This window comes from Mizuhopecten yessoensis, unplaced genomic scaffold, assembly GCF_002113885.1.
Source record: "Mizuhopecten yessoensis strain PY_sf001 unplaced genomic scaffold, ASM211388v2 scaffold5865, whole genome shotgun sequence".
Lineage (NCBI taxonomy): Eukaryota > Metazoa > Mollusca > Bivalvia > Pectinida > Pectinidae > Mizuhopecten > Mizuhopecten yessoensis.
This window is the reverse complement of record NW_018406262.1, coordinates 157,753-221,309: the sequence shown is the minus strand read 5'-3', so window position 1 is coordinate 221,309 and position 63,557 is coordinate 157,753. Positions and strand designations below refer to the sequence as shown.

The following is a 63,557-nucleotide window of genomic DNA, read 5'->3' as shown; positions in this document are numbered from 1 at the left end:
AGACGATGTGTATTACTGATGACTTGACAGGTCGGTATGGTATGTTGTAGTACTAGATGATGTGTATTACTGGTGACTTGACAGGTCGGTATTGTATGTCCCAGTACTAGACGATGTGTATTACTGGTGACTTGACAGGTCGGTATTGTATGTCGTTGTACTAGTTGATGTGTATTACTGATTACTTGACAGGTCGGTATTGTATGTAGTAGTACTAGATGATGTGTATTACTGATGACTTGACAGGTCGGTATTGTATGTCGTAGTACTAGATGATGTGTATTACTGATGACTTGACAGGTCGGTATTGTATGTCGTAGTACTAGATGATGTGTATTACTGATGACTTGACAGGTCGGTATTGTATGTCGTAGTACTAGATGATGTGTATTACTGATGACTTGACAGGTCGGTATTGTATGTCGTAGTACTAGATGATGTGTATTACTGATGACTTGACAGGTCGGTATTGTATGTCGTAGTACTAGATGATGTGTATTACTGATGACTTGACAGGTCGGTATTGTATGTCGTAGTACTAGATGATGTGTATTACTGATGACTTGACAGGTCGGTATTGTATGTCGTAGTACTAGATGATGTGTATTACTGATGACTTGACAGGTCGGTATTGTATGTCGTAGTACTAGATGATGTGTATTACTGATGACTTGACAGGTCGGTATTGTATGTCGTAGTACTAGATGATGTGTATTACTGATGACTTGACAGGTCGGTATTGTATGTCGTAGTACTAGATGATGTGTATTACTGATGACTTGACAGGTCGGTATTGTATGTCGTAGTACTAGATGATGTGTATTACTGATGACTTGACAGGTCGGTATTGTATGTCGTAGTACTAGATGATGTGTATTACTGATGACTTGACAGGTCGGTATTGTATGTCGTAGTACTAGATGATGTGTATTACTGATGACTTGACAGGTCGGTATTGTATGTCGTAGTACTAGATGATGTGTATTACTGATGACTTGACAGGTCGGTATTGTATGTCGTAGTACTAGATGATGTGTATTACTGATGACTTGACAGGTCGGTATTGTATGTCGTAGTACTAGATGATGTGTATTACTGATGACTTGACAGGTCGGTATTGTATGTCGTAGTACTAGATGATGTGTATTACTGATGACTTGACAGGTCGGTATTGTATGTCGTAGTACTAGATGATGTGTATTACTGATGACTTGACAGGTCGGTATTGTATGTCGTAGTACTAGATGATGTGTATTACTGATGACTTGACAGGTCGGTATTGTATGTCGTAGTACTAGATGATGTGTATTACTGATGACTTGACAGGTCGGTATTGTATGTCGTAGTACTAGATGATGTGTATTACTGATGACTTGACAGGTCGGTATTGTATGTCGTAGTACTAGATGATGTGTATTACTGATGACTTGACAGGTCGGTATTGTATGTCGTAGTACTAGATGATGTGTATTACTGATGACTTGACAGGTCGGTATTGTATGTCGTAGTACTAGATGATGTGTATTACTGATGACTTGACAGGTCGGTATTGTATGTCGTAGTACTAGATGATGTGTATTACTGATGACTTGACAGGTCGGTATTGTATGTCGTAGTACTAGATGATGTGTATTACTGATGACTTGACAGGTCGGTATTGTATGTCGTAGTACTAGATGATGTGTATTACTGATGACTTGACAGGTCGGTATTGTATGTCGTAGTACTAGATGATGTGTATTACTGATGACTTGACAGGTCGGTATTGTATGTCGTAGTACTAGATGATGTGTATTACTGATGACTTGACAGGTCGGTATTGTATGTCGTAGTACTAGATGATGTGTATTACTGATGACTTGACAGGTCGGTATTGTATGTCGTAGTACTAGATGATGTGTATTACTGATGACTTGACAGGTCGGTATTGTATGTCGTAGTACTAGATGATGTGTATTACTGATGACTTGACAGGTCGGTATTGTATGTCGTAGTACTAGATGATGTGTATTACTGATGACTTGACAGGTCGGTATTGTATGTCGTAGTACTAGATGATGTGTATTACTGATGACCTGACAGGGCGGTATGGTATGTCGTAGTACTAGATGATGTGTATTACTGATGACCTGACAGGGCGGTATGGTATGTCGTAGTACTAGATGATGTGTATTTTTTTGTCTATGTCACAAATATAAACGCATTAGGAATGTCTTATATGAACTATATTGTCTTAAACTCAAATTCACATCTCCTTTTTTTCCGAAAAAGAACAAAAAGTATATTACGTTTAGATGAAATAAAAATATAAAGCTATTACACGGAAATACCAAAATGGTAACAAAGTCAATTTCTTTATTAACGGTAGACCTTACATAATTCAAATCAGGGGTTTTATCATTTTATCCTAAAAAATAACTTTAGGTGATAAAAAAAAGAAGTAAGTAATATTGGCATTCAAACAAACAAGATTTTTTTTTTTAAATCCGTAAAAGTATATTGCAAATATTGAATATTTTATGACATGAAAAAGATTCGTATGTTATCACAGAAGGAAAATTAATGACTAATTATTTTTCAAAAATACAGAATTTTGAGGAACGAACCGAATCTTTGAAATCAACGGAAAGTTATTTAAGAATCGAATTCTAATTAATTTTACACAAAGACAGTATGGTGTTTGGTCCATAAATATTATAAAGATCCTTGCTGCTATTTTATTTTCAAATTATATCTGCAAATTTAATTCTGTAAAAGAGGATTTTTTATTGTTGGATATATATTGCCATCATAAACACAAATGGTTACAACAGGTCAATGCTTATTTCTATCCAGTACTATAAAGTATAAAGATGCTTTTATCACATAAAAATATTACACGGGCGAATTCACAGGATAACATCCTGTGAATTCGCCCGTGTAATATTTTTACATATGTCACTAGTGTAATATACCATGGAGCGTTTTTTATTGGTTGTGCCAGTGAGAAATCGATTGTGACGTCATAATATAGACAATGACGTGACGTCATAAATTGTGAATGGCGCAACAAAATGTCTGTCTCCGTTTGATTAGTCCCTCTACATTTTGGCTTTAAAACCTGGCATAAAGTTTTCTGAGTTATGTGATAAAAAGTATCTGAAATTTGTTTTCATTTCAAATGAGCTTTAATAAAACCCTCTAAGACTCCTAAGACTCGTTTTATAAAATCTCATATGAAATGAAAACTCATTTAAGATCCTATATATACATGCTCACTCTCATTAGATATAAAACAAACTCACATTCAATTGATCAAAATTGAATACGTCGTTTCCGAGATACAAATTTCCCGGAAAAAGTAACGTGTTTTGGGGTTACGTGGTATATTAAAGGGGACATGTATACTTTCGGTGTAAACATAAATCGGTAGCATACTTACTTCGTCGAAGTGAAACATTGGTTAGACGAATATAGCTGAAATGTAACATAGCAAGCTTCATGCAATATGGATGTAACCGATTTGCGTTCACACCGGCATCAAAATTTGGAAAAAGCGCCGTTCAATCCATATATTTACAGTTTTACTATAGAAAAACTATTTAATTGAATTAATTTGCTCTTAAAAATTTAATTAATTTTATGAGTTTTGTGTATGCGTCGTCTTTTAAAAACAACATTGGCAGACAGCCCTATTTAAATAAAATTGGCCCAAAACAATAACCGTTGTCATTTGAGCGTTTGACGCAGGGGCATTCTCCATGTTATCCGACAAGACTCTTGTTGAACAAGGTCAATCTATGACGTCATAAGTAAACAACGTGTTCCGTCACGAGGGTTTTTGCTTTCATGCTCAAATATTTCAATTCCTACTCAAGTTGGACTCAATGCAACTACCAAATGTAACCTGTTTCATTTGCCGATGAATTTGACCAGATTAACATTGCCTGTGCGTATGATTTTACAAAGGGAGATAACTATTGACATGTTTAAACAAAGATACCAGTTGATGAGATTTTACATTTTTTATTGAAGCAACACAAGAAATCGGTCAAACAACAAAAAATGATCAATCAAAATATCATCAGCTCACGGTTGCTAGCGGTAGTGACAATTTTCCCACCAGCTACCCATTCTGCCTTGTGCAAACCCCGGTACAAATCGAAAACAACGTAGATCAACAGGGGCTCGTTACACATGTCTGCAGTACACATATCTTGCTATATCTGATGATATTGGTCACAGCAAACATACACATACATATAAATGTATGTTTATGTGTGCTGAGACCAATTCCAGTATAGCATATGTGTATAAATGTATGTTTATGTGTGTTGTGACCCATATCTGATCAGTATAGCATTTCAGACATTTATAACGAACCCCTTTGGTAGATCCATGTCGTCCCGTCTTGTATGAAATACAGTCGAACAGCCAATTGCCATATCAAATGTTTCGTCCTTTCAAACCATGTTTGGTTTCCTGTCTAAGTCGACATTCAATAACTGCAGCTTCACATTCACAGCGGCTCTCCACTTCGAGCTGGTAAAAAGGTGACTGCCGTAGACTCGCAGCTGAGCCTGTGCACCGCGTCTAAACATTATTCTTCCGCGATGACGAATCAGAAAATTTGATATCTTATGAATTTATCAACAAAAATTAAATATGACAATTAAAATATGGTTTTGTGTTTTGTTTCTACTTAATTTGGTGTATCAACGTACACCATCATGTTGTATGATGGTCTTTCAATGACGGACTATATTGTTTTACATTACGTCAATACGTAGACTTGCACAAGCCCAGAATGGACTTCACAAGTTCCAATTATTGAAAAAAACACGCAGTTCATTAAATTTGTTTCAAGACCAACTCAATTCACGGCCCCATGAAAACAACCAAAGCAAGATACAATCCTTAAATGAAATACATCTCCGCTGGTAAAATATAATGTGTATATAGGCCTAGTGGGTTGCAGCGAAAATGTAAATATATCCTCATAAAAGGAATACATACTGGAACTGCAAATCGGTGATTTTGTTGATCCGGAGAGAAAATGTATTTTCCAGTGATTAATGTTCTGGTAAAGCATATTGTGGTAAACATAAGTATTTTCATAATATTAATCATATCATCGTCCGCCTCCAGCTACACATACATACATTCGCGTATCCATTACACACAATGACGTCATTAAATGACCTCAGCTGTCAATAGGACGTTAAGCCCTATAAAACAAAATAAAAGCATGTCGGCGTCATTGTCTATTTTTTTCTTTTTACCGAAGTGATTATAATTTCGTTATACAACAAGATGAAAGCGATGCACCCTCGACATACATCACATTGTCTGTATTATCAGAAGTAGGCAATGTCTTTGAACGTTTAATTGCTAAACATATCCATGCTTATCTTTAAGAAGATGTATTATATTCCGGACAATAAAGTTTGATGCCAGTTTAAATAACTGCACATCAAGTTATTGAGGTTAAGCATGCTATCTTATACGGAAAACAAGGAAACTTACCTGCATTATCGTTTGTGATGTTTCAACTGCCTTTTAAAAAGTCTAGCCTAGATGTATATACATTTAAAGCTGCACTAGAAAATTATGGTAAAATAACGTCACTGCATTAGTTATTTAGCGGAACTAGACTGGGTCGATCGTCGGCGACCAGATAGCTCAATTGGTAGAGCATCCGTCTACAGTTCGGAGGGTTCCGGGTTCGAACCCCGATCTGACCGTGCATTTTCCCTCTCCTGTTACACTTAAAATGACATCAAAGAGTTCTACTCAGATCTAGAGGTTTATCTACTTGGAAATTCTTCATTCGCATATAGACGAGGAAGCATCCAAAAGACGCTTTTCTAGCGTTGAGTTACTTCCCCTGTCAAGTTATGTATTCATCCATGATCTTTATTTTTCTCGTAGGTTTGTGGCCCATACATTGGACACTCATTTCGATGATGCGCATTTACATTACAAAATGAGTAAAATGTAGGCTTTGCATTGTTAATGTGTTGATTTCCATTTTTCAACTTCAAAATTTCAAACAGCCTAATTCTGTAAAATGCATGGCAACACGTGACTTTTATTTCTTTTGAAAAGTACGTCAACACATATTTCGCAATATTGACAGTGTTAATAATATAGTTCAACGTGTTACTTCCCTTTACCTCTAATCAGAATCATTTGTCATACTCTTGCGCCTTTCAGTTTCTGCATTCCGTCTTGTAATTTCCAAATTGTTTTGTAATGTACCAATATATATATATTTATATATACTAGTATGGGTCAAAGAAGTAATATAGACGATAAAATCCCATATAACACTGTATCATTTAGACTATCAGCGTTCCTTGTCCGCGATGCTCTCAGCTTAATTGCTGCCTTCGGCTGCCTTTAGCCGAGGGGACTATTGGTTTTATATAATAGCTATATTTTCAATTATAGTATATCAGTTCTATCTTCTTGTAATATGATATATATGTACATGTAACTGTTCTGTTTCACTGTGTCTTGATAAAGGAGAAGTGTCGTATAATATGTGTGTGTGCGTGTGTGTGTGTGTGTGTGTGTGTGTGTGTTACGTTCATTTTTAAGACACAAATCGGTAGACAATCCCGGTTACCTCTGAGTAGTGGAATGAGTCGTTACATACACTCTTTACTCTTTGTTAATTTAAAATTAACCAGTACTCCTGTATTTATGTGAAATTCATATAATTAAGGAATTTTGCGCACCTTCACATCTGTTTCACCGCTACAAGCATCACGGCTGAGTCCTTAAAGGACAAATAACTGATTGGCGCAGTGTTATTAATGGTTGGGATGATGTAATTAAGTTTCCCAAACGAAATGGGGGACTTACTGGTTTTACTTCGTTTCTTCTTGTTATTACTTTTCTTGGTCCGCCGTAAAAGTTTCCGACATATTTCTAAAAAAACTAACTTAATTAAACTTAACATAAGTTTTCATCATGGTGAGGGGTTTGCAACGAATCTTTCATTTCACGGTCGGTCAACCAAGATGGCCTCCCCGTCCTCTGATTGGTCGAAATTAAATTTTACTCGATATTGCACAATTTTGATATGTAGGTGTATTTTTGTATCTTTGAGACAATAGAGGCCGTTTGGGGGACATCTGTAATGGTCCCCCATTACAATTATTACTTGTTATATTATCATTTTTGTATACGTACAATCATATGTGCGTGTCTTACGTCCATCATTCAAGGAAAGTTCTATCGCATGTACAATCTCTATAAATTATAAGATATATCTATCTATAACTTACAAATATGTAATATATGCAATCTTTCGTTAGATACTATGGGTTACGACGGTTGATCAGAGTAGAAAGCGTTTTTCTCAACATGTGTGGCACAATTCCTGTTGTAATCCGTTAGTAAGTTAACTCTGTGATTGACAGAACAAAGGTTGACCATTACCGCAACTGTGTGTAACGAACCAATTGCGTCTCGAATTTAGTAAAAAATGTAAGGGAATATCTAAGGTAGCAAGGTTAATGCTGAAAGAGGAATATAGCTAAACCGTGTCAGCAAAGTCAATAGTGTAATTGGTGTCATGAAAGAGCCAAATAAAAAAGCTTGGTTTAAACATATGTCATTGCTTCAAATATTATACTTTTAGCAAGATAAGCAAGAGGATTGGAAACAAATTGTAACAATTCATTAAATCTCTCACCTCCAACAACTGTGCAAACAGCATTGTGATAGCAAGTGTACTGGGAACAGGTTGTAGCAACGATTTTAAACAGCATGTTGTAGCAACGTCTTCAAGCAGCATGGTAATAGCAAGAGGATTATGAACACATGTAGCAACGTATTAAATCTCTCCTCAACAAATGTACAAACAGCTTTGTGATAGCAAGAGGATTAGGAACACATGTAGCAACGTATTAAATATCTCTCCTCAACAAATGTACAAACAGCATTGTGATAGCAAGAAGATTAGGAACATATGTAGCAACGTTTTAAATATCTCTCCTCGACAACTGTACACACATCGTGGTGATAGCAAGAGGATTAGGAACACATGTAGCAACGTATTAAATATTTCTCCCAAACAAATGAACAAACAGCATTGTGATAGCGAGAGGATTGGGGACAAATTGTAATAACGTATTACAATCCTCTCCCCTAAACAAATATACAAACAACATTGTGATAGCGAGAGGAGTGGGGACAAATTATAATAACGTACTGCAATTTTCTCGCCTAAACAAATGTACAAACAACATTGTGATAGCGAGACGATTGGGGACAAATTGTAATAACGTGTTGCAATCCTCTCCCCTAAACAAATATACAAACAGCATTGTGATAGCGAGAGGATTGGGGACAAATTGTAATAACGTATTGCAATCCTATCCCCTAAACAAATATACAAACAACATTGTGATAGCGAGAGGATTGGGGACAAATTGTAATAACGTATTGCAATCCTCTCCCCTAAACAAATATACAAACAACATTGTGATAGCGAGAGGATTGGGGACAAATTGTAATAATGTACTGCAATTTTCTCCCCTAAACAAATGTACAAACAGCATTGTGATAGCGAGAGGATTGGGGACAAATTGTAATAACGTATTGCAATCCTCTCCCCTAAACAAATATACAAACAACATTGTGATAGCGAGAGGAGTGGGGACAAATTATAATAACGTACTGCAATTTTCTCGCCTAAACAAATGTACAAACAACATTGTGATAGCGAGACGATTGGGGACAAATTGTAATAACGTATTGCAATCCTCTCCCCTAAACTAATATACAAACAGCATTGTGATAGCTACAATACCATGTCCATATACATTGTCACATAATCGAAAACTAGTTGGAAACAAGCAAAAGGATAGACGAAAAACACAAAAAGTACAGGAAAATGAAGTAATCTGATATGGTTTCTTTTTGTAACACTACTGGTTTTATATGATAAAGACTGTCTGGTAAACTGACATACCACAAAACACACTCTGCCTACCTCATTAGTTCGATTGCACATGGACACAATCTGAATAGCCTTTCTCTGTACAATCTCATTCCGTCTAGGTTTATTAATCATTATGTCGGACAAAGTTTACAACACATATTTAAAAACAAGTCAAAAAGGACAGTAAAGTTGAGGTACATGTAGGTGTTGAGCAGGGAAGGATAATCAGGTAGACGGAGATAAAAAACAATAGACTGTGATAAAATAGCATGTACATTCAACACTATATCTGAAACAATTCATTACATGCACAAATATAAGACAAAATATTTTTTTCAATATCTCAAAATACTTTGCATGCTTTCCTTTCTAATCAATATTTCCATAAAACTAATTAAAATTTACAAATAAAAGATAAAAAAATAAATGAATAAATAAATATATACATAGATAAATAAAACATATCTAAAGAAACAAGTGATAACAACGCCGAAGGATATATACCAGCTTAGTTAAGTAGAGAATTGGTGTTAAAATTATTTTTTAATGTCTGGTTCGCCTTGATTCTTTCATAATTTTACCTATTCCGAGAGGAAATGAAACAAAAATATATATTATTCGACTGTCAGTATTAAAGATGATTCGGTACTGGTTTGGATTGTGTAGTCCAGTATTTGAAATGTGAGGTTATATCTAAATGATAAGAGAATTATTTGTTTAACTGAAACAGATGATAGTGTACATTGTATGGAGGTATGACTAGGTGTGCTTCTGAGGTTAGAACCACGTTCAAATCTCGGTTTTAACTTAGTGAAATAGGATTATATTTTATTTAACAAATTATGATCACTTTTAAAAGTGATATGAAAAGTGTCAATATATCTAAAAAGTGTCAATAAGAAGGTATAAAAGGTACAATTCAACAGACATTTTGAAAATGTGTATTTCTCGAGCTCCAAATTTTCATTTTTGACACTTGATCTACTACAATTATTGCTATTTTTCACTATTTTTAATTGTAGCAAGTTTATTTCTGTTGTACAAGTTTGAATTGTTTAAAATTATGAAAATAATATGCAATAAAATTGGAAATTAATATATAAAAAAAAAAAACAAAAAAAAACGGTCCCTCCATTTTATTTTTAATTGTTTGAAGAAGAGCAACACAATTTCTTTCAATACAGTGAATATAAGAAAAAGATTGTCATCAAAACGTTTCATAACAATCGTTAAATCAGGAAAAGAAGGTGAAAATGTGGATTTTAAATTTAGGAATAAGGAAAAGGGGTAATATTTACTGCCTTTCTGTGTGCAAACATTTATAGATTTCCGATATCACACCTGGAATATATTGTATGATTTTGTTCTGCATACGATCAAAATAATAACATATCACAAAACATCACATATTATGTAAAATGCATTCGTTTGACACGAACTTAAACAATATTGGAAAACACACAGAAATACCATCTGCTTTGTATGTTTTTGTATTTTATTTTTTCATATTCTTTAAAATAAGGGATGACTAAAACTTTAATTTGGGTAGAATTTTTTGATTTTTCACAAGAGCAGATTATACTATAGAAAATAATATCAAGTTTTAAAATATGGCTAGTGATCATCGGCTATTATTGTCTCTCCAGTCATATCTCTAACATATTGAAGCTGATAGTATTAATACGAGTAAATCGATAGAAAAAAAAGAAAAAAAAATCAGATCAAATGCATATTCCGTTGTAGAAAGTTTAATTGTTTGTAAGGGTTAAATATGATAAATAATTATCTTAACGAATCATTTATGAATTGCAGGTCATGATTTTTTTTTTTTATAAATATATTTCTTATATATTTTACAGGATATCTAATTTAACACATATTATACACATTCGCTTATAAGGTATCTCACCATCGACATAAACCATCATATATTTCTTATACAACAAACTATATAACATATTTTATCACATAATATACTGTGTTATCCGGTGAATATACCAATGTCATATTTGTATGCGTATTAACCCATGTACAATGTAATATGACCTGTGAGCCCTGTGATTGATTGTAAGTTTCAATTGTGACGCCTAGGACAAGTACATGACGTCACAGATTTACACATTGGAGTCAAAATGACTGCTTTTCATATTTCAGGGTTGCATGAAAATTGTAAAATTCTTAAACTCGTTTCATAAATCTCATATGAAATGGAAACTCATGTAAAATCCTATATGTCTTCTATAGTTGTATACTGTATAACACGTAATGGTCGTGGATACTTTCTTTTGTTGTTTGAAGCAATGTAGATCGTTTCGTGGTACAAACTTTAGTGGATATCCTATGTTAACAAACAGTGGACACGTATATCATTCAAATTCGTTGTATAGTTTTTCGTTGTTCAATAGCAACCACGAAAACCACGAATATTTATAATACACAGCGAACATTTCATGTTATACAGTATGACGAAATACCGGATCGATATTGCTCCTTGACAAACATGTTTAAGTTAGTTTGCCAACCCTGCTCTAAAACCCTAAACTAATAGGGGAACAAACCTGAATCAAAAACCTTTTGTTGTCTTGCATTGAGTATACTATTGCCTCCATTGTTAAACGTCTCGTGTAATACTATACTTTAGCTTTACACTAAGACGTCTGTGCTACACCCTATCGAAAGCCAATGAAATAAACATATCAGAAAAAAATGCAGTAAAGCTTTGTTTGGTTCGTATCTAAACAGACAGACGCCATCATAAATCTCAATTACGATACTGGATATACTGTAGACTGGCTTGGCATTAAATCTCATTATCTTGGATAAAATAGAGAATTCTCTAAAGGATAACTATGTTTATATCTATCAATAACGCGTTTGAAGAGGTGTGCCTACTGGTGATAGAAGACAGGCAGGTTATTAAACAGTTAATTGTTTTCATCTTTTATGTATAATGGCTGAGCTGTGACTTACTTCCACGAATCTGGGTCAGTATCAGTAGACCGATACATTTACGGTTAATCAACCACACTATTTCAGAAAATTACACACTTGCATACACAAAAACCAGTCGGATTTTAATAGAAAAAAAACCCTGAACATTTCTTGAGTTTCTTTTGTGTCTACTTGCAGTAAGAAGCAAATGATATGTACATTGCAGTTTCATGTATTTGATAGGCGTCAATGAGTTGTAATAAATTGTGCATACTTCCTTTGTATTTTTTAACTTAATGTGCGATTCAATTGGTAAATTCCGTTTTTAAACCATTTAATTTGCATATATTACTCAAAATTAAAAAAAACATGTTCCAATGAATTTTATAACATATATTGAGCAAATATTGAGCATATGTATTGTACTTTTCACAAGCAATAAGAATTTGATACTGAAGTTAAGTCGTTATGGAGGCGTTACCTCCCCTTACACACCCCTTTAAGGACGCTTTATGTAAAAAAAAAAAAAAACCACAATGTCTTATAGGAAGAGACCTTATACAGACAATACCTAATGCCCAATCCTTTTGACTTCTTTGGTCAATAAAATATGTTGAAATTGAAATGGAAGATAATTTCTTTCGACTTTGAAGATTTGACAAGTTCCACAAAAAATCTTTATCTTTGAAATGAAAATGAGATTATTAATTTTCCTTCATTGCCGATTCTTTTTTGGAATACGTTTTTATTTCATATCCTAAAACATAAATTGTTCTCAATATACTTCCATAGATCAAGTTTCTTCTACGTCCTTTTCTCCTTCTATTACTCTGGCGTTTGGCTGGATATTCAACTGATCGGTGTATTTTCTGTTTGTAGGACATTACATAAATTTTATCAAATGAAATCATTAAAACATTGTACGAACGCAAGACTCTCACACGTGAAATCACCAAACTGTTTACTGATACATAGCTCATTTAGTGATAGATAGCTCATTTAGTGATAGATAGCTCATTTAGTGATAGATGTTTATTTAGTGATATATAGCTTATTAAGTGATATATAGCTTATTTAGTGATAGATGCTTATTAAGTGATAGATGCTTATTTAGTGATAAATGCTTATTTAGTGATAGATGTTTATTTAGTGATATATAGCTTATTTAGTGATAGATGCTTATTTAGGGATATATGCTTATTTAGTGATAGATACCTATTTAATAATATCTAGCTTATTTAGAGGTATATACCTAAATTACTGATATATGCTTATTTAGTGATAGATACTTATTTAATAATATCTAGCTTATTTAGAGGTATATACCTAAATTAGTGATATATGCTTATTTAGTGATAGATGCTTATTTAGTGATAAATGCTTATTTAGTGATAGATGCTTATTTTGTGATATATAGCTTATTTAGTGATGTTTATCTTATTTAGTGATTAGATGCTTATTTAGTGAAATATAGCTTAATTAGTGATATATAGCTTATTTAGTGATATATATCTTATTTAGTGATATATAGCTTATTTAGTGATAGATGCTTATTTAGTGATAGATGCTTATTTAGTGCTAAATGCTTATTTAGTGATAGACGCTTATTAAGTGATATATAGCTTATTTTGTGATATATGCTTATTTAGTGATAGTTACTTATTTAATAATATATAGCTTATTTAGTGATATATATCTTATTTAGTGATATATATCTTATTAAGTGATATATAGCTTATTTTGCGATATATGCTTATTTAGTGATATATGCCCATTTAGTGATAGATACTTATTTAATATTATATAGCTTATTTAGTGATATATATCTTACTTAGTGATATATAGCTTATTTAGTGATGTATAGCTTATTTAGTGATAGATGCTTTTTTAATAATATATAGCTTATTTAGTGATGTATAGCTTATTTAGTGATAGATGCTTATTTAGTGCTAAATGCTTATTTAGTGATAGACGCTTATTAAGTGATATATAGCTTATTTAGTGATAGATGCTTATTTTGTGATATATAGCTTATTTAGTGATATATATCATATTCAGTGATATATAGCTTATTTTGAGATATATGCTTATTAAGTGATATATGCTTATTTAGTTATATATAGCTTATTTAGTGATGTATAGCTTATTTAGAGATAGATGCTTATTTAGTGATAGATGCTTATTTAATAATATATAGCTTATTTAGTGATGTTTATTTTATTTAGTGATTAGATGCTTATTTAGTGATATATGCCCATTTAGTGATAGATACTTATTTAATATTATATAGCTTATTTAGTGATATATGCTTATTTAGTGATAGATGCTTATTAAGTGATATATAGCTTATTTAGTGATGTATAGCTTATTTAGAGATAGATGCTTATTTAGTGATAGATGCTTATTTAGTGCTAAATGCTTATTTAGTGATAGATGCTTATTTTGTGATATATAGCTTATTTAGTGATATATAGCTAAATAAGTGATATATGCTTATTTAGTGATAGATACTTATTTAATATTATATAGCTTATTTAGTGATATATATCTTATTTACTGATATATAGCTTATTTTGCGATATATGCTTATTTAGTGATATATAACTTATGCCAAAAATCTTATAAGACTAATTGGTAATACATACAAATGATCAAGAACTGCAGATAACCACAGTGGACCTCCTTGCATAACACCAATGTGGGTGACGGGGGTATCCTTGTAACAAAATGACAGATACATGTCACAGGCGAATACTATTTTGAAAATGAATTATGATAGTGTACAGTGTATACAAATACTTGTTATTTTGATTTTAAATATGTCGTATTGGTATACATAAAGTAAGCGTAGTGATACTTTTAATTAGAAAAACATGCAATTTTCCACAAAATTTAAAATATAACCAGCATTATCAACTTGCCTATATATAGTTACAATGGTAGTCTATATTTTAAACTTCTTTAAAAACTCTCCATGCATACAATCTGTCTACGGAATCATTTTTATGTAATATCAAAACTGGTAAAGTTCTTTTTTAGCATGCCAAACATGATCAATGCCCATTTTCATATAATCCCGGAGATTTGATTATCAATGTTTATTATTGTAAACACCGATACCTTTTCTGTTTTTGTATCATACCAAAACACTTTATTATATTCTCCTCTGGAGAACAACCTAAGGTTGAGATTGTGTTGTAGACAAAAATATGCAATAATATAAAAACAATAAAACAAAATGTAAAACTATTATACACTTTATTATACCCCCCTCAACGAAGTTAGTGGGTATACTGGACTCAATTTGTCTGTTCGTCTGTCTGTAGAAAAAGTTTGTCCTGACAACTTCTTCTAAAGGAATGAACCAATTTCAACGAAAGTTTCCAGATATGATAACTACTTCCTTATGTTGTGCATCCAGGTGTTTTTTTTCTCTCGATCGGACCCTTTTTTAACGGAGTAATGGCCCTTTGTTGAAAAATATTTGTCCAGAAAACTTCTCCAAAATTATGGGGCCAATATCAACGGAATTTTTCAAATATGGTAACTGCCCCCTGACATTGTGCATCCAAGTAGTATGGTTTCATTTCGACCCTTTAAAAAGGAATTTTGGTCCTTTGTTGAAAAAACCCTTTGTCTACTTCATAAACAACCGGGACGATTTCAATGAAATATTAACAAATATAGTAATTACCCCCTGATGTCGTGCAACAGGGTGGTATTTTTTCATTTCGACCCTTTTTAAGGAGTTATGACCCTTTGTTAAAATATTTTGTCCTGACAACTCTTCCTTAACTACTAGGACGATTTCTGCGATTCTGGTTCATCTTGGCTAACAAGATTTGGTATGCAATTATGTTTATGTACGTAGAGGGAGTATAGGAAGTATGTCAGTGACCTATATACTTAAATAATTACTGGTGGGAGACTATGGATTGTTTTGCAATGCTTTGCCAAGGGAAGCCTTTAGCTTACAGTTCTGGTTTATATAGGAGCGGGGGTATTAGCTAGCTTTTGGCTTACAATTCTAGTTATTATTTAATTTTGCCTATTACCCATTCATTAAACAAAATATAAAAGAATATCACATTATTTTATATCGTTCACTCTAAACAAATATAGCAAGGGCAGAGATTCTTGTCTGACTCCACCTAATTTTATTGTTATTTTAGCTTTGGTCTAAAGGACCTTTGGTCAAGGAGAAACACAAGTTAAAGAAAAAGTGGAAAGAAAGATATGTTTTTCTTTTTGAATCAAAAGTGTTATAACAAAGAGCTATAGCGGAAAACTGCCAATATTTCCCTAAGTCGGCATTTATGAAAAAAGGAAAAGAATCCTAATGAGTAAATAATTTCTAGAAGCGAAAATGCAAAGCATAGATACAAAACCAATGGAATATGAATTTTTGAACTGCTGAGATATTAGGTATTGTTAATATTATACTGCAAATATAGCCATATTCACTATATCTATGAAAGTGATGGGGTTTCACAGACTTAAAAAACGCTTTTCCATCCGAGGACCAACTTTGGAATAAGATTTTATTCCGTGATGTAATATGCAAAAACAAATTATATTCCGGAAGAGTGGTCCTACTTTGGGAATGTGCTAAAAAATGAAAATCAGGTGTCAGCGAGTTTCTGAAACTTGGACAGGTGTTTCTTGGGTTAAAACAGTTTGTATTCCCATCTTCGTCAATGTCCGATTTAGCCGATTGTGTAACGCAGTTTACTTGTGACCAGACGAAGCGAACGGTGCATGTTCGAATCCGAGCTCAGGTTATCTTCTCTTTTTTTTAATATTCAGGCATGTGATCTTTTTCCTTAATCAAATAATAAAATATTTTTCAAATCAACGGTACATTTTATTTATATTTTGATAACATACCTATTGATTTATATTCTATGGAATCATGTCAACAAATCACTGTACATGTGTACATGAAAATTAAATCCTTTCAAAACGTGTTGGTAATGATTGTACGGTTGTTACATACAGCATTTTCTTTTAATTCATACATGTAGAAATAACACGAAATAAACATTTGTTTGAGTCTGTATCGTGAAACGCATGTATCAATAGCCATGGCCTTGAATTCAGCTGTATACATTAATCTATTCTTAGACACAGCATTCCGATAGAGCTTCCTGCATAGAAATACCTGAGAACGCGTCATAACAGTACACGGTGGCACGCGCTCACTAGTGGTCCAAGTTTTGGGGAAATAGGCATAAGAAACCGCCGTAGCTCTTGACCGGTTGTCATTTTTTTTTTAAATTCCTGATGTTGAAAGATATTATAAGTAGGCAACTTTTAATCATGTATGAAAAATAAATCTTCAAAGAAAAGAACAACTCTTTCTTGAAATAGTGTAATATTCAGTATCAAATTAACAATTGGAATATGTTGCACACGATGATGACATAATTTTATAGTAATTGTGTCATTTAAAGACTTTAGAAGGAATTTTATTACTGCACCTTTAATTAACACCCACACAAGTGTTAGTCAATGAGGTCCCTTTTATCAAAAAAATGGATTCTGAAACTAACTGTTCCTGACATAAGCTTCATATCGATACCTTTTTTGATTTATCTTGTATTGAAATTCCGTTTGCGTTGACCCTACCTTTGATAAATGATACAGTATGTCAAAAAAAATTGAATAACAATGCACCATGCAGCTTTTTCAACATTCTAGGTTTCATAAGTGATGCTAGAGACAAGAATTGTTGAAATACAAATTGGTGTAAACTACTGTTGAAGCAGAAAGGATGTGCATGAAACCCCTGAACTATATGAATTTTATAAATTACAGGAGTACTGCTTAATTTCAAATTAATAACGAGTAAAGTGTGTATATTAGAAACCGTGCCACTACACGAAGGGGCCATCAAGGTTACAGCAACCCTCGAGTACTAAACAATCCAACAGTGGGGTTTACCAATGAGGCCATCAATGTTACAGCAACCCTCGGGCACTAAACAATCCAACAGTGGAGTTTATCGACGAGGCCATCAAGGTTACAGCAATTTTCGGGCACTAAACAATCCAACAGTTGAGTTTACCAATGAGGCCATCAATGCTACAGCAACCCTCGGGCACTAAACAATCCTGCATTGGAGTTTACCAATGAGGCCATCAAGGTAACATCAATCCTCGGGTACTAAACAATCCAACAGTGGGGTTTACCAATGAGGCCATCAAGGTTACAGCAACCCTCAGGTACTAAGCAATCCAACAGTGGAGTTTACCAATGAGGCCATCAAGGTTACAGCAACCCTCGGGCACTAAACAATCCAACAGTGGAGTTTACCAATGAGGCCATCAAGGTTACAGCAACCCTCGGGCACTAAACAATCCAACAGTGGAGTTTACCAATGAGGCCATCAAGGTTACAGCAACCCTCGGGCACTAAACAATCCAACAGTGGAGTTTACCAATGAGGCCATCAAGGTTACAGCAACCCTCGGGCACTAAACAATCCAACAGTGGAGTTTACCAATGAGGCCATCAAGGTTACAGCAACCCTCGGGCACTAAACAATCCAACAGTGGAGTTTACCAATGAGGCCATCAAGGTTACAGCAACCCTCGGGCACTAAACAATCCAACAGTGGAGTTTACCAATGAGGCCATCAAGGTTACAGCAACCCTCGGGCACTAAACAACTCACCAGTGGAGTCTACCACCTTGTATCCTGAATGACGAACCTAGGACACAAACATGTAACTGCACCTTCGATATTTGGTAATATATATTACATGCTAAAACTGAATTTCATCACCCCTTTTTCGTCCCTCTGAGACTCGTCGGTAATACCTGGGGTCGAAAAGTCGGGAATCAAAATGGGTATATACACAGATAAAACAGTTTTAATTTCATTAAACAAGATAGATCGTATGATAATTGTACGGAGAAAGGTACTGCATTTGACAGAGAGCAATGTGATGCTACACTTGAAATGACGTCCTAAAATGAATATTAACCTGCGGTTTCTACATCGAGTTAATATCACATATCTTTGACTTCCACGTGATTATGGTCCAACCAATGAGGATGTATGGAAACTGTATGGCACCTTTTCATATCTGTCATAGTGTGAAAGATATCAGGGTTTTTTTCAAGTTGAAATAATTTGATATCTCACATGCAAAATGTATGAAAATATAAACCCATGACACTACTGCACCGTTAAAAGTTCTAACAAAAACACACATTAGTGTTGAGGATAAAAGAGTTATCCTGATTCTACCTCACAAGTATCTGGCAATCAGCTGTACCAAATGACAATTGATACTACGCATCATTCCATTACAGGTAAAAGACGTAGAGTACTAACAATGAGACACAACCCATTGATAGGAAGGCAAAGAGCTACCGAGTATCGGTTTTGTCGACAGGGATTACATGTATTGGAGACGATAAATGCCTCCAGAAGGGATTGGATGTGTTTGATTGACAGGTAGGTAGCGCGCCATTGACAATCTGCCTGTGCTACGATAAACAGCTATTGCTGGGTGTAAACGGCCTACTCAATACGAATTGACACACGCCTCCTGTTAGTGTGTACGCTTCCGATCCAATTAGCATCAAACAGTTGTGAGAAGTTAAGTGTTGTAGCGAATACAGTAGCTGCGGTGACTGAAGATTACTGACAATACCGTTCAGAATTCTGGTAGCAACTACACATGTACCTGCTAGTCACTTTATTTAACTTACTCAGTCCAATATATTGAAAAACGATACTGTTAACTGACACTTACGTTTGAATACAAAATTGGAAAGACCTTGATGAAAAGTCATATATGATGAAAAAAATTAAGATACAAATATGAAAAATCCAAAACAAATATCATCAATCTAATAAAAACGGAAACGAATGACAGATTCTTTTTATCATATCATGCAAAGTAAACTGTATAATTGTGATCTGAAACGAATATTTTGCACTTGGGCGCCTCACAATGACGTGACGTCACGTTGATTGCGGCAACTGCACTCATATCTATGAGATCTGCCGCAGTAAGTAGAAGAAGAAGAAGATGGTTCCTTCCCGATTGTGACGTCATTTCCGGAGGGATATTACACACGTTACCTAAACATAGTTATGTGATTGCTTCATGGCACTGCATAACACGGTATTCATATGATAAAATATGTTATATAGCTATGATTTGATGCTATTTAACAGCAGTTGTAATCAGACCATGAATCTAAGGAATAATTGAAGAAACACTACTACCCTGAATCCCTGCAAACTTAATACTTCACCAATTTGTAAATTGAATGAAAGACGAAATAGAAAATGGCCTACTAAGTTGTGATATATTATTAACTGCGCATCTATCTAAGTAAAAAAAAAAAAAAAAATCGACGATAACTGGAAAAAGCCAATGTTGAATATTTGATAATTTTTAAAGCTGACATGATTAAGGATGTACTTTTTTTGAGGTTTCAATCACGTTCAAGTCTCGTTTTGATCTGGTGTAACGGGGTTTTTGTAATATTTAACAAATTATGATCCCAATCATAGCACAAAAACGAACACACCGACATATAGTTTTTTTTTGCATTTTCTACTATGCCATTAACTCCTTTTTCCAAAAATCCATATTAGAAAAAAAGTTTAATACACGAAATTTTTGACTTCTCGGAGGTGTACATCCTTAAGGATGTACTCTTCTGAGATTTCAGTCACGTTCAAGTCTCGTTTTGATCTGGTGTAACGGGTTTTTGTAATATTTACCAAATTATGATAGGTATAATAGCAAACACACATCTGAAAAACATGTAAAAAAACTAGATGTCTGTTGTGTGTAGAACATTTTTTACAAGAATTTTTAAAAAAAATGACCAATTTGGCGGCCATTTTGAAAAAGTGTATTTATGTGAATTTCTTGCGCTTCACAAAGGGCCAAATTTCTCCTTTTTTGACACTAGATTGATCACTTAAATTGTCATTGTGTCACCATTTTTAATTGTAGCAGGTTCGATTTTGCTGTACAACTTTATAATGTTCAATATGATTAAAATAATATGCAAAAAGTGGAAAGTTAAATATTATTGATATTTTTTTTTACATATGAGGGAAACTGAAGCTCTTTTGATTTTTGACCCCGAAAAAGGTGAAAAATAACACAAATGATAATGGGATAAAAAAAGAAGCACACCGACCCCCCATTTTTGTGGCTGTTCTAGAAAGAGAAACATATTTTCTTTTGATTCATTGAATACCAAAAAAAGTTTATTACAGGATTTTTTTATATCAAGCGTTTAATCGGCAAAAAATGGTGAAAAATGTGCATTTTTTCATTAAAAAATAAGGGGTAGGGGTAACTGAAATCGCATTTTTCAGTAAAATGAATAAGTTTAAGACATTTTACTTCCATAGTTTCAAAGAAAATAATATTTTTATCAATTCTACAAACATTCATACATATCTGATAACACACTTGGAAGAAATTGTATGAATTTGTTCTGCAAATGGTCAAAACCCGAAAATTCACCTAAAATCACATATTGTGTTAAATTGGTATCTTTGACCGATCATAGCACAAAAACGAACACACCGACATATAGTTTTTTTTGCATTTTCTACTATGCTATTATCTCCTTTTTCCAAAAATCAATATAAGAAAAAAAGTTTAATACAGGATTTTTTTGACTTCTCAGAGGTGTACATCCTTAAGTAAATGAACGAGACTAATGATAGTATCATCCCAGCTTAACTGTTAACCAATAACAACTAATATCTGTAGTTATATACACGGCCACCAACAAACATTGTACAAGACTAAGTGCACATATTGGGCACACATAACACTTCTCTTTTTTCCCCAGTTAGTTACGTATTTGTCACTGTAAAAACCTTTGTCATATCCGCACACATGTTTTCCTAAACAACACAAGTACAGGATGTTCATCACCTTTGTCTTGAACCACCTTTATAATGTCCTTCGTTAATGTTTCGCCGACACAACACATCTTTCAAATTAGTCATTTACAAAATCCGAGAGATATTTTTTTCTCTTTAGCATCATTTTCATACACAAAATTAAATAACGTCCTTTGTATATGTTTGTCCTACAATCATGCGTGGATAGATATGGCAGACGACATTTATGACAAATGAGTTGGACAGAACTTTAGATTGGTCCTTCAGTAGTCCTCTCATCTGCGGACACGGACGTTATATGACTTTACATGTAGCCGAAATCAATCAATCAGTCTGGGACTAGAAACGCATGCAATACATGTAAATCATTATCTGTAGAACGAGGAAAGCGCTCCTGAATTAACACATAAACTGACATCCGTCGAGTAGCTAGCCTTGGCAAACTTATTTGATATTCATTGGTGTATATCGTTTATTGTCAATCATGTGATAAAACACATGTAGTTTTTTTTTATGTATGAGCACATTTACTTTATGTGTATACACGTGCCTACGTGTGTAACACGCCATACATCTATTTGGCAGTGTACCTGTCACACTGGACACGGTAATAATGAGTCTGCCTGGACGTCACTATTCCCAACAGACCGGCCAGTTAGGGATACGGTAGTGCGGATCATGGTCGACAGCCTTTATGTTCTAGGCTGTCCATCGTGAGCATCCGACTTCTATCACAGCACTGTTGAGCCATGCGTCGCCCGCCGTGGGTAGTTTGGGCTGTCCTGTTGGGGGTGGCTCGGGTAACGGCTTTCCATTTGGCCGAGAAGCCGGAGGTAAACGCTGCTTTAAGTCATAAGGACGAGATCGTCAGGCTCCACAACGGGTACCGGGGACTGGCAGGCGCCGCCGACATGCGCGAACTGGTAAGGACATCACTTTGTGTTGTATAAAACTTGTTATTGAAAGGGTGTAAATGAATTATACTCACGGATTATCAGTATGTCTAATTGTAACGGTTGCCGTAGGGTTTCCCCTCAAGAACATAACTCTCGACAAGGAGCAAATTTATAATAGTTATACGGAAATATATTTCTCCAAATGTTGTGTTCTCATATTGATTCAAAAGTTGCGAAAAGTAAAAGTTGTAGATATCCAAGTTAATATTTATTATGTATATCAACATACAGTTATAACAATGTACAATAACGAGAAAACATCGAATACAATATGGCTTCAATTATTTATCAACGTTTTAATTGATGACTATTTCCACGCATGTACGTGTTTTCTGACCCAAAGCTTACATGACATACTGTCGTGCTGAGATACCCAGTGAACGCTCGTAAGGTCATAGTCCTTACCTATTTGTCAAACAGAAGATATTCATAACAATTAAGGTTGTAATGTGTTTTTATAGACCATGTATATGTGGCAAGGAATGAAATGTAAATGCGATGTCATATTGCTTTAAATCTAGATATTTTCAGTTGTAACAATTCTGCTTACTTTAAACTATGTATATTGACATTTTGGTTAAATACGACAATAGGGCTATTCCGGGGTTATAATGGAACATCGGCTTCGTGTCATGGCGTCATATATCTGAAATATGGCAACCGAAAATGACCTAGGCTTGATACCATGCAACAGTGTGATATATTAGTCCAAATTGTTGACTGTGTGTAAGGATTATTAAATAAAGCGTTGTGTAAGGCTGCTTGAAACTTTGGTGATGCATGTAATTTTAAACTTGACTTGAGAACACGTACTATCAATAAAATATGTCTAGGATTTAAGGCCGGTTGTCAATTTTCTCGGATAACAAATTTAAGATCACTGTACATGCAAGAATAATAGACATCAGCTTAAAATACATCATGCAAGTATGTATACCATTAAATAACTATCACTATTGACATATGTTTACCATACACATGAAACCAGACCCACAATAAACTATGCCATTGGCAGACAGTTTATATTGTATGACAAAATTCACAAGCTACATGTAAATAGGACATTCTGTTATCACTATTTTACCGTAATATTGAATTTAATTAAAAGTACCATGCGATCAACGGTTGTAATGATGGATAAATACGCTGACATGTCAATCCAAAATGACACAAAACGTTGCTGTCTAACCGGAAGTGATGTCCACGTGTTAGATAATATAACCATTCAAGTTGTACCATTGTCCTTTCCTAATAGGTTAAGCTGTGACAGTAATTTCAGTTTCTCATGCAAAAGTTATAGCCTGATGCATTTCCAAATCTTTATAATCTGAAATTATTTTCTAGGTAAAAATACACTAACAGTTACTCAGCCGGACAGTGTACATTATAATAACCATATTAGGTAAAGCTGTGTGAACCTACGAAGCAGAATAGCGTTATGAAAGTAACGCGATAAATAAAGTACACTATTGTTTAACGTAGGAGACAGAGAAGTAATAAAAACTACTTACAAAGAACACTCAATGACCTTAATCTGTTTCACTGTAATCTACTGACTCGCAGAACTAAGATACTTGTTTAATTAACTCCGATTAGCCGTTGACTGAGTTCTTGTCGGCAATTCTCCTGTGAGTGCTTACACTTCCTGCATGGAAGATAAATCACCCGAAACCCGTCACCACCATTTAAAAAAGATAGAGTAAAACGTGACAGAGGGAGTCATGAAAGATAGAGAATCAGCGAAGATTTAACCTCTTGCAATTCTAAGGAACGCTATGATCACAAGTGTTTTCAAGTAAGCTACCAACAGGAAATCGATATAAGTATAGGATATTGTGTTCAATAGGGACTCGGCGTTCCTTTATGGTGTTAAAAGGAGCGATATAAGCATCACTATAGACTGACTGAATTATCAAATAAATTTATTCTTTCCCTAACTGTATATCTTGAAGGATGTAAAGTGATATATATGCCATGTGTACAACGAAGACATGTCAATGTATTTATTGTGCTGAATAGGCAGATTGTCAGTTTTTTGTAACACTCTTACGAAGTATTCATTGTAATGACGTCATAACCATCGAAATTTTGACGTCACGTCATGTATATTGTCATAATTATCAATGATTGGTAGTACTTGATGAAAAACACACAAATTAGGATTTAGGTTTTTTAATTGTAATTGTAAAACATCTGTACGCAAAATGAATCAACCAATCAATGTATTCACTGTATGGCAGACAGCACAGTTGTCTGTACGCATTATTAAATAACCAAGCAGTAACGTTTTATTGTCTGACATGGTATTCTGTACGCAAAATAAAAGACATTTATTTCATAACACCGTTATATGGACGCGTAATGTTTAAATCAGGCAATTTATTGATTGTAAAACACAGCAAACTGTACGCTTGATGAAATAACCAAGCAATTCACTCCATTTCTGTTATCAAAGAATTTGTTTCCTCATTAAATATTAAACAACATCATTAGTTGTGAATTATGTGAATCTTCTCAAAACAAATGTTCTTTTATTATCGACCCATTTCCCTGATTACAGAAGGCAATCGAAAAAAACACTATACAGAGATAATTGGTCCAATTTGAAAATACCAATGAATGAAAATCATTGAAGCTATAATTCGAGGAACACTGAGCGAAAAGGTTTGTTGTTGTAGAAAGATGTGACAATCTTACTGTTGGGAGAACATTATTTTACGTAATCTGTCAATCAAACAAATTGTATCCTGCGATGATCTAGTATTACATTCTTTAAATTCTTTCTGATATTACTCATAAATCAATATTGTATTGTAAAAAATAGTGATCATTGATAATTGTGATCAGTTTTACGTTATTTTCAATTTATGCAAATTGTTGTGAAAAACTCTTTGTAATGTTTTGATTACTTTTTCCCAATCTCCTAACTTATGCAGTACGGAATATTTAAGTCAGTCAAACTTAAATCGCAACGATTTCAGGACAAAATGATCACCAGATTACCAGACCGAATGATGATATGTGTATATCGTGGAACTAAATATAACACCCTTCCACTATTAGTGTCAACCAAACGGTCCAAATACTTGCGCGCCATCTCGTTGACACGAATAGCTTGTGATAGTTGGGTCATTTTTTTAACATGGACATTCGACCATTCATCAAATATGTCTGCTGCCCACTTTCACACCAAGGTAAGGACAATATTTAGTGACGTCCTTCTATGTCTGACGAAGCATCTCACAATACAAGGAAGTTTCATTGTAGAATGTCACAACATCGTAAAAATGTACACCGCCGGTGAATAATTGATAACTAAAACAAACAATATTAGCACGCAACGTACCTATTCCGTAACCCAGTATGTAACACAAACTGATACATATTCTCGAACATGCAGATTTGTTGGTAAATTTGTATTATTTGATCAACAAAAAATCCTCGTTTATTGAAGCAAACTATATCAGCTCACCTATTTATGTTATAAGACGGTGTACGTCCATCACCTTATGGATGTACATTTTGTTATGATACAACAGCCGATTACCGGTATGTGCTGCTTTTAATAACAAAACATATATGTTATTCAAACAAACGACGTATCCTAGGTTTTAATGAGACAATACATTTCCCCGTTGTTTACATGGGGAGGGAATGACACGTTCGGTTGTCAGCCATGATTAGCTTCCGACAGGTGACAATCACATACTATGTCAGTGACTAAAATATTACTTTATTACAGCCCCTGTCGTAGTGCACCATCATGCATTCAATACTTCGGTACAAAGTGAAACAGATTACCATGTTTGACGTTTTGGACTTTTTCCTTTGAGGAAGGGCTCAGTCTGTAGTCTGCCAAACCTTGGATCATACCTTTAGTACTAGTTGAAATTTTGACGCACAGTATGACCAAAATGTTTTCGGTGATATTTCCATTTGCACAAAGAAACCGTCACAACATTGTAGATCTCTACACTTCGCTATACTTCACTACAAAACATCGAACATAAAAAACATTACAAAGGCCAAAACTCACGATTGCATGATTTGCCATTCCAAACATTTCTTTGCTTCAAACATCAATTGTGTGTACTCCAAACGTTTATAAATTGCTTATATATTAAATTTCTGTAAAGAAAAATAAACCGGGATATAACAAAGACACTGTCGTTAAGGAATATGATCCCATTGTCCTGTCAGTTAAAGTATTCGCTGTTTCCACTTTCTACACAAATAATGTTTAAATTTGAGAATACTCACAAGAAATACGAAAATGAGGAAACACCTTTTCAAAAATCAAGGAAGTTGATGCAGTATTGTTTTTTTTCTAAAATAAAATCACGGACATTCTATAATATCATAATCATATCATAGTCTCAAAACCCTTGGCCCCTATTGCTCTTACAATTTCATGTGTCGCTTGTAACATTAAAAAACCCAGCAAACTCGCTCAAGAACTTTTTTATCTTGCATTATTTAACACTGTTAGTGTATTATAAGTGCTTAGTAAAATATTTCCTAAACATAATGACTAGATACTGATAATTTCCACGTTTTAATCTCTTTGTCATCTCATGTTAAATTCTTTATGAATTAGTAATGTTTGTAGTTCACTGACACTGGGCTTAGTTTTAATCCTAGACCAAAGCTACTCACTCAAACTATAAATATCTAAGTTCGTGCAGATGTGTACTGACTGGTATAAAATAGCCACAAATGCCACAATCCTCATAAGTCATACGGCTTCTAGCATGACAACTATTGTCACCTGAGGTAAACTGGCCTGCACGCTGTACTGACAAAAACCGGTCATGGTTAACTCACCTCTTACTACTTTTTCATTATGAAAGATGATTTTTTATTCTTAACGAAAAACCACACTCATATTTTTCGTGTGATTAAAAGACACCTATTAATGGTCAGTCTGTTTTCGAATTTCTGACACGCAGAATTTATAAAAGATTTATTTATACAACTTATACAAGAGTATCAAGGAAGAAAACACTGTTATTTGCCAACTCCTGTAATTGTATTTTCAGATGTAATTACGTTTTGACAATAAATAACAAGAATTTCAAGAACTCCTTGAATCGCATTTATAAGAGAACCTGCTTCGTCAGCTTCATATCTAAACTTTATATGCATTATGACTATCATGGTCACCTTACTACCAAACCCTCTTTTCTTACAGTATGTCTATTATTGTAACTTCCATACCAAGCTCTGTGATACACTTATATAGTATGACTATTATGGTCAACTCGCTTCCAAACTCTATAACATTTCCCTACGGTATGACAAGTATGGTCACCTCACTACCAAACTCTATAACCTTTCTCAACAGTATGACAATAATGGTCATCTTACTACCAAACTCTATAACATTTACCTACAGTATGACAAGTATGGTCACCCCACTACCAAACTCTATTACCTTTCCCAACAGTAAGACAAGTATGGTCACCTCACTACCAAACTCTATAACATTTACCTACAGTATGATAAGTATGATCACCTCACTACCAAACTCTATAACATTTCCCTCCAGTATGACAAGTATGGTCACCTCACTATCAAACTCTTTAACATTTCCCTCCAGTATGACAATATTGGTCACCTCAGTAACAAACTCTATAACATTTACATACAGTATGATGAGTATGGTCACCTCACTACCAAACTCTATAACATTTACCTACAGTATGAAAAGTATGGTCACCTCACTACCAAACTCTATAACATTTCCCTCCAGTATGACAAGTATGGTCACCTCACTACCTAACTCTATAACATTTACATACAGTATGATAAGTATGGTCACCTCACTACCAAACTCTATAACATTTACATACAGTATGATAAGTATGGTCCCCTCACTACCAACCTCTATAACATTTACCTACAGTATGACAAGTATGGTCACCTCACTACCAAATTCTTTAACATTTCCCTCCAGTATGACAATAATGGTCAACTCACTACCAAACTCTATAACATTTCCCTAAAGTGTGACGATAATTATCATCCATCCCATTACCAAACTATATAAACATTTACCTTTTATATGGCAATAATAGTTTCTTCACTTCCAACTCTACTGTTAGCTTTCCTTTTCTCAGTAGTAACATACATGTATCGGCTTTCAATAGTTATTGGGGTTTAATGTTACAATATGTATTATATTGTCGTCATTAGGACCTTATGTGTTATAATGTCAACGTTGATATGATGTTTATATATATTTCATTCAAATTAGCAGTCAAATATACAGCTTAAAGAAAATTACGAATCGTTTTAATTCATCTTTCATTTTGGTTTTCTCCTTTACTCTATTTTCCCCAAAAAAGAAAATGATTTTAGGTCAAAACAAGGAGTATTAATTATTTGTATACTCTGAAATTGTGGTGATACAACAAGAAACAAATAGCAGCCTTGATTGTATGTCAACAGGTTTGGAGTGACACACTGGCAGGAAAAGCGTTTGGAGAAGCACGGTCGTGTACCTACAATGGAGCACGCTCTACGTTCGGCGAGAATAAGTTTTTTGAGGAGATGTACAGGGATACTGACGATATAATGGTGGGCAAAGCACTTGACACCTGGTTCTCTGAGAAAAGGTCATGGGAGCGTTACCCTGGGTGTGCAGAGTCTTGTCAATATACACAGGTAAGTAAGTTCAGTGGATCAATGTCAGATAATGAGAATTCAGAATATAGAAATAACAAAATGTTAACGTACTTTAATGTATATTAGAACCAAAATCGATCAAATTTTCTAATTTCTGAACAAGGAAATGATATTAAAATGGCAATAATGAAATTTGCTTTTAAAACAAATTCGAAATAAAATCCCAATATGTACTCATTATATTTATATATTACTTACATCAAATCAAACCTTATATTTATACTAAGGTATATGTAACATCAAATTAATTTAGCATTTATAAATGGCTATCAGCAAAAACAGCATTACATTTTTTTAAATTACTTTATTTAGATTGATCACGACATGATTTACATGAATAACATCAAATTAATCATAATGTTCATGCTTATCGCAAAATGAACATTTTCTTAATTTTTAAACGATCATAATCAAAATATCCATTGTGTTTATACATGGCTACATTGTGATATATAATTCACCATTATATGTATACATGGCTACACAATAATATCAAATTTAACATTACATTTAACATGGCTACATAATAATATCAAATTCGCCATTACAGTTATGCATGGCTACATTGTACTATCAAATTTAACATTACATTTATACATGGCTACATTGTGATATATAATTCACCATTATATTTATACATGGCTACACAATAATATCAAATTCGCCATTACAGTTAGGCATGGCTACATTGTATTATCAAATTTAACATTACATTTATACATGGCTACATTGTGATATATAATTCACCATTATATTTATACATGGCTACACAATAATATCAAATTCACCATTACAGTTATACATGGCTATAGTGTTATATCAAATTCACCATTACAGTAATACATGGCTACATTGTATTATCAAATTCACCATTACAGTAATACATGGCTACATTGTACTATCAAATTCACCATTACAGTAATACATGGCTACATTGTACTATCAAATTCACCATTACAGTAATACATGGCTACATTGTACTATCAAATTCACCATTACAGTAATACATGGCTACATTGTACTATCAAATTCACCATTACAGTAATACATGGCTACATTGTACTATCAAATTCACCATTACAGTAATACATGGCTACATTGTACTATCAAATTCACCATTACAGTAATACATGGCTACATTGTACTATCAAATTCACCATGACAGTAATACATGGCTACATTGTACTATCAAATTCACCATTACAGTAATACATGGCTACATTGTAATATCAAATTCACCATGACAGTAATACATGGCTACATTGTACTATCAAATTCACCATTACAGTAATACATGGCTACATTGTAATATAAAATTCACCATAACAGTAATACATGGCTACCTTGTAATACAAAATTCACCATAACAGTTATACATGGCTACATTGTACTATCAAATTCACCATTACAGTAATACATGGCTACATTGTACTATCAAATTCACCATTACTGTAATATAGGCTGACATTTTTATATCAATATTGTTTATGCAATATATATGGCTGTATTTTAATATCAATATTACCATTACATTTATACATGGCTACATAGTCATATAATAAATTTACCCTTACATTTAACAGGCTATATTGTTATATCAAATTCACCATAACAGTAATACATGGCTACATTGTAATATCAAATTCACCATTACAGTAATACATGGCTACATTGTAATATAATAAATTTACCCTTACATTTAACAGGCTTTATTGTTATATCAAATTCACCATTACAGTAATACATGGCTACATTGTAATATCAAATTCACCGTTTCATTAATACATGGCTGCATTTTAACATCAAAATAATCAAAACATTTATACTTTGCAAACATCAAATGAATCAACACTACCATTTTGTCTATCTTTATGAATCAACACTACGTTTTTGTCTATCTTATGAATCAACACTGTAATACATGGCTACATTGTAATATCAAATTCGCCGTTTCATTAATACATGGCTGCATTTTAACATCAAAACAATCAAAACATTTATACTTTGCAAACATCAAATGAATCAACACTACCACTTTGTCTATCTTTATGAATCAACACTCCCATTTTGTCTATCTTTATGAATCAACACTACCATTTTGTCTAGCTTTATGAATCAACACTACGTTTTTGTCTTTCTTATGAATCAACACTACGTTTTTGTCTATATTATGAGTCAACACTACGTATTTGTCTATCTTATGAATCAACTTCACCATTACAGTAATACATGGCTACATTGTAATATAATAAATTTACCCTTACATTTAACAGGCTTTATTGTTATATCAAATTCACCATTACAGTAATACATGGCTACATTGTAATATCAAATTCGCCGTTTCATTAATACATGGCTGCATTTTAACATCAAAACAATCAAAACATTTATACTTTGCAAAAATCAAATGAATCAACACTACCATTTTGTCTATCTTTCTGAATCAACACTACGTTTTTTTCTATCTTATGAATCAACACTAAGTTTTTTTCTATCTTATGAATCAACCCTACGTTTTTTTCTATCTTATGAATCAGCACTACGTTTTTTTCTATCTTATGAATCAGCACTACGTTTTTTTCTATCTTATGAATCAACCCTACGTTTATGTCTATCTTATGAATCAACACTACGTATTTGTGTATCTTATGAATCAACACTACGTTTTAGTCTATCTTATGAATCAACACTACGGTTTTGTCTATCTTATGAATCAACACTAGGTATTTGTCTATCTTATGAATCAACACTAGGTATTTGTCTATCTTATGAATCAACACTACGCTTTTGTCTATCTTATGAATCAACACCACGTTTTTGTCTATCTTATGAATCAACACTACGCTTTTGTCTATATTATGAATCAACACTACGTATTTGTGTATCTTATGAATCAACACTACGTTTTAGTCTATCTTATGAATCAACACTACGGTTTTGTCTATCTTTATGAATCAACACCACGTTTTTGTCTATCTTTATGAATCAACACCACGTTTTTGTCTATCTTATGAATCAACACTAGGTATTTGTCTATCTTATGAATCAACTTCACCATTACAGTAATACATGGCTACATTGTACTATCAAATTCACCATTACAGTAATACATTGCTACATTGTAATATCAAATTCACCGTTTCATTAATACATGGCTGCAGGGGAACATCAAAATAATCAAAACATTTATACTTTGCAAAAATCAAATGAATCAACACTACCATTTTGTCTAGCTTTATGAATCAACACTACGTTTTTGTCTATATTATGGATCAACACTACGTATTTGTCTATCTTAAGAATCAACTGTACTATCAAATTCACCATTACAGTAATACATGGCTACATTGTACTATCAAATTCACCATTACTTTAATATAGGCTGACATTTTTATATCAATATTGTTTATGCAATATATATGGCTGTATTTTAATATCAATATTACCATTACATTTATACATGGCTACATAGTCATATAATAAATTTACCCTTACATTTAACAGGCTTTATTGTTATATCAAATTCACCATTACAGTAATACATTGCTACATTGTAATATCAAATTCACCGTTTCATTAATACATGGCTGCATTTTAACATCAAAACAATCAAAACATTTATACTTTGCAAACATCAAATGAATCAACACTACCACTTTGTCTATCTTTATGAATCAACACCACGTTTTTGTCTATCTTATGAATCACCACTACGTTTTTGTCTATCTTATGAATCAACCCTACGTTTTTTTCTATCTTATGAATCAACACTATGTTTTTGTCTATCTTATGAATCAACACCGCGTTTTTGTCTATCTTAAGAATCAACACTACGTTTTTGTCTATCTTATTAATCAACACTACGTTTTTGTCTATCTTATTAATCAACACTACGTTTTTGTCTTTCTTATGAATCAACACTACGTTTTTTGCTATCTTATGAATCAACACTACGTTTTAGTCTATCTTATGAATCAACACTACGCTTTTGTCTATCTTATGAATCAACACTACGGTTTTGTCTATCTTTATGAATCAACACCACGTTTTTGTCTATCTTTATGAATCAACCCTTCCATTTTGTCTATCTTTATGAATCAACACTACGGTTTTGTCTATCTTTATGAATCAACACTACGTTTTTGTCTATCTTTATTAATCAACAAAGTCTTCTACGCATTTACACTGTACCTTTTCCAACATTTTTTTTTACATTAAAAACGTTTTTGATTGAACCACGATAAAGTCTTTTACTCCCGATATCTGTTTGGCTTCTTGATAAATAAAGATACATGTGTATGCGTTACACTGTCTCGATGTTAGTTTGACAAAGTCAGCCTTTCATTATTTTAGATGGTATGGGCAGGGACAAAGAAGATTGGCTGTGCATTCAAGAAGTGTAACAATTTGAACATGAATGAAGAGTATGCTGTGAACGCCTGGTTCCTGATCTGTCTATATGACGAAAAGTAAGGCGGAAATACATGTATATGTGCTAAGTAAATCAGTTTAGCTCCTTGTTAACGATGCCAGGAAATGATTTACATTCTTATCAAATTTGGCTACATGGCTGAGATATCGACTCTCGGCTTTAATTCCTAAAGAGAGCAGGTTCCATATATGCTGTTATGTGATAAAGTTTAGCCTATTTTGAACAAGTCGATACGGAGAATTACAAGCATGTATATGTCTGCTCCAACTACAAAGATATGCTACGTAATTTAAACGGAGAACTAATGTTTTCGAAATGTCTTCCTTGTCCTGAGTTAAGCTATCGTATGCGCATTTTGATATTGATACGTTGTTCATAATATGTACATGTTATCATTGGAAAAGAGGGATTGTTAGGTTCGCGATTTTATGTTATACTTTAATAGTAGACATTATGGTGGTGTGGTAAATACTCGCAGTAAATTAGCGCGAATATATCCACACGCAAATATGTAAACGCAAATTATACAGAGTATAGATATTTAGAGTATATAGAATCCGGAACCATTACCAACACGACACTTGCCACATCACGATCAGTCTAAAGAGTCAAAACATAAAACTGCCATGCATCCATGACACAATTAAAGTAAAGAAATATCTAGGATATGTCATTAGTCCACCTTTTACATTTATATTCCTTGCCAAAGAATTTACTAAAGTATTTTCTTATTTATTAGACAGTATGGTAAATACTCGCAGTAAATTAGCGCGAATATATCCACACGCAAATATGTCATATACATGTTCACGAAGTGGTTAAAATAAGTTGACAGTTATTATACGACAGCAAGTAATTCTCTATAGAGAACAAAAGATGTAGAAACACAATAAGACATGTGTTTTTTCTCTATGTAATGTTATTGTGTGCTGCCCCGAGGCGTCAGAAACCGGCAGGATGATACCTAAACCTGGACGGTGACGAGGTACCGAGCGACATTTATCATGTGTTAAACCCTCGTGTAAATTACAAAGTTGTGTAAATGAGACATTCATATCAGAAACATATATAGAAGTTTGTTTGTCATAATAACATTATGCAACATACAGTAACAATAACGAAAAAAATATATAATAAGATTAATAAATTATTTCTCGAGGATGACTGTGTTGGTATATATAGTAATTGTAAATTGTAAGACACCAACATTGACAATAGGTTAATAAGTTTAAATGAAAAACAAACAGAGATGTTTGTTCTAATAAACCACAGACATGGAATTCCACTTAACCATCCTGTAATAATACGAAGAGACCATATCTGAAGAATTTGGTGGTGAAGTGTACAATTATTTATACCTGCTTTTGGAGTTTGCTTTTGTGTGTATGTTGATATATTCTACCTGCAACAACAACAAAAACGCAAAACGTCATTACAAAAACAAATCTATATAAGTAATACCAATATATCCTTCATCATAATTTTTTGAATTATTAAACTTTTATTTCTCATACTTTAATTAGAGGCAATGATGGAATACATTTGCCGTTCAGGAGAGGAAAAGCCTGTACACTCTGTTCAACAAATGAGATATGTAAGCAGGGTCTTTGTGCAAGTAAGTATTCTTACAAGTCGTAGGAAGCATGATTGGGTTTTTCACTTTATTCACTAATGATTTTTCATGTTCAATAAATCATATCCTGTTGTGCATACCGTTGACCATTTGTCATCGTTTCTCATGGAAGAAGTCATTAATATTCCGTCGTGAAATGTACGTCGTTAACAGTTTAAGTCAGGCTACATACAATGTATATTCCATTCATCAGTAGATAACGTCCATTAATTCGTGATTAATTCGTCTTTAATATGGGCGGCAAAAAGGCAGATGAAGGCAGACGTGTACGTAGTAATTTGAATATGTTTCAATATTACAGAATTACAAATTATTGTTTCAATATCTTCAGATTTTGTTTTAGTTTCATGCTTTTATAAGTACAATTTGATTTCATATATGTACAATCTCATATCAAAATTGATATTGATGCTATACATCTACTGCAATTTAACACTTTTCATATTACGTCAATACCGTGACTATGTTTTTTTATTTTATTTCAGACAATACTACACAGACAACGACTAATCAAGGAACTGCTAATGCCAACGTAAATGTAACGCATGCTACATCCCTCGCTAACAACACAGACGCAGATTTTTGGAAGCGAGTTCATCAAAAGGCATACGAGCAAAGTATGGAATACAACAGAGCAAATATGTCAAAGACGTCAACAGCGGACATAAGAATCAAAACCATGGGACAACCACAACAAACGCAACAGCAACAAAATGGAGTGAATGTTTATGACTTTTTTAAGCCAGTTACACCACCAAATATGGCCGCTGACCGAAACCTCAAGAATATCAAAACCAACAGTTTTATTCAGCAGTCAACGCAACAGGGTGGTAGGAAGAATCAGGGGTCGGACACATTTTACACCAACCAAAATGTTCCGGTACCGTCTGATAATGGAAACCATGGGTATATTCAACAAGGTGGTCAGCAGCAAAATGCTATGAGCAGACGTTACATGGGGCGACAGCAACAGCCCGGAACAAACGGTGGTTATCCAGGTCAACCTCAACAAATAAAAACAAACGGTGGTTACCCAGCTCAACCTCAACAAATAGAAGCAAACGGTGGTTATCCAGCTCAAACTCAACAAATAGAAACAAACGGTGGTTATCTTCATAAACCGCAACATTCTGGAAGAGTTGACAACCAGGACACTTCAAATACCTGGTCTATAAACCCGAATAGTGCCAGATCAAACGGACGTGCACAACACACTTACATCAACCAAGGAGGAAAAACTGTTCCGAGCCCCACTCAGCAAAGCATGAATGTTTTCGTTACAAGAGCTTTCCATGCAAATACCAAGGGTCGAAAAATGAACAAAAGCGAAAGTAGACATAACGGATTTACTCAAAGAACAAGGCAACCGGTGCATCCCACTAAAGCTACAGTTGCAGTAGGACCGTCCCAACTACCAGCAATGGAAACAGTTGGAAAGGAGTCGGCGGCAGGTGATATAAGTTTCAGAATGCCAGGTCCAACCGCCATTACAAGCTTTAATGACAACGGGTTCAACGGACAGTCCGGAAACAAGTTTTCCCGTAATATCAATATCAGAATTCCTGAACAGAGTCAACGTTTTAATAATAACAAAAGAGGACGAAACGGACAATCGTTCGATCAAAACAATAATAATAAAAATAACTGGGGACAAAATCAAAACCAACAGCTCAACGCTAACAGTCCCGGTCAAAATAACAGATTTAAATCAAAGCAATCTGTGCAATTTACTAGCAACAAAAATACTAATAATAAGTCATTCAAATCTAATCAATTCGTCCCGTTCAGCGAGTTAAAGAAGAACGCTCAGAATGGTTGGGATCCTAACAAAGTTGTTGTACCACACGATAGCGAGAACTCCAAATTCTCTTTGTGTAAGTATCCCCTTCTTATTTCTTTTTATGTTATGCATTTTAAGTATAGATATTTGTAGATTGTGAACTTGATTCGTGAATGTTTTCTTACCGAATGCTTTATTTTTTTTTATTTTGTGTCAACAATGACACATTTCTAGAGGATATAAATGTAACGGATTCCGATTGATTACCATTAAGTATTTCACGGCACAATATCGATATTTATCACGATTGCGAGGACTAAGTGAAAATATTGATATATTCTTCCATGCGAGTGATGCATGTTTTTGTATTCAACGGAAAACTATTTAATTTTTATTTATTACACTTTTAATGTAACAAACAGCAAATATTGCTGCATCAGAATAGTGCTTGGTGTAGGAGTGTAATATTTGACGCCACATTCGAATGAGGTAACGCTTGACAACAAAGCAGAGCGCCACTTTGAATAGGTTACTCAACGCTATTCTATCGTTTGCTATTATGTGGTAAGATTTCCAAACAAAAATGATATCAAATGTGTATTTATGTACATGTAAATACCACACTGTACGTTGCAACGATGCACCAAAACAGCCACTTATTCCGCCGTCGATTCAACTAAATTTGAAACTAAAAATCTACGCTGTGAATAAAAAATACCTGTCTAATTGGATAATGCTAAAAGAGATTTCTTAAAATGTGACTATATAACAGTTCGTACATTTTCACTTCATTGAAGTATTACTTTTTATAAAATTGATAATTTTCGATATTTTACTGGTGAAAATGTAATAAGTTATTAAAATATATTATTATTAGTGCTTTTATCCATAAACATCGAGTGATGATGTGGTCTTTTCATATACCTGTAAATGTTTCCAAAACCATTTTATCATTTTTTCCACTGTTTGGCTCCTATTGCCTAATTGCGATAATTCAGTACATACGGTCAACGTTTCGCTGCACTATGTCAATTTTGGATATACAGTAAAAAAAATCCTCTTCAGTCGTTTTGGACATAACTGTTACGTTATTGGGTATGATACTTCCGTTTAACAAGAAGCTCAATTGGTTAGAGCGACAATATCAATTGAGGTCCAGGGTTCGAATCCTGCTTCACCTCGCTTCATTTTAGCACTAAGAACCCAGTTGATTATGTTTTGTTTTTTTATTCTCTATTATTTCTTCATAAAAAGCCCCGCAATGAATGGTATTCTTTTCAGATTTGATTTATCAAAGTTATAGTGATGCCGGAAAACCAGTTTCAAATGTATATAGCTTGTTGCAGTTGTACGGGGATCCTTAAAACTTTATAAATAACCAACATTCATTATTTTGGTATATTACAGCGACTGATACAGGGAAGAAGAGCTTTGTTTTCAGTGGAGATCCACAGGGTATGTAATTGATTATCAAACGCCGGATTATATTTGTAGCTCTATCAATAACACGTCACAGGGTAGTTTGTATTTCATTTTTAGTATGGATAGTTCGAAATAAAAAAATGTTAAAACATAAATGAAACGAACGTTCTATAAATTATTTAGATATAATCAAACGATTTTAAAGAATAAAAAATAATGAACTTAAATCGTGAATATTTCATTGAACAGAAAAGTCAATACGTTAGCGTTCTGTGGTTTCTGTGACATAACAATTGGGCAACAACAGGAATACACGAGGTAATCAGCTACTTAAGACCGTGTATTAGCCTGTACCATTAAAGAATTTGCCTTACCGACAACTGTTGTTACATTAAAGTTAGAAGATGACATATAATCATCCAGATAGCATAAGTAGTCGGTACACATTCGTGTGTTCATCCAATAGTTTTTTCCAGTTCCCTTTCTCCTTCATTTTGTCCACTACAAGCATGCATTTTGCACACAGGGGAGGCCGTCAATAAATGACCATAGCTGTTGATAGGACGTTAAACAATACTATACCAAACCAAACCAATCCTTCATTTTGTCATAGAACAAAATACCTTATTAGTAACACGTACGTTACAACTCAAATACGGTGTAGTGAACTATATTAAATTCTTACATTAGGTGATGTATATTTAACTCATATCGTCGTTGTTATTAGCACAGTTATTATAATATTTCTGGTTTTTCCGAAGTTTCTCTACAACACGATTCCTGTGGTTGTACACATTCTGTCTGTATGTATGCGTCAGTACTGTATACAGGGAACAGTATGTACATTTTTTATGCCTGTGTGTGAATGATTATATACACCAACAATGAGTTATCATATCTGACAGGTGTAGTCCATTGATCTTTACCTGAATGACATTCCGATATGACTCCGAGGTATCGCTGTCCTGCATATGCCACGTTATGAAATAATATTTGTATTGGATAAACAGTAACTTAAGATATATTATACAATTTAATTGGCAATTTCGCCTTTTAAAAATAAATAGTATAAAGCATTCCAGGCACATTGTATTAATCGTCACAAAAATTAGAGAATTGGACAATTGAGCGTTGTATTTCGGTAGATGAAGACATTACGTAGTAAAATAGCCCAATTAACGTCCTAACATACCTTCCAATCTTCAATATATTTTCATCGATTGAAACTGTGTTTACCACATCTATGATCATGCCTTCCAAAACTCGTTCCAACTGTGCTAATCTATAACCATTACAACGTTAAATATTACATATATAATTTGTATATAATAATTAAAAATTACTACAGCTGTCAGATAGGTATGCACCATTTGTATTTCAATCTGTAGGTTGAACCGTCCCAATCTGTTTGTAATAAAGTAACAACCTTTCATTATAAATGTCCGTTCCATTATCATGATCATCGCGGTGTAAACATCAAACTTCATAAAATATATTCCTAAATTATTTTTGAACAGTAAAAGGAATTTGTGACCTTTTTATCTTCCCTTAAAACAAGAGAATACCAAGGTGTCTCCCAAACTATATTTCAAACTCAAAATTGATGCCACGAAATATGAACAAAAGAAATATTAATATTGGGACCATTGAAAAGGTACAAAGTCAATAAGACCAAGTGCTCCGAAAGAGTAAGCGTTTATCTAAACATTGAAAACACCTGCTACGTAAATAAATGTAATATGTAATATTACATCCGCTAAGCGAGATCTGGGGTAGTTAATCCAATACAACAATACATGTTGTGCACTACACCGTGTAATTCAGTATTTACTTCTATTTAGTCCATACATTCCAATAATGCTGAGTTTCACGATAAATCTACAAATGCCGTCATGTAATTATCATTTCTTTCAGAGATTGGTAACAGAAGTTCAATAATTCCACGCAAAGAAGTGCAAACAGCTGGTTTTCAAGCACAAAACAACGCTATTTACAATGACTACAACTACCAGAATAGTTACACAACACCAAGCGCAACAACATCAAGAACAACAACAACAACAACACCCAGTAAGTACTGAGAAACCGCGCCAAAACCATCACCACTGCTTCAATAGCAACCAGTAGGTACTGATTCATTAGTTACATAAAGTACTGACAGAGACTGATTACATCACTCCTACCAACACCAGACTATGTTAAATTCTTTTTTTACATTTTTACGTTTTAACCCCCTGCAGAGTCAAGGAAAGACTAGCACTGCTGAAGCCCATTATATATTATCCTATCAGGCGCCTAATGAAGAAACCATAATGGATATGTCCCCTCAATTTATCATTTGTAATCTCGATTTGTCTTTCTTACATATTTTTTTCTTTCTTTTCGATGTTATCCTCAGCCACGTATTGTTTTCTTAACAGTTAAAATGACGCAAACACCTTAAGAAATAAATGAATCCTTCGACGTTTAAACTAATTTCCATTTTTGCCAATTTTCGACCGTTCCATGACATTGTCGTAATAGTTGTTCAGTTTACACCGTGAAAGATACATGCATAGCCTGAAGTAGAAGCTGAACTTTGACATCGAGAAAATGTATCTGATTTATTTTCTGATGTGTGTTACAGGGGGCGTTTCTGGTAGCTGTGTTGACACAGACCCCTACTGTGAGGGCTGGGTAGTATATTGCAAGGACAACATACATGTGTTTGAGAACTGCCGGAAGACATGTGGCACTTGTTCAATACCTCCACCACCAGGTAGGTAACTCAAACGGATTGGCCAATATCTTTTATGATATGATTTGTTGACAGTTTCGATGTGTTTAACCTTTTTATAACATTAATCTCCTTAATACATGTATTTGTAACATCAGTAAACGTACTCATGCCTTTCGTAAAGAAAATAATTATTCTCAAACTATTTATTAGGTTTATGTTGGTTAAAAGAGCCGTGTTAAACCAGATTTCATTGGTGTGTTTGGTTAAACTTGAAAATGTTTGCCCAGTGAAACTTTTGCACTTCGCACATGACATATATTTTCGGTCAATGTTAATTCCCCGCTTCACATTTAATTCCTTTGTATAAAATGCAGTGTACTTATATTCTCTGTAATGATAAATTCGCCCTCATTACAGATGACTAATAGGGCGATAATCAAACTGCAGCAAAAATGTCCAGTATATGTTTTAACAGTCTCAAATACGGGTTGCGAAATATAAAGGACAGAGCATTCTGCTTTTAGCATTGCTTTAATTGACAACAAGAAATAATGCAGACATGATAATGAAAAAGATAACTTATTCTTTTAGTTAGTCGAATTCCATAGGCATCGGAATAGTTTGCTATTATTAGATGTACACGTGTTGTATTGCACTACGTCCCTAATCATACAGTCACGTAATTCCCATATCACCTGACAAACTGCAAATGATAAATACACGTCAATCTTCAACTTTACGTCACTTTGTGAATACAATACACATGACGAGATTGAATGACATTTACATATCCTGTTCTAATTATCCTAATGGGGGCAATGATTACAAAGAACGAGTTATGACAGGTAAAACCTACCAAACCATGATTCCCTGTCACTATTACACCACACCACCGTTAATCGTGTGCCATATGACTGAATGTACGGCGTAGGTCTCAGTTGTAAGATTGTAGTGGCGACGTGTTTTACCTTAAGCTGCCATGTTTACTTTAGGTCATGACTAACGAACTGTTTAATCATTTTAATGAGTTATTTGCATTGTTCTCTTTTTTTTACTAATAATTTCGTTTTATTGTTATTTTTAAAGAGCCATGTATGTCAAAATGTCCTACTCTTCTGTATGGATGTCAGTTAACAAAGACCGTAGGCATTTGCTTATTTTTACTTTTTAGCTTGCAGTGAAAATCATTTTCTGACGTTGACGTCACGAATTTGTCATTACTAAATGTATGATTGGAATGACCTTATGATTTTTTAACACTTACACAATAATGCGGTGCCGTTGTTTTATGATACAAGTAATAGATTAAGTATGCAAGCAACAAAAGTTATTTAATGTCTTGTCATCGGTATTGTGATGAATTAACCTTTAATACCGGTAATTGTCTGTGTCGATGATGCTGTCATCACATGACCAGTGGTCTAACACGTGAGTGATCTTTAACAATCACTGCGGATTCCAAACTACATTTGGTTTCATAGTCGTCTGGTCAATCAAATATGCAATTTACGTGCTGCACCTGTTACCTTACACTTTGCTGTTGCGTAGAGGTAAATTGTGAAAAATACTTAAACATGTGGTACATTTTAATTGTTAGCGATTCATTATGGTATATATATTGCCCGTGCAATCTATCCCACTTAAACCCCAAATGTACAGAACATTTCAATTGTTAGAAGGTAGAAACACTATATAAACTGTAATTAAAGACTCTCATAATTAAGCTGGTGCATCGTATGAGCAGTACAACGAATCATTACTGTCCACTTTCTTGCTACTGTTTTGGAGAGTAGAGTTACCCTAAAATACTTATATAACCAATAAACTACCATAAATTACCATACTTTTGTTTAACATACAAACAAGCGAACTGTATCTCTACTTTCGTTTATATAATTACACTGAAAGATGAACACAGTACAACATCAACAAAAATCACACTTCACCATCAAGCTGGTTTGTCCTTCCAGGACTCAGCAGTGATTCTATAACGCTATATACAACAAAATAAATGTCTAGATTTAAACAATCACTGACTTATTTCCTTTGCTTTTTTCTTCTCAGACGCACAACCTACCATGTCGTCCAACTACGGTCGGGCAGCTATCGCAAGTCAGTCAGACCAAGGAGCGGGGACTTGGAATTTTCAGCAGCAGACAACTGCTAGAACAACTTCTCACCGGCTGGCCAATTTGTGGATAACATTTCCTCCAAATACCACTACAACCACCACCACCACCACCACTACCACTGCCGCGCCTCCAAACACAACGGTAAAATGGACAACGACATATAATAGGGCTCCCGTCGCTACAACAACCCCGGGCCAGCAATGGAATAACAATGCTGGTGGCGGTTGGAACTCTGCACCTCCGCGATGGGAGACGCAAACAATTCAGCCACAGCAGCAGCCTTCTCAGAATCAACAGGGTTATCAATATAATTCGCAACAACAGCAATCCTTTGAACAGCAATCACCTTATCAAGAGCAACCTCAACAACAGTCTCCGGGAAGACGATCCTCTTATCAGCAATCCGGTTATCAGCAATCTCCGACAAAGCTTCCTCCTAACTACCAATTTCCGCCACAACAGAAACTCCCCAAACAAGTATCCTCCCAACAACCACCTTTGCAACAACGATCTTCCCAGCAGCAGCAGCAGCATCGCCCTACCTCTCAACATAACCGGCATAATCAGAAACCGATGATGCAACAGGCACAACAAGGAAAGCAACAAACTCAACAACGAAACCAACATATTCAGCGCCCTAACCAGCGCCCTAACCAGCGCCCTAACCAGCGCCGTAATCAACGCAACCCCCGTAACAAACGGCCAAGGAACCCATCAAGGCTTCGGAAACAGAAAAATAACAAAAATATACTCACGAATTATTCTCCCTGGGGACCTGGGGGAAACAATGCTGGGAAAGCGTTCCTACCAGCCCCCACAACGACAACACAAAGGCCGACCACGACTACAGGAGGCTGGGTGACTATTGATTCAAAGACGTTACAGATACTGGAAAAGAACGCGACACTTCCGAAAACAGGAACCGTTGTTGATAAGGTGACGACTGTGTCTCCTGCAAAACATTCCCCATCAACGCATCGACCTGCACCTCATCCTCCCGCACATCACCAACCTCCGCCCCATCATCCCACACATCACCAACCTCCGCCCCATCCTCCCGCACATCACCAACCTCCGCCCCATCCTACCGCACATCACCAACCTCCGCCCCATCCTCCTGCACATCATCAACCCCCACCCCATCATCCCGTTCATCCTCAGTCCGAGCCTCATCCATCCCCTCCCCATCAGACTGCGACACATCCGACCCCTCATTATCAACCTGAACCCCATCTCGGAACGCAGCCATTCTTTCCACCATCTCCACCTCCGACCCCGCCGTTTAATCCCTTTTTTACGCCCTGTGATGATGCGGATGCACAGTGTCACACATGGACAAGTTACTGTGGGCAAAATCAGTATGTGGATCAGAATTGCCCCTACACATGCGGACGCTGTAACCAATTTATGTTTTAGTAAGACTACACTTGGTGACTAAACCGGGCTGGGCACTCTAGAAGGCATTGGTAGTGATCTTGTTACCGACAGCATAAATATGCATATATGATAATGGCAGTATGTTGGTCGTGTTTAGGTGAGGGTAAATTTATATTGTTACGAGTGACTTGAAAGCCTTGCAAATTAGTGTATACAATGTATACATTTACAGGTATATACTCGCGCGTTTCATGAGCCCCTGCTGATGACGCTGTTAATTCGATTGCAACTTAATTTCACGTTAGGATGCTGTTGGAGAAAAATAAACAGTCACCCATAATGGATTAAGACAAGACAGTATAGAAGTTTAGCACTCATCAGATTTTCTTGCTAAACTTCGAAAAGCTTACCATCGGGTCGAGATTTATTAGTCTGTGTACTTCACACGAGGACGTGTATATCCATCCAGGAAAGATAAATAATAATAGCATATGGCTTTGCGAAGAGCACAATATACCAGCCTCCACGTGCCATATGTGCTAAACGATCAGTGGAATTATTCTTCAACAAATACATAGAGTTTGAACTGACGTTTTGGTAGCTAATGAGGCGAGAAAGATATACATGTATTTGCTAACAGATGAGCGACTGTGTTTGTGAGTTTTGTTTGCATGCGTTCGGAAATTATGTTATTTTTGCAGATTGTAAACACAAATAATGTTAGCCGCTAACCTGATTATGTATATCTATAGGGTTACCTTGGGCGGTTAAACAGTTCAAAGCAAATCTATAATACATTTTTTAATTCCTTGTTGGGCGAATTCAACTATGCAAATGTGGACTACTGCGTCTCACGTCGTTGGCACATTTCTGTGATACTTCGTATATTTCATGAAGAAAGATAATAACCTGATGTCATGTGGTTATGTCCATTTATCACGTGGATAGAATAAAAAAATATCACAAAATTTCATGTGTATATGTTTTTGTTTTTAATATAGTTTCTAGCAATATATATATGCCGTCAAATCGACACGCTCTAGTAGTGTATATGTAGTCAAGTTAAACGCATTACCAGGATCCAGTCCAATAGAATATGTAGTGTATACACATGGGTAGCTTTATTTGCAACATTTCACGGGAAGGTCTTTAAATGTAAAGTAAACATCATGCATGCAAAAAACTAAACACATAAACATATTACTGTTTGTACAGGTACGCCAGTAAAAACTGGGACTGCGTTCGAAAAAAGCAATACTGTTGCTTTTTGCAAACAAACACGCCACGCCAATTCCGTCTGAATGACAGCTACAGTGATCACGTGACTCTTCAGTCACAACAAAATGGTATCGTAAGACCTAAGCATTGTGGTTCTTGTTTAATGCTTTAAATCTGGAGATTAACTGCCAATAGACGAAGGGTTTGTCATGAAATCGAGTCGATAGATACGTATAGAAAATATTTATGCCTCTCTCATGTAAAATATATTCACAATCTAATAATTTGATGTTTCACAGCCAGCGGAGCACAATTCTTAGACTGTTTTATGAGGACCATCGTAGAATTATTTATATGGTCGAATGTGTTACAAAAGTTTACATATACATCAATACAGTAATTTATCAGGGGAGCATGAATAATAATTGCATGGCAAAAAGTGACCAGTTTGCAAATTTCTAATGCACACAGCATTGAAGAAAACTGCATGCAACGATACCCTATAACAAAACGTTACATGAATATAACGATTTGTAGTGTTGGATATTTCTGTAGGATACCTTTACTCCGTCGCTACCAAAGTCCGCTTTAAGAGAGGAACATTTCCATTCTATCCTCCACAACACCTTCAACTACTGTTTCACCCCTGCTCGAGACTAAGCAAACATTTCGTCGACTTCTTTCAAAACCTATAACAGTTTTGGCTTGCCAACCTTTCTCAGCATAAAACTCCAACTCGAGACATTTCTTGCCACGCGCATACCACTACCATGATAAGTCGATCCTGTAGTTTGCAAATGAGTTTGGACCAAACGAAACTAATACAACTTAATTTAAATTATATATCTGGAACGCAACACTCTCCTGGTGTTTAATAAGAGGAAATGTAATAACGGCATGTTCCATTTATGATATAATTTCAATTCCTGTGATGCAAGGACAAATAAAGACAAACGATGCGGCCTTAATGTAAAGATGTTTATGACAAAGGAGCACGCTCCATACCTCTCGTAGGGTGACTTGTAATTGCTAACCTAGACTATCCGTACTTCCGCAGTGCGTACAAAGGTTTCAAAACTAGTCCATACGTCACGCGTACAAAAAAAATCAGACCTAGTTCGTAAATCGAAGCGTTTGTACCAAATAACAAGGCCCGTATGGCAGGAAATCGTCTCATACTCGAATCGAGTTTCTAAGTTAATGCCTAATTTTCGTGTGCCAGTGATAAATTCTTAAAAAAATTGTCAATGTTATGTAAGAAATTTGGAGAGACCTTAAGCTGAATACTACACTTGGCTCTTTGACCGTATTTTAGATTTTAGAGATTTTAAAGATTTTCAAGAAAGTCGGCTTGACCACAGAATTCCTGCTTGAGTATTGGAAATGGTTTCATGAATACGGCCGGGCACATGGCCCCCTTCCTTGTCACTCGCTTAAATCATGTGACTTAGCCAAATCATAAAGTGTTACATGTAGCATAGCAAACTGTATAAGGCTTTCAGTCAGTCTCTCCAAACCATGGACAGATCGTATTTTTTATTCATTTGTAACAGAACAAATCGTTTTTGTTTGAGCAGAGAGTTTGAGCAAAGAGTCTAGGTTAGAGCACGAGACCTGATTACGCCCCCGAATTCCACTGGTACGTTCAAAAGGTAGAAATAAGATTGTTTTACAACCAGAAAGATGTTTTGGTTTGATATCGCGTAACAGCGCTGTTTATCTAAACTGATTCGCTGAAGCTGGTGTCACTTTATTACACTTCAATCCAACTAGATTAAAATAGGTTAACTGTTCATATCAGAGCCGACTCTACCATATTTACCACGTCGTGCACTAAACCGACCAACTATTAAATCTCCATTACGTAAGAAGCACGAACATACACACATCATATCGTGGTAAGCTGGTAAAATGATAACACTAAATCTTGACAGAATGCCTTCACTTGACGCCGGTAACGATTGCGCTGAGGGTTTCACCAGCTTTACCGGCAGCCTGATGGAGCGCGGGCTCACGCGCCAAAACCACCGAACACTTGAAACGACAACATAAATAGCACACGTACTCATAGTGTTACTTATGAAACGTATGTTAGAGTATCAGAACAAATCGTCACATATATACTGTATTACTAGGGCGAAGGATTATGAAACATAAAAAATATACGCTACTATTCATTTCAAAATATGTTTTAATTTTGTTATTTAGTATTAATAATGAAATGTTCGTAGTAAATTTTGAAGAATTTTACATGTATGTACAACTTGATGTATCAGATCGTAGTTGTATTCAACATAGATGTCAGATCTCAGATAGTGTAGGACTCGGCGAACAAAATAAGTCTTAAGAATGGTTCTTATAAAAATGAATTTAAAATAAACACGTTCGATGTTGAGTCAACGTCTGCACAGCTCCAAGGAAAATCAAATATTTTCACGAACTGTAGAGTAAATCAGCTGTTCCAGAAAGTGAAATTCTAAAGTAAACCCCCGTCAAAATTATGGATGTAAACCAAAAATACAAAACTAATCACTGATTATACGGCTGTTAATTTGATTATACGGCTGTAAATATGATTATACGGCTGTAAATATGACTATCTTATTTTATTCAGCTTGCCAAAAATAAATTTCACTGCATAATTAAGCTGTTATGTCCTGTCAGGACTAATTGGTAATGATAAGGGCCAAAGGGTGGAAATTCAAATTGGTTTAGTCGAAACAAGGGAGCTGCATAACACATCTTAGTTATAAATGAATTTAAAATAAAATACAGGTGCACTGGTTAATTTCAAAGTTATAACGAGTAAAGTGTGAAATGTCAAGAACCGTGCCATAATTCAAATGAAATAACTATGGTCACCAAGGTTACGCCAAACCTCCCGGGCTAAGAAATCCACCAGCAGAGTCTACCACCTGTATCTTTAAAGATTGTTCCTTTAAAATTTGGTTATAGATACAGTATGCTAAACATGGAATTAAATATGAGACTGGCTAACCATCTGTAAGCATAATAATACAATGCCCAAGCTGTAAATAGATCTCCGACGTCTACCTATCGATTGGTGGTGTGTTTCCTGTACGAGGTATCTAGATTTTTACAGCCTCTTACTTCCGTTGATGCAATGCAATTTCATACTAAATAAAGCCATTCTTTCCTTAATGTCTGAAAGTATAAGATGCTGGCAGTGTGATACAAATATTGACGTAAGGACAAACACATGATGAGAGTAGTCACCTGTGTTTTATTCATATGCCTTTGCCTGTAATAAACGTATGTTGAGGCTACTTAAGGGTTACTATAACCTGGACACAGAGCACGGCAGCATTATACTCCATCCGGTCACGGGCTAACCAGGCCTTACTGTCACTGAGCACAGGGACCTGATAATTCGTCAGCCACGTGCCGAAACCTGTGGTGTGATTCCGAAAAACACAGCCAGTACCCNTTTATTATATCGAATAAAAAAATCCCGGCCAAAAATAAAAAAAAATATCTTTAAACACTAATCTGTCACACTATACCACTGAATATATTCTATAGTTTAATAATCTGTCATTCTACAACATTATACATAATAGAAGGGAAATATAATCTGTCTGTACTTCCATACTGAAAATAATGGTATTGTACTAATATGTTACATTACAGCACTGTTAATGCTGTACATATTGTTAGAAAACAATTATCTTCACCACTGTAATACTGTACAAGCTGGCAGTACGAAATTGTGTCGCACTAAAATTTTGGGCATAACAGTAGTGCAATATAATATGTGACACTACATCTTTAGAACACAATGGTATCAAAATATCTATAAAAACAATTAACAAAGTGTTAATATATTTAAACGATGCTAGTAAAGAGACTGCCAGAAGAATTCTCAAAAATATTGACATAAAATAGTTCACAGAAACGTTATTAACAAATCGAGACCTACGTAGACCAGTCGCCAGGTACTGACCGTAGGTCGGTGGTTTTTCTCCAGGAACTCCGGTTTTCCTCCACCACCAAAACCTGGTACATCTTTAAATGACCATAACTGTTAATAGGACGTAAAACACAAACAAACCAAAAATATTTATTTGCATGGCAAGAGAAAAAATGCAGCTCTTTACAACAGATGTCAAATACGAATTGATACATGCGTAACATCATACAGAATTGTAGCAAACGTGTGAGATAGGGTATACGTAGCATGGTGCTATAGTTATGATATTGTCCAGGTATGATGCATTTACTTCGTAAATATTTTATCGCCAAGGTAAACTTAATATAATCATTGACTAATTTAATTAAAAGCCTATTACTGATATATATATATAGATATATAGCCTTCCCATTAAATGTAATAGTATATGTAGAACGAGTTTTGCAGTTGTCTGTTTGCACATGCGTTCAGAGCAGGAGTAAAACTATAAGTAAAACCTGACACAGGAATGTTATAATTGTTATTCAATGGAAATTTGTTGTGTTTTCTGTGACGATAAAATGAACTTGTGAATAAACTATATCTCCCTGGTACATGTAAGTCATACATAGGTTAACTGCGTTAATCATAGGTTATATTGATTTATTATATAGCACAAAAAAAAGGACTTAATAAAATAAGGCGTCTTCTTTTGACAGTTGCGGTGACACAAATCCCTGAAAATATATACATGTATTTGTATATATGGCCGTATAACTTAAACTCATGGCAATAATTGAATGATATTATCAAAAATAAGTAGATCAGACACAAAAGAACAGCTTAAACGGGTTAAAATATCAAAATAACAACGAGTTATCATAAATCAACATATTATTGGGCATTCCTGTCTGCACAAAGCACGGTTTCTTGTCCTTCGTGTAAATGCGAGTTTCCTCCCTTGGACTGTCATGATTAGAAGATTGTGTGGGTTTAACATACATTGTGTGGTGCCGTCACACAAAGGCTGTTGTAACGGTACTTTCCACCGTCAATAAACTATTCTCAAAATTGACATTCGATACGAAAAGAAAAGAAAATAATTAAAATACTCTCGGTAAATAAAACAAATTTAAAAACTGGTGACCAAGAAAAAGCGTCCATTATTGCAATGTATTTGGAGACATCTCCCATAGAAAACCCTGTCTGAATAGTTTTTTTGAACAGATAACAGATCGTGTCTATCCAGAAATCCCTTATGGTTTGAACAGGCTCTTACGGGCGAATACATTGTCAATAATCAATTCCATACAAAGGACATGTTGATATATTACTATTGACGAAAGGAAACTTACATTCGTAAAATTCGTCCTGTTAATTTTAGGTGATCATTATCGGTTTATAAAGCTAAAAGCAAATGTATTATAGTGTCTATGTAGTTCTTGTGAACAAATGAAATACATGTAGTTCTTCTAAACCTAGATATTTAAGGACAATACATTAAGAATAAATATTAATATGTCAATATGAAATAAAGTTATTTGACGATTACTCTTTGGGTTTTGTTTTATATAAATATAGATTTGTCCTAATCGGCTAATAATAATCACTTGAAATATGAAGAAAGGAATCACGTATTTTTAAAATGTTATTTGTACATTGTAGTAGCAGAACGCAAAACAAAGAAAACATTTAACTGCACCACATGGCCATTGTATCCATGTAGTACTGACAAGTGGTATTAAGGGTCAATGAATGAACAGCCGTTGTCAAAAGTGTTCCGAACATAACGTGGAATACAGCCAAAATAGAAATGATCGTATCAAAACCCTTTCTTACGTTGAAAATTTGCACGTTTTATAATGTACCTACAACGGATAGTTTATACTAACAATTGTTTACCATGCCAGAATGAATTCCAGCTACAAGACTATGACCCTTCTCGTTGATTGTTATACATAGTATATTCGCAGAAAGGCAGCATGTATTTAACAATATGTTAATACAATTTCTCCGCCATTTTTTGTTTCGTCTATTAAGGACTTATAAGTGACGCTAAAGGTCACAAGAATGAAAAATCATATCTGAAGCATTTAACCCTTTGTAACGACAGAAAATTTATACTTAAACTCATAAATATAACTATGCAGAAAGCTAAACAAAGCGAACATTATAAATACACCATATAGTCATTTATTTCATCAAGCAATCGTCAGTACAACTGTAAGTAATGTACAAAAAAACAAATCTTGATAATAACTGTATCAGACATGCACCAAATTATTTTTATACTGGTGATTGCAAACGTCAAATACTCCATGCCAAACTCCGACTCAAAGGTAGCTCATTAAACCAACATTTATTCCACAAAAACCTTTCTGACTCACCTTGTTGTGTTTGTGGCTTTCTGATAGAGGATAACTTTCATTTTGTATTTACTTGTGTTAATTATACTCGTAACAGACAGCAGTACTTATCTGATATAATCTTAGAATACAATATTCATGACAATGTAGATGTTCTTTTATGGTGTGATCCCACACTAAATGATAGGGAAAACGCAGAAATATTCATTTCCGTGCAGAATTTTATCGTCAACAGCAGCAGATTTTAATGGCTATTGCATATCTAAATTAGTTTTCCTTTACACCACTGAGGTAAATATTTCTATGTGATTCCTTAGGAATCTTTATAAATCAATTTTCTTTTTATTACTTACTATGTAACAGCTCGTTGTCAATGTCATTTACTAACAATCGAATAATGTATAACTACTATTTTTTCCATTATTTTAATGATGTGTTGTCCGTCTCATCAATGATGTGTGTACATGTCCATGTAAATTGCTGCAACTGTACTAGAGGAGAGGAATTAATATAAGCTTATAGCTTGTTTTCCTATCCTTATTGTATCTGTATGAAGTGTGCAAGTGATGAAATAAAATATTGTTGAAACTAAGTATTGTACAATTAATTTCATTGCATTTTCCGGTAGTCTATACTTAAATATTCATTAAGAAAATTCAACAGAAAAGTATTTCTCTCATGTCCGGTCTTGTAAGACTACAAGACTCGGGTATCATAATTGGGGTAAATCCCTCGGCAAAACCTCGGGTTTCACCCAAATTTATGATCCCCTCGTGAGAAATTCTCTACCACCTCCGGTACATATGAAAGAGTCTTATAGTCTATCAATCAGTGTTTTTGTGATACTGACAATTTGACCAGAGTTTATTCAGGATTGAGGTGGTTGTTCGCACTTGATATGTGCCCCTTCCTGCAAAAGTATTATCACGATAAAATCCTTTTCTTACCATGGCCATATATGAACAGCTGGTTTTACGTATTATATGCACTTTAGGAAAAATATTTGTTCTATAGTAGATGCATAACATGTCTTAAAACATCTATTAGCGTGTAAGTAGGAGGAATGTTGTGACCCTGTCAAGTAAACTGAAATGTTTACATAGGCAGCCAGTGTAACATATTTCAAATACAGATAAAGAGGATCTTGTAATAAAGATGGTCATCTGGCAGGACTACACGGAAACTCGATAAAGCATACTTTGACAGCCCGTATGGTCATTTTTAGTATATTGAGTAGTTCTCGACAGCATCCATAACGAATTCTTAGTGTTTTGGATAGTAAACACTGTTGTATTACCTGGGTTGTCGGAGTTGTGTGGGCAGGGGAAAAACACTTTCTCTGAATATTCCATGCGTACGTTCGGAAATCGAACCCCGGCCGCCTGCGTGGAAGGCCGGATTGTTTTTTCTTTTCTTTTAAATCTACTACTAGCAGAGGTATCTCAAATAGTTAGCGTAACTGAGTTAGTATCTGGCTAATTCAATACTTTCTCCGGTCATTCTCCTGTTTCGTTCTGCATACAACCATATCCCATTGCTGTGTTGCGTAATAACGTGTATGATTGTTTATTCAACTGATGAGTGTACCTTCGACGTGCGTGTGCATCCAGATGCGCCACCCAATGTTAGGGCGCAATATGTTAGTCTGTCCGAAGGATTGATTTAAATACTACTACAATTTAATAGAAGTTGGAAGAGAACATTGGCAGAATTATTGATGGGTTAAATATACCACGTACACGCCAGATCGAGGTTGATAATTGTGTAATAACCTATGTAATATTTTTAACACTTGCACTTTGCCATATTGTCATGTTAAAGTCGGCGACAACAGCCATGTACATAGTTACCCTAACAACAAGGTTAAACAGAACTAGACTTGGGTTACAGATGAATGTGAAAATTTGTGCATTCATTACAAAAGTGCTCTCGGTGTTTTAAACAACTGTAAATCAAATAATAATCAAGTAAGTCTTGTTGGTATAAAAAAAAAACACCACATGGAATTGCAATTAGTACGACGGGACAAACGTCACGAAGCAGATATGTTACATTTATCTTCAAATTTAGAACAAATTTTCAACTTATTTCCATAAACAGAAGTATGGAAAACATATCGAAAACTTTAACAAATGAACATTTTTATACACTTTAAAAATCTTTTTACATATGTTAATATTGATGTAAATCAAAATAGTAATGTTGGAATTGATAACGGATATGTATATATGATGAACTCGACAAGGTAATTTCTAGAGAAAAAATAATAAAAGATGTAGCGAAGATTTAATAATAAATGAACTTTTTGTCGAAGGCAAAGATATTCTGATTCCTTGTTTAGAACGTTAATTTAATTCTATTTTTAAATAAGGGTCTTCCCGGAATCTTGGTCAGAAGCTGGTATCGTTCCAATTAACAAAAAAGGTAACACAAATGATCCAAACAATTATCGAGGAATTTCTCTTGTCAGATGTTTTTGAAAACCCTTAACGAACATTTTGAACAACAGAATTTTATTTTGGGGAAAAGACTATAGTATTTTAACTGATGCCTAATTGAGATTCCGATCAGGTTGATCAACTGTTGATGCTATTTTTATTTTACAAACGCTTATAAATAAGACCCTACGAAACGAAAACAGGCTCTATTGTTGTTTTATAGATTTTCGTAAAGCTTTTGATTTTATTGACTATAGCAAACTGTGGAGCAAACTTATTAATATTGGAATCCGAGGTAAACTTCTACAAATATTAACTTCTTTATATCGTGATGTTAAGTTACCTGTTAAAAATGAAGTTTTTAGTGAGCATTTCTGTTTTAAGTCTGGTCTTTTACAGGGAGAACTTCTGTCTCCGAATTTCTTTTCTTTCTACGTTAATGATTTTAAGATTAACTTTATAAACAATTGCCCAAGCCTTGAACTGACGATATGGTTTTGATGTCCGAAACACCTGAAGGCTTGCAATCAATGCAGAATTGTTTAAATAATTATACAAAGGAATGGAATTTAGAGGTTTATCTTTACAAATCTGAAATAGTTATTTTCAGGAAAATGGCTGTATATGAAAAATTAAAAAGTGTGAGCAAAACTATAAACCATCGATTATCCTTTGAAAAAGTAAAGTTCAGTTCAAATACAATGTACCATGGCTGTTTTCTATATTTTTCATAATGGTGGGAAACAACACATAAAGTTGACGTCATCGAAACGACAGGTTCATTTTTGTACAATGTACCTGTTCTTTCAGATTCCCCGTACCACTTCCAAAACATTGACGAAGTGTTGGAAACTGTTTTTCTAGCATGATTAGGCCTACAGGTTTGATAAATCATTTCTGAAAAGAAACCAATACATTGCGGGACTTTTATGAGAATTAATGAAGACGATTGCTATAAATAAATAACAGTGTTCTGAGTGTAAAAGATAATCTGTGGGACTAGACCTGGACTTCAGATTTTGATACTTTTTCTCTAATCGATTGAGCTAAATGTACCTGGTCAACGAAATTATCCCGGCCCAACTGTGCTACAGTTAATCAAAATGGAAGTTAAGTGGAGGTTACTGTGTGTAGGAAAAACCACAGTGCAGTACTTGTGGTACAGCGATCCTTAAGTGTAAAACACGATGTACTAGTTCTACACATAAAGATCCCCTTACTCGGTGTATTTCATCTGCCCATACAGGTATTTACTGACTGTCACCCACAAACACACCCACGGTGACAAATAACACAGATAATTACTGTTATCTGGCTCAAACAGAAGTTCAGTATACATATAGTACGTAGCGAACGTAAACTTTAAAACGTTGTTTACCAATTGAAAATCTCGCCGAAATCCCTGTCCGTCAGACGCGACCCCGTGTGTAATGCCGACACTAGGCTACGTAAGTGACCCGGGGTGGTTATTACTTCTTTAAAGAGCTGGGAGACTGATCTGCTCTAATCAGGAGTCGGTGTCGTCTGCTCACACAGGTATTTTCAAAGGAGGCCACGATTGAATGGTCACGCATGAATGGGACAATGTACTACTATATTGTGTTGTGAAGTTACTGTGAAGTCGGTTTAGGACAGTCGTTCATCCGTCACACTATCCCCATCACACTTCGCTACCCGAAGGTGAGGATTCTGGGGTAGGACGTCCAGACGTACAGGTAGACATATATAGACACTGGAACACGACTGATAATTAAGCCTGGTAACGTCAGATCGATGTATAAGTGACCAGGAACCGGTTTGTCAATGGCAGTCAGGTGTGTATTTTACACGACGAGTCGTCCCAGTTTGTATAGGGGATTGTGAACAATTGAAGTCTACACACATCTGTACTCGCCCACATACATATGTAATCGACGATTCATTGGAGTGGAACAGTCACCGTATAATGTGTGGGATATAGGCGTGTTGACCAGGTACGTGCTCTAGTGAACTGGTAATAGTGAGATCACAGGAGCACGTGCAGAAAAATGGTTGCCTGTGAAATCTGTTTACATAACACTTACCATATATCGAGAGTCTAGCAATATGTTAAGACATTATGTGGCTCTAGTCTGACAGTACCGCGTCCTCGTTACCAAGGTCAGGTAAAAATGGCGGCAGATCCTGTTCAGCTGTCTCGGCCCCCACCGGGACCTCGACTTCTGAACCCGGAGGATATCGGGGCCCCACGGCCCGTCAAGCATTTCCTCTGGGAGGATTCACCCCGCCTGCTCAAGGACATGATGAGCACCTCAAGGCTGCCATTCACGGCTAAAGTACACACTGGGGATATAGGAAGTTACGTCCCGGCGTGGACCAGTCCCGAGGGGGCGGGGGAAGACGAGGAGGAAGTGCTGCACGTGATTGAGACGAGAAGGAAGAAGGCGGTGGTGGCGAGGAAAATGCAATGGGACAGACAGACAGGGGACTACGCCGCGTGTGGAAACGGGGTAGAGATACCAGCTACGTATAAAGGTAAATAATATAGGTACATACTCATGCGAGTTTGAATATGAAGGATTACTAATGTTGAACAATGAAAAGAAACTCGGAAAAGAGATATGGACAGCCTTTGATATATAATGTGAATAAGAGGGATATATCCTCTACCTTTTATAAATAATTTATAAAACACGGGTATACCTATATAGATGTTAGTGACCCTCAGTCACTCACCGGTACGGTATAGAGACGGGCTATATCCTATGTCATCCATGGAGAATTTGGAGGACGTGGATTATCCTTGCTACCGTAGGGATACACACTTCATTATTTGCGAGCTGGAGGGCTGGGGGACACTCATTTTAATTAGGGTCTAACAGGTTAAAGACCCCCATGGGGAAGTCATACCCGGAATACCCTCTAAAATGTTGATAGAAGGAAAGCGTGTCGGTATCTGAAGCATTCTCGCTCTATGACGAAGGGGAGGAATCTCGTTTGTGGTTTTGTAACGTGTATTGAGGTACAAAATACTTGTAGTATAACTCACTATATGATGATTGAGAGGCTAACTTAATACACACCTATTTGGATATAGGCGAGCTGAACACATCAGGTAGTATTGAACACGGTAGGTTTTAATATGCAAATTCCCTGCATGTTAGAACAGTAATACCAACCCTGAACTACCTGTATTGATTGATTATACACCATCCTTGGCGTATGACAACATTTAACATAGCCCGGGTATACATTCTATACACACTTCAGTATAAATGTAGAGTGACGAAGCGGTCCTAAATCTGTGTAGTATATTGATCGTGATCGGTCGTAATACATAACTCACCTGTCGTCTTGTACCTATACATAAAATATGAATAATATTACTAATATTCAACCAGCATCATTATCTAAAGACAGGGTCGGTATTAATAGGAGGTCATGCATAGTAGAAACCTCTGTCCGCATCAGTTATTCATAACATCCATTAACTCAGTCAACCCCTGAAATTTCATGATGAACTATCCCAACCTTTGAATTAGAGTATAGTCCAAATGTGTCTTCAGGGTGAATGAGTTAAAGAGATTGAAATTCCTGAACACTAATGAGTAGACAGGGAACATCCTCTGATTTGATTATAAGAGGATGTATACTAAGATGGAGCGCGTCCTCGAAAGTCAGAGGGGAAATGTGTCTCGGCTAAGAGGATCCTGAATATCTCCTCTATAGCTTGGAAGGATGCGTTGAAAAACTAAGTAACTCGTATTGACGATATAGTATTGTTAGATATGAAGTCTATCTGTAAGCAACATGGTTTCATATTACCTGTTTGCCCATTGTTTGGATGCCAGACAATGGAGTTTAGACAGGTACTATATAGGGCTATGGTGCATGTGTAGATCAGTATAAAACCTATGTACAAAATGTAAAAATGTATCTAACAAAACTTATAACACTGGAGAGCAAAGAGCGGAGATTCCAATCCACGATTCTGGTGTGTAAGCCTGGACTTAAAGTTATCACACCATGTTCTATTCAGTCGATAAGTGTATTTGTCAATATCGAATAAATAAACGATTCCAAACAGAGCTGTACTGTATAGTGCAGTGTGTCTGCAGAGCTGTAGACTTATAAAAAGTATATTAACTATATAGAAACTTTAACCAGATCATAAATAGCTTTATACAATTGAATAAATCAAAAATATTCAAGGTTCTGCCGAACTGAAAACGATTGTATTATATGTACATTTACAAATGTAACTGAACCTGGTTCTGTAGAACCGTTTACTGTTGAAGATGTAACTATATACAATATACATAAAGCCGAAAACAGGCTGCTTCTCCTAGGAAAAAAGTGTTTTTCCACAGAAGAAAATGAAGGAAAAATTGAGTGTAATCCTCCCAATTTCAATAAAACTAATGCTATTTTTCCCAATTCGTACAGGAAGAGGCTGCTGTAAAATTTAGGTAGAAAATCTCTGACATTCACTTTGTATATCGGTAAAACCCTTACATAATATAACAGTTTTAACTAAACACAAGTTGTCCGATAGTCATGTTTGAGTTATATTCACTATATAGATATGGTTCTTAAAATCGAATGTCTTGTAAGGTCAATACAGCTGTATTTTAAAATCTATACAATACTTGTATCACAATAACTAACACGAATTGAGATTTAGTAGTTTGGACCCCGAGCTGTGTACAGTACCAGTTGACGAGAAATCCCAACTTTAGCACTACTACTCCTTGTAACACGACAGTAAGAAGCTTACAATAACGAACCGTCCGCCTGTAGCAGATTTCACCGCCATGACGTGTATTCCAATATAACTGGGATATTAACGAATGAATCTTAACATTCCTCAGTATTGTTACAAGATCAACAAGTTCTTTACCGGATTAACCTGGCTATAATGTATAGGTTGTGGTACCGGCCTTTGTATTGCGTCTCCGCTACATAGATGGTCATCTCGACTTGCCCTTTTTGGCTCAATACATAGACGGTCATTTCAACTTGCTCTTTTTTGACTGAGTAAGTTGATGTTCATCTCGACTTGCTCTTTTTTTTTAGCTCAGTACATAGACGGTCATCTCGACTTGCTTTGTTTTGACTCAGTAAGTTGATGGCCGTTTTGATTTGCTCGTTTTTGGCTCAGTACATAGACGGTCATCTGGACTTGCTTTTTTTTGACTCAGTAAGTTGATGGTCGTTTTGACTTGCTCGTTTTTGGCTTAGTACATATACGGTCATCTCGACTTGCTCTTTTTTGACTCGCTACAAAGACGGTCATCTAGACTTGTTGTTTTTTTGGTTCGGTACAAAGAGGGTCACTCGACTTGTTGTTTTTTTGGTTCGGTACAAAGAGGGTCATCTCGACTTGCTCTTTTTTTGGCGCAGTACATAGACGGTCATCTCGACTTGCTTTTTTTGACTCAGTAAGTTGATGGTCGTTTTGATTTGCTCGTTTTTGGCTCGGTACATAAACGGTCATCTCGACTTGCTTTTTTTTGACTCGCCACAAAGACGGTCATTTAGACTTGTTGTTTTTTTGGTTCCGTACAAAGAGGGTCATCTCGACTTGCTCTTTTTTTTTGGCGCAGTACATAGATGTAATCTCGACTCGCTCTTTTTAGCTCAGTACATATATGTGGTAATCTTGACTTGCTCTTTATTTGCTCAGTATGCATAGATAGTCATCTCGGCTTGCTCTTCTTTTTTGCTCAGTACATAGATGGTCAGCTGGATTCGCTCTTTTTAGCTCAGTACATAGATGGTAATCTCGACTTCTTCTGTTTTTGGCTTAGTTCTAACGTTACTTTAAGACGTTTACGAACTCGTGTAGACTTTATACATGTATTATTTATTACATGGGACAATCGCTATCTCAAAAGAGATAAATCCGAAGTAACTGTCTCCTCTTTAAGTTTGTTCTGTATTATCAAACATATTCAAAAGAGGAACTGGATCGTCAATTATTTCGGGCTACAAAAGAAACCTCTAAAAAATGGACCAATGTGTCTTCTGATTTCGTGACATCGGAGAAATATCAATTCATTTGTTGCCACCATTTCATTTTCTCCCTAGGTATGTTGTTAGTATAACATGCCCGTGTTTTAGTGGTATATTGTATACTTAAACGTGTGTAGGTTATGACATTTCAGTGAGATCGCACTTTATGGACAGATTGGTCGAGTGGTTAACACTCCGGGGTTCGATCCCTGAAGTCGTCGTACGCATGGATATTCAGAGAAATGGGGTTCGTCTGGGGTGGATGTTGCGGTATCTGTGCTGTAGCTTTCAAGTGAGGTGGCACTATAAATGATGCCGTTGGAAGCACGGTCCAACTACAAACAGAACACATTACATCTCCAGCACACACGCAGGCATACACACATAGGGAGATATTAGCCAGGTGACATAGGACTAGTAGTTAGCGCCTGATAAGGCAGCTCATGCATGTATATGCTAATTGTATTAATTGTATATATAGGTACTGTAAAGCGCGTTAGAGTGACCTATGTTAGCTAGATAGGGCGCTATATCGAATGTTGTATATCATTATAATGACGCGTGTCATTGTTGAGTGACCAACTCATTGGTGGACACCATATTCAATGTTCGTCAGAATAATTTAATAACAAAACATTAAACATATAAACCCTAGTGGTTGCAAACAAACTATACTACACTATAACTGCATCTATTGTCCTACGTGGACAGCGAGACTTTGTAACATTTGTATTCTAACATCACATTGCTATGTTTATCAATACATGTATCATTTCAAAATCGTTATTTAACCGTTTATTGATTAGCGGTACGGTCTGTAGTCAATAACAGCAGTGTTGCGGAGTATATTTTTTGCATATTTACCGCGTACGGTCTGGTGCCCAGTAGACAGCTGATATTCACGACTGGCTTTTAATACTATGTGCATCATAAATTAATGAAACAGGTTTTTTAAAGACTTATTGGCTCAAAGAAAATCACGACTTTATAACAGCAATAAACTTCTTATAAACCGGTTCCCGTCATACAATCTGGGCAGTATAGGCTGTGCAACTACTGTCGGTATTGACATGTTTGTGGGATGGACATTCATTTCCAGATATTTTGTTTTTATAAATGCAACACTTTATGTTGCAGTATTTTGAATAACATTATGTTAGGAATGTCGCCTGATGAGTTTCACGTTTTACTGTAATAGCTTCGTTTGAAGGGACAATAAAGACACATTTGACTACACAATAAATAAAAACACATAAAATATATTTACACAAGTGTTTGTGTGTAAAGTACCCATAACTATGTATCATTAAATAACCTATCCTCGACAAATACAAGTTTGGTTGGTTTATTAGCATTCACCTTTATCGCTTCCGTATAACACTGGGTTCATCAGTAGGTACAATAGCTAGGCATCGTTAATCTAGTTTTACTCATGATTGGTTTCCATCAAATTTCAGTAATATTTCACTATATTGATATATATGAAGTGTAATTGGTATGTTTTTTAAGAAGTATCAACTTTCCATAATTTGAATATCACCATTGGAACCAATCTAATAAAGTGGAAGAATAATGGTGCACAGTTTTAGGTTTTTCTGTGAGCCCGTCGTAAAGCTGATATTTTAGTATAGGATTTAACTAAATCCTGTCACGTTATTTACGGGGTTTATTGTATTTACTAATGTAACATAAGATTGTTTACGTATCTTTGCGCTGCACATGCAGAGAGGCCAAGGTAAATCATGGGGCACCCTTTTTGAGAAAACTAGACCTGTATAAATGTACGCATAGAAATCGCATTGCCCTGGTACATTTACTTCATGTACCCATCGATATTTGATTTAAATTTGTTGCACACATGCTGAGATGCTTCATGTATTGTTCTACTGAGCCTTTTTTAAATTCATGAAAGTAATTGAAGAACGACAGTAATGGAAATTAACAGAAATCCTACATGTATATGTGTATGTGGAACAGCACTTACTAAGGGCTCGAGTCGGCTCAGCGAGACTTAACAAAAGGTAGCTTTAGTACTACTGTACGCGTACGTTATATATAATTATAATTGCTAACACAGGAAAAATGATATCAGGTCTTGTGATTGTTCACATTCTTAATCTTCAGAAAGCACCCGTAGCGGTGAAATGTAACAATTTATATAGTGACTAACTTTCTACTAGGTCTGTCAGAGTGCGTTTTGTCTGATAGTAAAAGGCAATAGTGCTGTTACATGTAGTATGTTGTCTTTTGTCTTCGGTGGTAAGTTCGAATTAGCTGCTATAGAGACCATTTTTTCGCGACAAAGTTATAACATTGTCAAGGTTATGTTGCAAAGTACAAAGTGTCAATGTACGTTTCTCCGCATGAAACAAACAACATCTGTTTTTTTATCATGTAGTGTACAACCACGTGTTCTATTACGACTATTTCCTGAGGAAACTGGTTTCGGCTCGGGTGCTTTGCCTTGCCAGACAGCACCACAGGGAGCAATGGTTCCGAGATAATGCGCTGTTACATTTTTAATACATTCCATGAAATCTGATTATTTGAGAAATAAAACATGACAGTTATCGTGAAGCAAGGAAACCTATTTTCAAACAATCGAATTGTTTTGACAATAACATGACCGAATCTACCTCGCAATCTATCACTTTCAACACAATAGTACTTCACTCACCGTCGAGCCGCCATTTAACAGACAACAGCATCATCAGTGATACCTTTCCACACT

General features: G+C 35.0%; 2 protein-coding genes and 1 non-coding gene across 3 annotated transcripts in view; all 3 read left to right on the top strand.

The window, feature by feature from the left end:
* Positions 1 to 5,650: 5,650 nt before the first annotated feature.
* Trnac-aca lies at positions 5,651 to 5,723 on the top strand. The gene has a single exon. It is a non-coding gene; the product is annotated as a tRNA-Cys (tRNA).
* A 16,603-nt stretch (positions 5,724 to 22,326) lies between these two features.
* Positions 22,327 to 45,858, top strand: LOC110451179 (homeobox protein 5-like). Its single transcript, XM_021499053.1, has 9 exons — positions 22,327 to 22,685; positions 29,169 to 29,384; positions 33,759 to 33,874; positions 35,361 to 35,452; positions 35,956 to 37,344; positions 38,658 to 38,705; positions 40,587 to 40,742; positions 41,299 to 41,430; positions 43,456 to 45,858. Exons 1-9 carry the CDS (start codon positions 22,512 to 22,514, stop codon positions 44,937 to 44,939), a joined length of 3,807 nt encoding a protein of 1,268 aa, XP_021354728.1. The 5' UTR covers positions 22,327 to 22,511; the 3' UTR covers positions 44,940 to 45,858.
* Positions 45,859 to 56,560: 10,702 nt separating this feature from the next.
* LOC110451178 overlaps positions 56,561 to 63,557 on the top strand; it is a 14,440-nt gene continuing 7,443 nt past the window's right edge. Inside the window, exon 1 of the mRNA XM_021499052.1 lies at positions 56,561 to 57,346. Coding sequence (XP_021354727.1) covers positions 56,983 to 57,346 — 364 coding nt within the window. The 5' untranslated portion in view covers positions 56,561 to 56,982. The remainder of the gene's footprint in view (positions 57,347 to 63,557) is intronic.

Coding starts and splice junctions, on each gene's coding strand:
- LOC110451179 (XM_021499053.1), top strand. CDS start 22,512: ATGCGTCGCCCGCCGTGGGTAGTTTGGGCTGTCCTGTTGGGGGTGGCT. Junction 29,385..33,758: donor AGTCTTGTCAATATACACAG/GTAAGTAAGTTC, acceptor TCATTATTTTAG/ATGGTATGGGCAGGGACAAA. Junction 35,453..35,955: donor TAAGCAGGGTCTTTGTGCAA/GTAAGTATTCTT, acceptor ATTTTATTTCAG/ACAATACTACACAGACAACG.